The sequence below is a fragment of the Artibeus jamaicensis genome, unplaced genomic scaffold, assembly GCF_021234435.1.
Source record: "Artibeus jamaicensis isolate MK-2021 breed Jamaican fruit bat unplaced genomic scaffold, CSHL_Jam_final scaffold_612, whole genome shotgun sequence".
NCBI lineage: Eukaryota > Metazoa > Chordata > Mammalia > Chiroptera > Phyllostomidae > Artibeus > Artibeus jamaicensis.
The window spans coordinates 8,583,871-8,655,959 of NW_026522049.1; the positions used below are offsets into that span (position 1 = coordinate 8,583,871).

The 72,089-nt window shown below is 44.1% G+C and overlaps 1 long non-coding RNA gene and 1 other non-coding gene across 2 annotated transcripts; one reads left to right on the forward strand and one right to left on the reverse strand.

Annotated features, from left to right (window-relative positions):
- Nucleotides 1-1,124: 1,124 nt before the first annotated feature.
- Nucleotides 1,125-1,332, forward strand: LOC119049816 (small nucleolar RNA U3). Its single transcript, XR_005082625.2, has one exon. It is a non-coding gene; the product is annotated as a small nucleolar RNA U3 (small nucleolar RNA).
- Nucleotides 1,333-30,152: 28,820 nt separating this feature from the next.
- On the reverse strand, nt 30,153-43,449 carry LOC119049766 (uncharacterized). Its single transcript, XR_008390417.1, has 6 exons — nt 43,293-43,449; nt 42,882-42,990; nt 33,875-33,985; nt 33,017-33,181; nt 31,562-31,732; nt 30,153-30,931 (listed from the first exon to the last, which is right to left on the reverse strand). It is a non-coding gene; the product is annotated as an uncharacterized LOC119049766 (long non-coding RNA).
- Nucleotides 43,450-72,089: the final 28,640 nt, after the last annotated feature.

Genomic DNA, 72,089 nt, shown 5'->3' on the forward strand with positions numbered 1-72,089 from the left:
AGAGCCTTTTTCCCCCAAAAAGGATTCTGATAAAAGTGTAAAATTATTATAGCTTAGGAAACACAGTCAATAATATTGTAATAATTATGGGTGGTAGGAGGTGGGTACTTGAAACATTTTTCAGGGGACCACTCTGTAAAGTACGTGATTGCCTAAGCATTATGCCATACACCTGCAACTAATACAGAATAATACTGAACGACAACTGTAAGGAATGTTGGGAACCTTACACCTGGCTTCTAGCTAAAAACATTGCATTGATTACAGGAACCTGTGCGCTCCACAAAGCCAATCGGCTACAGGCACATGAGGTGTGCACGCGCTCCCCAAGCCAATTGGCTACAGGCACATGAGGTGTCCACGAGTACCAGTTGCACCCAAGTAATCAATAAGCGGGCCCTTCTTTGTCTCAAGCTAGCCAATAGCAAGCAACCTAATCTCCTTCCTCTCCCTCCCCCCTATATATATACCCAGTTTGGAAAAATAAAGTTTGCAGCTTGATCAGAATCTTTTGTCTTGCTGCCATTCTTCGCGCCTCTTGTCCCCCCAACTCATTTGTTCTAGGTAGGTGGTCGAGCCCCAGTTGATTGCTCCGCGGGCCGGAGCAATGGAAAATTAAATAAAAAATAGTTAAATATATAAATGCAAAAACAAGGTTTATACTAAAAATGTAACATTATTATTTTGTTTTTAACATCTGATGGAAGAACGTCCATATCAGCCCTGGCTGATGTGGCTCAGTGGATGGAGCGCCAGACTGTGAACCACAGGGTCACTGGTTCAATTCCCAGTCAGGACCCATGCCTGGGTCTCTGGCCAGGTCCCCAGGAGGCCACTACATATTGATGTTTCTCTCTCTCTTTCTCCCTCCCTTCCCCTCTGTCTCAAATAAAATAAATAAAATCTTTAACAAAAAAAAGAAAGTACATGCCAACATCGTGATAAACATTTTGGGTAGAAACAACCTGGTTTGATATATTCATACACTGTACAATGGTCACGACCACAGCCTTAGCTAATGCCTCATCTCATCGCATAATTTCCAGTTCCTCTTGTGGCGAGAACATCGGATTATTAAGATCTACTGTCTTAGCCACTTCCAGATCTATAAAACAGTATTATCAAAGACTAGACGTCCAGGGGTCATTTCTATAGTTCGTTACTAGAGAGGTTTCTCAGCGTGGGGAGCACCTGGAACCATAAGGAGGAGAAGGAGTCTCTCTCCTGAGTGTGAAGCCGGCTTTTGGTGTTGCTTCGGTAACTGCCATTGGCCACCTATGATCGTTCTTCTTTGTCCTTGGAGGAAGAGGGAGAAAATGCTGTCTGAGTGGCAATAAATAAATAAATAAATAAATAAATAAATTAATTAATTAAAAAACCACAGTAATATCAGCTATAATCACCATGTAGTACATTAGATCCCCAAACTTACTCATCTTACCATTGGGAGTTTGAACGCTGCGTTCCACATCTTCCCATTCCCCCCATCCCAGCCCCTGGTAACCACTGATCTGCTCTGTAGTTTGACCTCTCTGAGTTCGGCTGCTTTAGACTCTACATATAAGTCATTTCACACAGTTTTCGTATTTCTCTGTCTCACTCATTTCATTTAGTAGAATGAGCTCAGGTTCCATTCACATTGTCACAATGGCATGATTTCCTCCTTTTTCATGGCCAAGTAATATTCCATTGTGCGTGTGTGCATGCGTGTGTGTGTGTGTATCACATCTTTATCCATTCATTGGTTGACAGATGCTTAGGTTGCTTCCGTATCTTGACTCTTGTGAATGATGCTGTAATGAACATGGGGTGTAGACACATCTTTGAGGTCTTGTTTTCATTCCCTTCAGATAAATATCTGGCAGTGGAATTGCTAGATCTTAGGGTAGTTCTATTTTTAATTTTTCGGAGAACCTCCATACTGTCTTCCGTAGTGGCTGCTCCAGTTTACACTCCCACCAACAGGGCACCAGCCAGACTGTTTTCTCTTTGCCCATTCCCTCCTGCTCTTTATTTTCTTGATACTTATCACTCCATTCCATTTCTGTTTATTGTTACAACTCTAGTACCTAGAATAGCGTCTGACACATAGTATGCGTTAAATAAATATACGTTAAATGAATAACTAAATGATCACCAAGCAGCGATGAAGAAATCAGTGCACACTGAGGCTGAGACCTCCCTGAAGGTTTTGTACCGTGGGGAAGCTTAGTGCGTATACCTACCTTCTCCATCTTGAAGGGTCCCGTGGAATCCCTGGGCACAGTGGCCGGGTCTCTGCTCACCCTGGGGACCACTCAAGCTCTGCCCCCTGCCCCCCGCCCCATCCATTTCAAACCCTCTTGTGTTTATGAGTCTCTGCGCCTGGCTTCTCCTTTCTGCTGGGTTGGCTGGGCAACAGCCCTGCTCTGGGAACTGTGAACGGTCAGATTTCTCACTCCAGCCCATTCAGGAGAGCGATTCAGCCTTGTTAGAAGGACCAGGGAGTTGTTTTAGGATGTGTTTCTGTCTGGCTGTTACATTTCCACGTGGTTAGACTTTTATGACATTGATGGACCCAACTTCCATCGGGTTAGAGAAACACAAAAATAACTCACATTTTCACCCCCTCAAAGGGTTCCTGTGTTAGCTGTAATTGAGGGCTAGGCAGGCATGCCGTGGAGTCTGTTTACAATACTGAAAATTCAGTTTTTCTTTATCAGTGCATACTTGGGCACATTCTTGCTGAAAACCATCAAAAAAGATATCATTATGTATTTGTTTATACTCTAAAACTCTGTCCATATGCAGGCAAGTGTATTGCGATGATAAATAAGTATCGATATTTTGATTATATTTGGCTTTAAAAAAATCCACACAAGGTATTCTATTACTTTGATTTGGTATCTTTTGTGGCATGCATTTAAAAAATAAAATTCAAATATCATAATGAAGAGGTTGAAAGTGTGGGTTCTGTATCTTGACCATCTGGGGTTCGTTCCGAACTCACTAGCATTTGAACTTGGGAAAGTTACTGATGCTCTGTGCACCTCCAATTTTCTTCTCTAAACTCGGTGTCATAATGGAGCACAGTTCATGTGAACAATGCCTAGCGCACAGTAGACGCCTAATAAATGTTAATTAATTTATGAGAAAATAATCCAATTTGTTTTATTATAAAATCAATGCACACTTCTTTTAGAAAATAGGAAACAAAGCAAGAGATAGAAGGATCAGTTCCACCCACTCTCACTGCATGCAGACAATCACAACGAATAAGTAAGGATATCTCCATTTCTTATTTTGGCTAAATATTTAAAACATAATTATGATTTCATAAGAAGATATAATATATAAAAGTCACGTGCACTTTCTGTGATTATAAAAACAATATGTAGTTATTGTGTGAAGTTTGGGAAATAAGTGAATCATAAATCTTCATTTTTAATTATTAAAGTTATCTATAATCATTCCACAAGGTTGAACTATTTTACAAGAATAAACATAAAAGCCATTGCAGCTTCCATTCAACAGAATAATTGTGCCTTACATTTGGTGTATGCCATTCTAGACATTTGATGTATATTTTACACGGACACATATACACATCATTTGCGCTCCAGAGAAGAATATACCATATATGAATATTTATGGTCTCAATGGTACAGTGCTGAATTCATGAGCTCCACTCAAAGATGATATGGAGAAGGACTGAGTGGCAGAAATATTTGCCATAGGTGGCTTATTTATTTTTCCCAGTTAAAAAAAACACACACACAGACACAACTAATGAAATGGCTGTACGATGTGACATTTAATACTGCAGAAAATCATTACTGGCATTTCTTGGAGTGAGATGTGACATGCTATCTTCTAGGTAACTATTTTCTGGCTTGGAAAAGAAATAGATATATACATAAATATATGTGTGTATATATATACATATATATATTTTTGTCTAATGATGATTATCTTGATATATTTTCCCATGTTGTTGAGCCATTGTTAGATTGCAGGGTGTCTTATACAGATTTTAAAGAAAATTCTATGATCAATGATATCTTTGAGATGTTTTTTAAAAATGAGTGTTTTTAAGGCAAGAGCTGCTCATTGTCACTGTTGAATTCCCATTGAGCCCAAGCCTGGCTCAATACATGTTTATGGAAATGACCGGTTCAAATGAACCATCATGTGTAAAGTGTTTGTGGGTATGTTCATAGCCCTAATTTAATGCGAACATTAAAATATGCTGGTTGTAACATGTCAAACTGTACCAACATATTTAACTCAGAAGGTGAAACTACCTATAAAATGGAGTGGACTTGTTTCATTTCTTTCATTTTAGCTGCACTGCGTAAGTAGCAGAGTGGACACTGGCAGAGTTCATTCCTGGTTTGGTCTCCCTGAACAGTGGGGCAGCCATAGCCACCTGTGCTCACCAGCAGGACTTCTGGGTGATGAATGCACCAGCCTTTGTGTCCCACCCCGGGGTCTTTGGGTCAGGGACTCACCCACCACAGAGAGACCGGGGAACTTCTGGTCAACCTCCTCACCTGATTTCTCTGACCCTGACTTTCCCCTTGTACCAACACTCTCTCCCAACTAAAGAAAAACCACATTCTTTTTCAATGAGCTTCTCTAGTAAGAACACAGAATAAAAAAGACACAGAAAATCCAATGGATATAATCATGATAATGGGTCTTGAAGTTTATATTGTACATACCTATTTTTTTAATGAAAAGAAATAAGTAGTTTTTGAGATAAAAGTTATACCCAGGATTGCTATACATTGTGTGAACGTAAACATATATACACCACTCCCTGAGCTAGTTATTAGATAACTAGTTATTACTTATAACTAGTTATCTAATAAAGACAGCAATCCTTATTCTCAGGCCAGAGTATCAGAGGTGGCTACAGAAAAATCTCATTTTCTAATCACTATTTTATCAAATGATCAGTTGCAAAAAAAAAAAAAAAAGAAGAAACTATTTAAATTGCTTCATCAAGAAATATCTACCTGGAAAACAAACCCATACAACCTTCTAGAGCCTTCAGGGGCTACATCTGCCCAAGGTCACCCAGCTAAGATCAGAAGCCAGTTCTCCCGGCTCCCTGCCCATGCACTTGTGACCCCACCTGCCATTGGACCAGTGGCACTGGTAACAGGTGATGACAGGACCTTGACAATTCCTGGATCCGTCATCAGGGGCTCTAATGTAAGCTGTGGTCCGCAAGCTAAGCATCTTCATAAAACCCTTTGGGAGAAGAAGATGCAACCGGCTGACAAGTTTAACGCTGTTAAAGAAGATATTATCTTCCTTAAATTCATTCTAATTTTCTTTTGTAGGTAGACGGCAACGGTCAGCAGACTGGATTATGCTCATCACCAGGAATTTTGTTTGTTAGGTGAGCAAGACGGAGAACCTATTTTCAGAACACAAACCTTCCCGATCTCCACGTGACCCCCTATTCCATAATTAGAGTCCTGTATAATATTCAATAAAGGATGAATGGAGACTGACAGACTCAAATTAAAAATTCAAGTCAAAAGACATCACTGGGAAACTATATAATGCCAAGAGCCTAGTTTTGAACAAACTATTCCAGGAAATGTCAGGTAAGCCTTTGCTACCTGTGGCTCTGGGTTGGGCTCCCCAGCTTTTTCCTTACTGTAACAGGGTGCAGCCAAGGGGGGGGGGCAAATAGGTTATTGTAATGGGGTCCAAAACTCAGGGTGTCCAGGAAATATTAGAAAAAATGCATATAGGATGTCCTCACCCCCACCAGTCTGAGCTGGGGGGTGGGACACATGGAGCAGGGCCGTTGAGAGCTGTTTTGCATAGCAACAGCTTTGCAGCTAACCTATAGGATGCTCATATAACATATCTATAACCTTTAACTGGTTTCATGGATATGTTAAATAGCTGTGGCTATGCTTTGAGCCAGGGAATGAAAGTGACTTCTACTCAGGATGGAACTGGGAGGCAACTCCCCCTGGTCACAGTGCCTATGTGAGAGCTTGGAGATGATTGGCTGCACGCCATGGGGCCACGCCTGCCTGGACTCAGGATGGCAGCCAGGAAAAGCTGGAAGAATACAGGAATGCTGGCAGGTGTAACTGGGCTGCAGAGGAAGGATGGTGCTGGGATTTAAACCCTGATGCTGGCAGCCACGCCAGGTTGGGACCACGTGGCTTTGGAGGAAGCTGTGACCCCGAGGCTTTGGAGTAGGGTTGGGACCACGTGGCTTTGGGGTCCTCCCTTTTGCCGCATGGCTTAGGAAGCAGGAGAGACTAGAAGAAAAGGGGTGAAAGGACTCTAGCTGTTGGACCATGAGAAGGTGCCCCATGGCTTTGGATTGACTGGAGGTCACAGCCACAGCACAGCTGATGGTACCAGGAACCTGAGTCACAGACTTCTGCTTCTTTTCCTGAGATTCAGCACCCCTGGGTAGGGGGAGAAGGAAGGACTGTGGGCACCTGTGGCTATTCTAAAGGACTTTAGTATTTTAATGAAGATGTGAAGTCATTACTCTAAGTCTGTATAACTTTTAAATAAATAATTCCTTTCCTTTTCACCAATCTCTGGCATTGAGAGACATCTTTCCCCTGGTGGATGACAAGGCAAACCTAGTGTGGGGTGAGGGAAGGCCCCGGGAGCTAAAAGGGGGGGTCCTTTTGGTAATAGTATATCATCTGTCCCTCCCCCACGCTGGGTCTGTTCTGTAACATTACGAGGTGTGCGATCTGACAGAGTTACTCGTGTTGCCTAAGTCTCGGCTTCCTCACCTGGAAAATGGGAGAGTCGCGATCCCCACACAAAGAGTTATGGTGAGGATTGAGTGAGATACAGTGTACAGAATGCTTAGCACAGTTCCTTCGATAGGTTATTCACCTTGTAAACAGCTACCAATAAATGACAGTGGACAGCTCTGTGTAGCCAATGGCTAGTGTTCATATAATTAAGATGTATGAGACAATTCATCATATATTCACTATGAGACTGCAATATACCATGGAGACGCGGGTGGGAACATATTTTAGACTCTAAACAGATCCCGGAGACCAGCATCCTGTTGTCCATTAGGATGAAATTTGTGCATTGCTGCTACCCGTTTTGGTGCAAAATATTCAACCTTTCCATGTCTACTTCTTCCTCTATTTTTCTGTTTGAAATGTACAGAGACTGAAATATGATTAAAATGAGCTAAAATAATTCCTGGGTTTTGTGGGCGGGGAGGGTTTGAGGCACGGTGGCCCCCTGCTCCGCTGTTCTCTGGATCATCAATGACCCTGCCGTTCATGATGTACATTTCCCCTCAATTACCTGATAAAGATACTCAGAGATGACATGGGTTCAGTGGTTGAAAATCTTGCCTCAGGTCTTGGAGATGTAGGTATACAAAAACCACTTGAGTATGAAATTCTTTAAAAATCTCTCAATGCATTTGCTCCTTAGTTTGCAGGTGTTTTGGACACATGCTGCTAATTTGGTGAGGTTTCCTAGAAATTTGGGACACTTTAAAGCATGACCCCGAGTACACTGCAATTACAAAGAAAACACCCCCCGCCCCCAGTCACTCAGAATGTTGCAAAATGATTCCAACAAAACACAAGGGTTTGACCTCACCGGGGGATTTGTAATGGATGGTGTTTGAGTTGGGTTGAAATTCAGCGGCCACATTCCCACCACCCTTCCTTGCTGTTTGGGGGAGGTTTTAGCCTTAGGACACCTCTCCCACGAATACTAGTAACACTAGTAACCTCATTGCAGGTTGAACAGAAAGGCGCTGGTAACAAAATCACAGCAGAATTGAAACCTTGCATTCCCAGGATTTCCTCTCCAACTCCACCCTAACAGCCTCCTCCAGGTTTCTTTGTTTTATTTTGTTAGGGAGTAATAGCCAATGGCTAACCCAAAGTCTCGTATAAAACAAAGTCTCCATTTACTATTTGCCTCGGGCCATCCGAGAGCCACTCCCTTGTTTCTAGAGGGTGAGACTCAGCCTCCATTCACACAGTGGCTCTTTCTTAACCATGGATTCAGTAGAGCAGACCAGAGGCTGCCTGGCCTGTAAAGCCAACGCACTCAGTTTACTCTGGGATTCCACCGTGGGGTGCAAGAGGTCATTTCTAGGAGGGTCTTAGTGTCCCAGAGAGCAGATTTCACCCAGCAGGTCATCGTCCTCACTGAAGCATTAGGATTCTTGTTTGGCTTCCTAGGCTGGTGTGGCTCAGTGGATTGAACGCCAGGCCATGAAACAAAGGGTTGCAAGTTCGATTCCCAGTCAGGGCACATGCTGGGGTTGCAAGCCAGGTGCACAGCTGGGATGTGGGAGAGGAAACCATACATTGATGTTTCTCTCCCTCTCTTTCTCCCTCCCTAATCTTAAAAAAACAAAAAGAATCTGGAACCCTTTGATTACCCTGGAGCATGAGAGTGCAGGTACTTTCCTCTATATGGAGATTCAGTAGGAAAAAGGGTATAATCGAGGTTAGAGGGGAAAACCATGCCTAATGTTTCCAAGAGTTAGTGGCCGTAGGAAGTATGTTTTCAATGGTCTCTCACGCTCTAAACTTCTCGATAGAAGTGCACTCTTGCAAATAGTCACACGATTCCCTTAAGCATCTAGAATTTTGGATTCAGAGACTCTGGCTTCGTGACATCCTGCATGGCCTTTATAAATTGCAAAGGCGCAGTGCAGTTCCTAAATTCAAGCTGCGTTTAATGAGTTATATAAGTAATGGATGGCGGTCCAGCTGGGCTCAGCGATATTTCAGAAGTTTCTTTAGAGCAATCGGAGGCGAATCCATTGCGGCGGCTTCACAAAAGTTGGGTCGCGGGTAATCTGAACATAGAGAGGTGATGGGAAAGGAGTCAGAGGCTGGACCACAGGGTTTCCCTGGTGCTGTCCCTGGTGCTATGGTGTCTTCTGATACCAACCAACAATGATTCTAGGAATCTGTGATAAAAAAATATTTTTTAAAGCTTTTATTGATTTATTTTTAGAGAGAGAGGAAGGGAGGGAGAGAGAGAAACAGCAATGTGTGGTTGCCTCTCATGCGCCCCCTACTGGACACCTGTGCAATTGTGGAATTAAAAATACTACGTGTAGAAAATGCTACTTAGACACAGGTGCATGTATTTGTATGCTTTGAAGAAAATATCGAGGAAATATTTATCAATAAGGGAGTTAATGAAAACAAAAACCATTCAGGCTATAAGATCTCACAGACTCCCTTTGCCCAATACCACACTTCAAAGATGATGTTTTATAACAAGAGCGTTTTCCAAAGATTGCCCAAGATCTGGAAGGTTCTCAAGATTCAGACTCACAGACACTGCGTGTCCCGAAAATCTTGACTCCGTAGATAAAACGAGACGAGAAATTACATATTTTTTAGAAGGTTCTAACAGTGACGATTTTGACGTGCCATTGGATTTGACATTCTAGGCCTTTTCACTCGCCATTGAGAGTTTGTACAACAGAAGAAGAATCCAAGTGAAGTATTTCAATAAGGAAAGAAGTCCTGTTGGACCAACAAAGGGCTTCAGTAGCTTAGAAAATCTGCAGCAGGAGAGGCTCAGAATAGCAGCGTAGTAATTTGTAGTGACCAGTATAAATACGCTTGTTTTCATGTCTTGGCTGGAGTGAGTCGAGTTGTTTTGTTTTATTATTTTTATTATTCTAGTTTATTATTTAAGTCATTGAGTGGGCTATTCTTTTTTGTTTTTTTTGAGCTCTGCTTTTCATATCAGTTGGGAAGCACTTAGTCTTCTGACACCAACCAACAATGATTCTAGGAATCTGTGATAAAAATGTTTTTTAAAGCATTTATTGATTTATTTTTAGAAAGAGAGGAAGGGAGGGAGAGAGAGAAACAGCAATGTGTGGTTGCCTCTCATGCGCCCCCTACTGGGGACCTGGCCTGCAACCCAGGCATGTGCCCTGACTGGGAATCAAACCAGCGATCCTTTGGTTTGCAGGCTGGCACTCAATCCACTGAGCCACAGCAGCCAGGGTGATAAAAATATCTTTTAAGTGCTGGGAAAATGCAAATGAGTGACTGCCTTTACTGAAGCAAATATTGGAATAGAGACAGGAGATGTTGCTGTTTGGAAGATAAGATACTGTGAGAAGAATGCCAGCTACGGCGCTTATTCTTATCTTCAGCTGAATCTTAAGAGGTTGGGTAGGCCTATAAAATGAGAAAGCCAACGTGTAGCCAGGTGCACTCCATTCCTAAGGATCCATGCTAATGAGTGTCAGTGGGAATTCATACCGGGAGGGCTGGCTTGGCATTTTCAGGAGCATCATTTTTCGGCATCAAGAATACATGCATTTGACAATGTCAACTGGATTCAGTCAATTACCGCAGACACTACCCAGTGCTTCTTCCAGATGATAAGGCTGCTTATTTTGGAGGAAATCTATAATTATTTTGTCTGTAACTTCTTCTCTCCCACCTCCCAGAGCTGTGGGAGGCAGTGTGATTTGAAAATCTTGCCTCGTTTGAAGCTCACCAACTTGGGCTCACATATCAATCTTATTATACCTCACCTTGCTGTTGCCAAATACCTTCAACAAAAATTTTTTTTCTTTCTGTGTGTGACATATTACTTATCATGGTCAGATCATGAGCTTGCTAAAAGTTCGACAACTTTCTTTTTGATGATTATGTTGAAATTATGATCCAAAGGATTGCAGGAGTAGAGGCATTCAATAACAAGAACATCAGGCAAGAGGAAAACTAAGTATTATTTCATCAGATGACCACCCTTTCTATTGTTCGCTTGTTTTCAAGTTCTCTGCAAACAGGGTCCCCGCTGTTTGTGGTTTCTGGAGATATTCATTCCCCTCATTAGTAATTCCTTTTGCCCCTCTCTCTTCCATCAGCCCCCTCCCATCAGCGCCTCCCATGACGTTCCAAATGGAAGCTGTGTTTATTGCATAATTTCACTGTGAATTCCAGGGTGACTAGTAGACCTTGGCAAAGACTCCGCCAGCAGCCAAGGTCAAGGGTATGTACCTTGTGATCACCATAGCCTCGTCCCATATGCAAGTTGATGCAACTGTTACACCTCAGTGGCAGAGTTCACTGAGCATTTCCATAAATCAGATGGGTGATGTGCCAGATGAGATCAGAGAGCACTTCCTGGGATCACGGGCAAAGGAGAAGATCGTATGTTAATTCCCCACTACGAGCTTGAGGCAGGTAGTTTATGCCTTTTGTGGAGAACCAGAGGCACACACAGGGAAAACTCGCAAGCTGTTGTCTAAATAGGAAGAGAGAGCGCGTGGAGCTTTTACGACAGAAAAAAATGTAAACCCTGAAATTGGTAGAATTCTGCTGCGAGGTTTGAGCCTTTCCCCTTAGTTTTTCTACATTTTCTGGTGACTGTTGCCCTAGTTGTTACTCTACAACACATTTTTGACTTCAGTCAATTGTATAGGTGGCATTTGTGTATTTAGATGTTAACACATTCTGCCAACTATTTTGTTGTGAAATAGAAAACTAAGGAGGACCAAACAGCATCGGTAAGTGGAAGGCTGGGCGTACAGCCTTATTCTCAAACTCCTTCTCCATACCTGCATTTTTCTTTTAAGCCCTTCACCCGAATCAACCCAATTCAGAGAAGTGCATTTTAAACCATCCTCTTGGAGTGGAAACAAAAACACCAGCTCACTTATAGCTGAAAATAAAACATCATTAATACTTTAAGGCAATTGTAAGAAGAGAACTTCAGAACACAGACCTGTCAGCTGGCCCGGGCCTGCTGGTCACCCCACGCTGCCGAGAACACAAAGTCTTCCATTGACCTTCATCGTCTCCTCGTTGAGAAATGCCTAGATGTAAATGCAATTCAAAAAAATCAGTGCAGGAAGTTGAAGTATCTGCTCTTCATGCTCAGTGGCTGTTTGTTCAGATGACAGACACTTAACTCAGTGTAACATGCATTTGTCGAGCACCTGCCTTGGCCCTCACAGGGCCCCTGAGTTTCCTGATGTTGGGGAGAACCTCCAAAAGAATCAGATAGTTTCTGTAGAAGGTCTGCCAAATCTCCATGGGAAGGCAAAGCCTCGTGTTCTCTTAACCCGGGAATGGAAGGGAACGTGATGAAGGCTAAAAACTGAATACGGGCGGGATCGCTGGAGATCAAACTGGGTTAGAACTGGTGGATCTCTGCAGACTTGGGCAATACAGGTGTACGATGTCTTTGGAAGGAGCGGGTGGGATTTGGGTAAGAAAAGATGAAAACAAAGACATGTTAGGTGGTAAGGTCAGGTGGAGCGATGGGCCTGGTTTGTGCAAGAATCTGAGCCGAGTAAGCAATGAAAGATTGTGCCAGCCCTGGCTGGTGTGGCTCAGTGGACTGAGCACTGGACTGTGAAGCAGGTTCGATTCCCAGTCAGGGCACATGCCTGGGTCACAGGCCAGGTTCCCGATGTGGGGAGTGCAAGAGGCAACCACACATTGATGCTTCTCTCCCTCTCTTTCTCCTTCTCTTCCCCTCTGTCTAAAAATAAATAAATAAAATTTTAAAAAAAGATTGTGCAAGATAGGAGACCTCATTTCTGTCCTGCCTGGGACACTCCTGTCCTGCAGGACCAAGAAACATTTAGTGAAGCCATTTCCTCTCAGTGACACGATAGCATTCGAGTCACATCTCCAAGGTTCTCCCCAGCTCTAGAAGTCAGTTGGCCTGGGAGGTCGCTTATCTAGAAAATTCCCTCAGGCAGGGGAAGTGCACATTTTTCATCTAACCAATAAAAAGAGAGAAAGGGTTCCCAAATGCATGGGTTTCTTCAGAGAGGAACGGTGGGAGGAGCCTTGTCCTGAAGCCTGGGCCTGTTTAGTCACAGGGTGAGGACGCCCAAGCATCCGCGGAGACAAGAGTTCGTGCATCCGGAGGAGGAGGCAGGCCATCCCGACAGCGCCGCCCTCCAAGCGCGTGTTGAGTTCCTGAAACCCTCTGACTGTGATCATGGCCGAGTACGCAAGATGCCATGTTCCCTAATCATATCACTTACATGCGTGCAAAAGGCGGTGACAAGGGTTTGAAGGGAGATCACAGCTGTCTAAGAAAAGAGAAATCAGATAAAGCAGACAGCACTGCAGCCTGGAAATCACACACCGGCCTGCGAAGGGGCCTTGGTGTGATGGGGTTCCGCCTTCTTTCTGGCCCAGCTTAACCCCCCCGCCCATTCTCTCGTTTCTAGAACCCCCAGGCCGCAGTGAGGACCAGAGTCCAGCTGGCCTGGCTCCTATGCTGGGTTCGTTTATTATTATATTAGCTCACGCGCCCTTTTCTGTGAAGTGAACATCGTCACTTGGGTAAATTTGGAGCTCGTCACTGCCAGAACCTAAACCGCGCTCGGGAATCAAAGCAAAGCATCGTGGACACGCCCCCCCCCCCTTCCCCGCTCTTGTCTGAAGCCACCCTGAGCTTTCAAATCGGCCTCTCGGCTCCGCCACTCCGTTTTAATCTGCCTTCAAAGAGAAAGCCAACTGTCTTGAATTAAACACCAGGCGTTTCTTGAAGCCGCGTGTGATGAAAGTGATTAAATAATTAATTCAAACAAAGGTGACTTCTGAGTCAGGGTGGGGGTGGGAGGTGGGGGGGGAGGAGTCTTGATTTAAAGCAGCATTTGACTCATCCTGCTAGGGGGAAAAGAAAACTATTGAACATGATACGAAATGACCACGCTGGACAATATTAACCTGTCTTTCCTGCTCCCTTAGCTCCGGGCACGCTGGCCTTTCGCTGCCCCCTGAAAGGACAAGGCCAAGTTTTCTCTGCCTCGGAGGCTTTCAGATCTTGCGTTCCTTCTGCAGGAAGATCGCTCCCTCTGACATTTATCTGGGTGCTCTTGTCAGGCAGGTATAGGGCTCTGTTCACCTGTCAGCTGGTTAAGAAGGCCCTTTCTGGCTTGTCTGGCTATAAAGTTGTCCCCCATCTATTGCTTTCTAGCTTGTACTCTCTTTTTACTTTTTTATTATACCAATTATTGCTCCGCATTCCGTATAGATTAATTCTTTGTTTTACTGCTAGTCTCCCCCATCGGTCTCTATCCCCTATGAAGACAGCATTCTATCTTTTTTTTTTTTAATCATACCTCCTGCACTAACCCCAACACCTAAAACAGTGTCTGGCATGGAATATGCAGCAATAAATAGTTATTCAATAAACAGGCAAGTAAAATGAAAGAACTTCCAAGCTTAAGCTTCAGTCTTTTCTAGGATTAAAAATAAGCTCTCAGAAATGCTTTAGACCATGAAAGCCACTATCTGTATTTCTCAATTCTCAAACCCACACCCCAGGAATAATACATTCAGACTCGGGCACTGAGTGACTGCTTCAGAAACAGAGCAAAACTAACGTTTTCAGCGGGCTGCTTCCCCTGCTTTCAAACCAACCTTGGCCTTTTGAGATTCCTGCTTGGAAGAGTCAAGAATGTTTATCAGGAGGCGTGCATGGCTTCTATTTGGTGATGTGACATAAACCCCGGGGAGCCTGCCTCCCGTGAGCTGTGTGGAGTGTGTATATCTGGTTTATAGCAAGTCAGCTGATGGTGGACAGGTCTTGAGCCAGTGTTGTGAGTACAGGGGACAGTCAGGCTGCCGGAGACTAAATTGGGCTTGTGAGCCTGGCTGGGTCCAGCTGTCTGGGGCACACTGGGTCCAATTGTTTAGTAAGCCCTTGACCCCTTCCCTGTCCAGAGTGGGAAGTATGTAAGTGGGTTTGTGATGGTAATTATTCTGAAGGCCTTGACACTCTTTCCTAATCTCCACGATCGCTAGACAGCCCCGTTGGCTTTTTCCAACAGCCCGATCCTGATGATAAGACTCACAGTTGCAAAACTCTCTGAAGTCAGGTATTCTGACCAGTGAGGTGTCACAGACGCAAAGCTAGACAACCTCCCTTCTGTCCTTAAGGACGTCATCCAGTGACATTTTTATTCTGATACCAAGCAGCAGCAAAAAAAAAAAAACAAAAAAAAAACCCCTAGATAAAACTAATTTTTTATAGGCAGTTATTCACTGTCCATAGAAAACTGAAAATACATGGCAGTTGGACGTTTCAATGACACTGTCATCATTTGGGTGGGCTTGAGCGTGAGGGATTCTGGGAAAAGCGGGAAGTTTGGACCGCACGCAGCATCCACGGTGAATGTCTTTAGGGCATTGCATACTCACATGTGGGTGGGCAGGCTTCCACACGGAGAAGGCTGGGCCAGAGCAGAGCAGGCTCCACACTGTGTGATGTGGTGAGAGGGAGTGAGTCTCAGGCGGTCCTGGGTTAGAGTCCCGGCCTTCGGGGCAGAGGTCACGAAAAGCCAAGCTTGGAGTCAGGGCCCCAGCTTCTAGGAGGACATTGGGCAACTGACCATCTGGCATATCATGGACAGCGAAGGGCAAGTCAAAGAAACCAAGGCCAGAGGTTAGTCACCTATCACCGCGGCCGGGGGGGCAGGTAAGTTTGCGAAGAGGGGAGGCCACACAGGTGAGGAATGACCACGTCTGGCTGATGGGAAACCTTGGCTCTGGCCATCAGGATAATGTTAGTGTGCCTGTTTGTCAGAGCAGAGGTCATTTGTGGGTGGGGAAACTCTCTTAATCAAAATAGAGGTTCGAATGGGATCTACAGGTAATCATTTGCCAGGATGATTTACCCTATTCAGTAAATATTTGTGACGTTTTAAAGTGCATTTTTCATATCATGTCATAGTGACAGTTACAAATACAATCCAGGGATTCATTCAAAAGTTCAAGCCCTGGACTTCCGCCAAGATGGAGGTTTAGGTGGATGTGCCGTGCCTCCTCACACAACCAAGTTTAGGGACAACTAAATATTAGCATCAGAAAACACAACCAGAACACGGAAAACTGAACTTTTCGGAAGTCCGCTAACAACAAATTCTTCAGCCCGACCGGTAAGTGGCGAAACCGACGTCTGGTGAGGAGCTGCAAGGGAGGGCTCGGTCGGACCCGGGCGCGGAATCCAGACGCGCGAATCCAGACGCACGGGTTCCAAACCCAGGATTGGACCTAGTGAGCGACCAAGCAACCCACCGGGTGAGTGACTGCTGAGGAGGCAGTGGGGAGGCGGTGCAGCGAGTTGACTGTGGTTGCCTAATTGCGCACGTGAGCGAGGGAGTGGGCGGTTGGACCGGCCGCAGCGGCGATAGCGGGCGCCGCCATTTCCCCTCTCTGACCACGCCCCCACATACAGCGTCACAACCCAGCGACCTGGGAGTCCAAGGCGCCGCTTCTCCCGCTTAAAGGGCCAGAACAGACCAAAAATGTCGCAGGGAGACCTCAAAGTCCCAGAGATAAATCTAAACGACGAAGAAATAGCAAAACTCTCAGACGCACAGTTTAAAACACTGGTCATCAACTTCCTCACAGATCTGGTTGATTATAGCCACAAATTAGAGAAACATATGAAGGCTAAACTAAGGGAAATGAATGGAATTCCACAGAAAACCCATAGAGATGAAAAGGAAACTGGGACTCAAATCAATGGAGTGGACCAGAAGAAACCAAATAATGGCCAAACAGAAAAGAGTCAAGGAGCAAGAATTCAAAGAAATGAGGAGAGTCTTAGGAACCTCCAGGACATCTTTAAACGCTCCAATATCCGAATTATAGGGGTACCAGAAGGGGGAAAGACACAACCACCAGTGGAAAAACTATTTGGACAAATAATAAAAGAAAATTTCCCCAATCAGGCAAAGGAAATAGACTTCCAGGAAATCCAGGAAGCTCAGAGAGTCCCAAAGAAGTTGGACCCAAGAAGGAACACACCAAGGCACATCATAATTACATTAGCCAAAATTAAAATGAAGGAGAGAATCCTAGAAGCAGCAAGAGCTAAGGGGACAATCACCTACAAAGGAGTCCCCATCAGGCTGTCAGCAGATTTCTCAAAAGAGACCTTACAGGCAAGAAGGGGCTGGAAAGAAATATTCCAAATCATGAAATCTAAAGACCTACAACCAAGAATGCTCTATCCAGCAAAACTTTCATTTAAAATGGAAGGACAGATAAGGTGCTTCTCAGATAAGACCAAATTCAAGGAGTTCATCATCACCAAGCCCTTATTATATGAAATGTTAAAGGGACTTATCTAAGAAAAAGAAGTTAAAGAAACATGAACAGTGAAAGAACAACAAGCTCACAGTTATTAACAACCACACCTAAAACGAAAGCAAACTAAAAGAACAGCTAGATCAGGAGTGGAAACATAGAAATGAAGATCTCAAGGAGGGTTAGCAACAGGGGAGTGGGAGGAGGAGATGGGGGGAGAAGGTACAGAAAATAAATAGCATAGACAGTAGATAGAAAAGAGATGGGGGGGCAAGAATAGCATGGGAAATATAGAACCTAAAGGACTTGAGACACATGGACATAAACTAAAGGGGGGTAATGGTGGGGTTGGGGGGGCAGGGTGGAGGGGAATGAAGGGGGGAATAGAACAAATGTAACAGCATAATCAATTTAAAAAAATAAATTAATTAAAAAAAAAAAGGTCAAGCCCTGGTTAGTGTAGCTCAGTGGATTGAGCTCCAGCCTGCAAACCAAAGGATCACCGGTTCCATTCCCAATCAGGGCACATACCTGGGTTGTGGGCCAGGTCCCCAGGAGGGGGCGCAGGAGAGGCAACCACACACTGATGTTTCTCTCCCTCTCTTCCTTCCTGCCCCTCTCTAAAAATAAATAAATAAAACCTTCAAAAAAAAAGTTCAAGACCTGCAAATGAACTTTATTTTAAAGTCTTCCGTCTGCAGGAGAGTTCAAGTGGAAATACTGCAGTTGGAAGGGAGTGGACATTGTATGAACGTTATAATATATGGACACAGAATTGCAGTCAACATAAGGAATGTGGCTTTATTGAGGAAAATCAGATGATTGCTTCAGGTTTTCCAAAACCCCCTAAAATTGCTTTGATACCGCATGCAACCGCATGTGGTATAAATAAAATATGAGTCAAAGGAATGAGGAAAAGATAAACATATAATTAAAAACAGCTCAGCAGATCCTCAGGCTCCTTCATTTACACGGTGGCATCGCTGTTTATGGTGTGGTTATGACAGGCACTGAGTACACGCCATAAAACACATCAGCGCGGCGTGGGTCCAAAGTATTATCCACAAACAATAAATCCATCCCATTAACAGCATAAGTATGATAAGAGTTGGTAATGCTGGGGAGTCGCAGAATGTGACCCCTAAGTAAATTGTTGTGTGTTCCAAAGACACAGAGATTACTTGGGCTTTGAGTACTTCCCAAGACTTCTGTTGTGTTATCTGAAGTTGGAATGAAAAGAACGATGGTGGCCTTGAAGGCATCTATGCTGATTCCTGTCTGTGAGTCTAATAAAAGGCACCAGGCCAACCTTTTATCTGTGCAAATGACATCTTCCTATGGTGAAGGTCGGCCCTTGAGGAAGTAATCGGCGGAAGTTGAGGTTCCTTTGCTATCAAAATCGCCCACGGAGCAAATCTTTGGTATTCTACCCTTGACCTTGACCCCCGTACTCTGTATATTCCAAGAAAAATAGCAAATGCTTGTCACAATATGATGATGGAGTCAACGTGGCCTGGAGTTCTTCTCCGGGAAACTGTTATCCACACAGATGGAAAACCTCTTCACAAACGTTGTTGAGTGGAGTAGCCTGATAAAGTTGCATCTAAATATGGGTTGAAAATCAGTGTTTCACCAACTGTAGTCTCACTGTATCCACACAGAAATGGAGTTTGTTTTCTTCCGTGTGGTTTACATCAGGGACCAGAGTTAGCAAGTGTTTTGGGGTAACAGGTCAAGGAAACTGAGTGCACTGTTTTAATGTGCTTTTGGTGTTTAATATGCTGCTGTATGCAGATCTGTAGTTATCATATTCTTCTGAATGCAGAGTATATAAACGTTTTCAAAAAAGTGTCGCTTTATTGGCTGTTATCTTATGTAGAAGCTCATTTTCTTCCTGTGACATGAAGTCAGAAGAGGGGGTCCCATGGCCTGGCGGTCCCATGACCCCGAGGTCCCAGGGAAGACAATTGTGCATGAGGCTGGAGACACCACCACTGTGACTTCCATGAGCAGGCCTCTGAGGACAGAGCTAAAGGATGAAGGAAGGGGAAAGGACTTCTTTTAGGTCTCTTTTTCTCTAGCAGCACTTGGCTATATTTACCCTCCATCCCCCTGCACCTTCTTTGTGCCCCAGAAGTGACCCTCCTGGACCCAGGTAGCTTAGCTTCCCTCGGCCTGGGGCTTCCAGTTGCCTTGGCTCCTCCCCCACACTGGCTCCTCCCCTCATTCTGGCTCCTCCCCTCATTCTGGCTCCTCCCCCACTCTCCGCCCCGGCTGGGTTGGTCCTGCCTCCACTGAGTAGGCCACAGCCCCCTGTGGGGTGGCCGTTCCCGCACTGAGGGCTGGGCTCTCTGTGTTCTTGTGGTGACAACCCCCGCTGATTCTAGCCCCACCCCCTGTAGCCTTCCCTCAGCCCCACTCAGAGCTTTGCCAATAGTCACTGGATTAAACTCTCCTTCATCATTACCCTGTCTGAGCGAGTCATCTGTGTGCTGCTGGGACCCTGACTGGTAAAGGGGGAACAAACACCCTTCTCAGAAGCTTTCCAATTCTTCCATCCCTCCCCCCGCCTGCCCCCTGCCCCCAAATAGAACACTTTCCTTCCAACCTCGCTCTGTAGGATGGGATCAGGCAATGGAATGGTGGAAGGCAAGCATCTGACATTTCCTAATCACCACCACAATGGTGGGCAACCAACGGCATCTACCTTGAGGGCACCCGAGCGCTCTGTTAGGAGAGGAAATAATGTCTATAAGTCGGATAGGAGAGAGACATCAGAAAGGGGGCCCCACTCCTGGCTCTCTGGGGGCCAGCGGGCATTTTTGTGGGCTGTGGTTGGCCAGCAGTTCTGTGGTTCTGTTGCTGGAGAGCACTGCTCCAGAGGAGGTCCAAGGGCAGAGTCAGACCCTGGGAACAGCACTGGGAACAATGAGAAGAGCCTTGAGCTGGGAGGTAAGACAGACCTCAGATCCTGCCAAGCACGCTTTTCAAACCGAGACTCCAAAGGGAAGTATGTTGGTTGTTTTGTCCTGCGTTGTCTCTTTGGGTCCCCACACAGACAAAGCCTACAATTCGTGGGCCAGGGGTGGAAAGTGTGTGCCCAGGTGGTCTCAGTGCGAATGGAGAGTCGGGGGCAGATTCAGCTTGAGTGTTCCTGGTGAAAAAGAAGGGCGGGGGGTGATCAATGATGGCAATGGGTTTTAGCTTCAGATTGAATGCTTCGCCCAGATTTTGCCTGTGGGTGTCCCTGGCTCATCACCTCTGTATCCAGGCCACATCTCCCAGTGTGAGCAGGAACTGGGTTAGGAACACAGAATTTTTGGCCTCGAAAAGATCTCAGGGGTTTTCTAAGCCAGCTCTCTCACTTCAGAGTTGAGGGGTGGGGGGCACAGCAGATTAAGAATTGTAAGAAAAATGAGGCAGAATTGGAAAGGACATCAGGAGTGCCTTTGCCTGCCCAGAATATTCTACGGGGATTTTTTTTTTTTTTGGAACCATAAAGATATATTTCCAAAACTATCCTTTGTTCCCAAGCCAGAAACAATATTGAGATTTTGAAAACAGGGCAAAGAATACCCACTCACACACAAAAAAGCAAGCTCTGAATCTTGTGAAATTTCACCTAGGAGAGGTTTTGCCAGAGACTTCACAAAAGTCAGAACAATTTGCATGGATTCCTTGACTCAGGAACACAACTTGCGACTGTTTTACCAGCTGACCAATAAGAAGGCAGCCGCCTGCTCCTATCCATCCAGATAACTAAGTGCAGGAAGGTGGAAGGAAGTTCCTCCCACTTGTGTGCCAATTCCAGACACATTCCTTCGGCCTCGTCTTGGCCAAGTCCCGAGTGTGGATATGTATGACTTCAAATGGGCAACACCCTTCTTTGGCAAGGAGTCACGTACTTTATGGTTGAGAAACAAGTGATTAAAATCCCAGTCGGTAAGGGCTCGTTAGAGTCAGGGTTGAGAAATGTGTTGATAATTTTACGTTCCCTTCATCACGTCATTCAAGGACTGATAACAGCTGCCACATTTTGATTGCTTATTGGGTGTTTGGTGCTTTATGTAACTTCACTCATTTGACTACCCTTATAATAGTTATGTGGAGTGTGATAGAATAAACGATTTGCTCATATTTTTCTTCTATCACAATTTTGTCATGTTTATCATTGAGGGAATATACTTTCCCAACCCACTGAACTTGGGCTTGGCCAAGAAACTTGCTCTGGTCAACGGAATGTGGGTAGAAGAGCCAGTGTCTCCTCCTTAGGGACTAAGCCTGTAAGAGGATTTGTGTGTTTCTATGCATGCCACTTGAGTTTCTGGCCTTTTCCATGAGAAGGGTGTGACCAGATCTCAGAATGAAATGGAAGATCAAATCTCTGCTTTACCTGAGGCCTGCAGGCCAGCTGAGACCAGCTGAATCTCAGCCAGCATATAGACCCATGAGTGTGAAACAAATGATCCTGCTGGAAGCCATGGAGATGCAGGGGATGTTTGTTACAGACCACTGTTGTAGCAATGGCTGACTAATACATTAAGTGTGTGCTGTTACTACCATTCATGATGAAACTGAGTCTCAGAGATGTCAATGGCCTGACTCAGCTCTCAGCCCTGGAACATGGCTCAGGTTGATGGGGCCCCTTCATATTTTGTGCCCCGTTCTCTCAAGCAGAGAAGCAGAATTTTTATCACTTGGTCTTTTTGTGTTCTTTCTTGCTGGCGCTTTTATTTCTTAATAAGGTATATATTTTTCTCATAAGATCCATCCAGGGCGAAGGAAATGTTGAGTGCATGGATTGATATAAAAGGTCACCTACGAGTTGTATGTGTCATTTCTGCATTCAATTATATTGTTAGCCAGGAGAGAAAAAAATGGTCTTTCTGTTTTGCCAAAGTATGGAATTGAGTCTTTAAAAATTAGCAGCATATCTATTCATGATGTAAAATACCATCTAGAGAGGTGAATGTTATTCTCCTCAGTTTGCGGAATAAATTAAGACAGATGGGTGACTCACTTAGTTTTACTTCGTAGCAAGGCAATATATTGATTTTTCCTTTCTCTTTCCTTTTAAGCTGAAAGAAAAACTTCAAATAAAACCTAATTACATCACTTGGACGCTGAACTCTTCTGGAAATGACAGAGCTATCAATATGAAGTACACTTTGCACCGATTTGGAAATCTATTTTGCCCAGGCCTATGCCCAGCGCCCCCTGATTTTTATGTCATTGAGTTCTTAAAGGTGGTATAATGAGGAGTTTCTAATTAGCTTATGCTAAGTTAGTTGAGATTTTATAATATGAGATGGAAACTGGGCTGATACCGATGGACCAAGTCAGAAGGTGCAGATTTTCAGAAAAAGAAAAAAAAAAAGTGGGTCCCTGGACGTCAGGAATTGCTAGGTAGTTTGATCAGGCCACTTGTGCAGAAGTGAGCCTAAACCCCCTGATGCTTTCTCATTCAAGTTCGAAGGACCTCTAGGTGAAATCACTCCGTACCACTCCATTAGAAAATGAACTAAGGGATACTAATTGGTTATCGCAATGACAATGACACAGATTGTCCCTCACTGAGATCTAGGGCTGCACTGCGCACGGAGACCTAAGTCCCTGGTCCCCTGCTCGGTCAGCTGTCCCAGTGTCCCAGGAGAAGCACATAAATGGGAGAGGGAAGGTGGCCGATTTCTGTAAAGGAACCTTGGGCTTGGTGCTTCTGGTATAGAACTCTCGTTTGGTGGTGGGGGGATGGGGTGGGGACATTGTCAGGGCTGGGAAGGAAAAGCTAAGGGTTAGGATTGTTCTAGAAGCATGGTCCAGGAGCATGGCTTGATGGGAAGTCAACGGGATTTTACTTTGTGGGAAAAGAGGGCAGAAAATGGGAACCAGCCCTGAAAGGCCTTCCTTTGGCAGGGGTAAGACCATGGAGGTTGGTTTCACAAAGACAGAAAGGGTAACGCCTTCTTTCCAGGATAGCTTGCAGAATCCCAAAACACCCTGTCAGGCTGGTCCAAAGAAGCGCCCGCGGAATCAGGGAACTGAACAAAAACACTTCTCAGAGCCTTTCTAGTCTCGAACCTCCATGAACCAATGGAGGTTTGCCTGGGTTTGCTTCTCCGTAATAAGGAAAGAACTCTCATCAAGTCCTTAAAACCAAGGCACTGCTCTAGTTCTCATACATCCCACACAGATCCACCCCCTCCGACCAATCTCCCCTCCCACGTGACCATCCCCTTACAATTGGCCTCATCGGATTTAGCCTGTGTCCAGGGCTGCAGAGTTGAGCTTACACCGAGGTCTTGTCTTACCTAAGGATCCCTTTGAAATCTTTGCTCAAGACTTAAAACTCCAACTAGCTCATTACAGCCCTGCTGGTTTGGACACAGGGTATCTCCTTTTTGTCCTAAACAGACACTCAGAGATAAATACAAGGAAACTCATTAGACACTGTCCTGCAAGTTCTGTACCCCGATGGCAATCGCTCCAGAGGGGGCGAACTCCAGTCTGCCTCTCTCAAAACTGACTACAACAAAAGCCACCGTACCTGCAATGCCTGTTGGTGGTCCTCGACCTTTGGAATTCTTTGCCTCAGGGACGAATCAAGATTTCTCCGGTGATGTTTAAACTCAACGTGAGCGGCAAGAGAGTTCAGGGTGACCAGATTAGCAATAGCAGTGGAAGAGGAAGAGCCATGAAACCTCCTCCTCATGCAGCGTTATTTTGTGAATTTAACTCTCACACGAGCTGACATTTGACATTTGATTATGCAACCCTAAAGATAACACACCCTGAGGTTCGCTCCCTTCCCCGCCCATTCATCTGCTTCTTCCAGCAAAATATCCCAGCAGGCAACGCAAATGCCGGCCTTGCCGGAACTTGCTGCAGGAGGTTGTCGCATCGAAATATTGAAGATGAAAAAGGGCCTCGTTTCCCACCCGTCGGGGTTTTCTTTAGCCCAGGGAGTGGAAATGTCTTCAAAGCTGCAACAGGAGCAGGTATTCTGAATTCTTTGGCTGATGAACGCTGGACCTTTGCAGCCAATCTGCTTCTTAACTAGGAAATGTCAGGAAAAGGGTCCCAAGTGCCACAAGCACCTAGAATTACATACAATAGATTAAAAACAAAACAAAACACCACTGCCTCTTATCCAGCAGAGGATAAACATAGATCATACTACGTACACGGTTTTTCATCTGCATTAGTCGCATTCATGACAGGTTTGCAGGTTCGGAGATGTGCAATACTCATTTCATTGTGCTTTGTAATTCTCTGACGGTGGTTATTCATAGACGTCAGAACAAGGGTAAACTTTTTAAGCTCACAGTCTCCACCAGCAGCGCCCCCTGGCCCTGATGGGTTAGGTCTGTTCCTGGAACCAGGCGGAGAAAATGTTTTCCATGCGCCGACGCTCCCAAATGCCATCTTCCCGTCAAAATATTTCCCCTTGTTTGGTCCACCGAGCTAATGCATTTACGAGACACTGCGGCAGCTTTGCACCTTGACCTTCTCCTTCTTGTCAGCGCGCACTGCTGCTTAGAGGAGAGGCCTCCAGAAAAGAGGGAGGCACTTATGTAAATTAGGTAAAAAGTAATACCTGGGTAGGATGGTCTTTGCTGATTGAGTAACCGCTAACGTGGTTCTCCGGACTGGGTGATATTTTAGGCAACAAGGAAGAAACCAAATTGGCGGGATGCATGTTTGTATCTGTAGCTAATGATACTGTGTGTTAATCATTCCCGGCCTGAGGGTAGGACAGATCCTGGGGACCCCTGTTTAGCATTCTAATCTCATATAAACTCATGGGCCCTGGGCCCTGTGGCCTCATCCTCCTCACCTTGCAATTCCAGCCAGGTAATTGAGCCAGGAAAACAACAATGGGAAGCGTGTCTCGAATGGAAATACGATCAGCCAGCAGAGGTGGTGGGAAGCACAGGCCCTTCTCTGGTTTTGTGCCTAGTTTTTAGGCGAATCTGTGGACGTCTCGGGTCCTGGGATTCCTTGAGTTTGCTCTAAGCCAACTACCGGTATTGTCTGGAGGGAGGAAGATGGAGAAGGGGAGACACAGGTGGAGGTGGAGAGTGGGAGACGGAGGGTGGTGCTAGGAAACCAACCTCCCTCTGGTTCTCCTCAGCTTCATATCCATGGACCCCAGGGTCTTGGAAATACAAAGGAAAATAAGACCTGGACGCAGGGATCAAAGTCTCGAGTACGAGACAATAATTCACGTAGGGCAGAATAGGGCAAGGTGAGGGGTGGGAAGGCGCCCCTCTTCTTTAACATAAGGACAAAGTTGGGGGAGTGCTACACCGGATTTGTGGTTGTCGACGGGCCCATTGACATCATATGATGGAATTGATGCATCCTGTTGGCGTAGTGAGGAGATGGGAAGTCCTAGCCAGGCCTGGGACGGCTGTCAAAGTTCAGGGGAGGAGTGCTTTGTAGAGGAGCTGGTGTCAGGGGTTGGAAGCACTGACTGAATTTGAACTTGAGGAGCAGCAGCTCCAGGCAGAGCATGCTCAGAATTCAGAAAGTGTTCGGTGACCCCGGACACTGCAGATCTCTCTTTTCATTAAATTTCCATTTTGTAAACCAAATTAGTAGGTGTTTACTATATGTTCTGTGAGAAGGAGGCCAAGGCGAACTTAAAAAACCAAACAAAACTACAACAAAAAACCTTATACCATACTATAGTATGGTATGGTATACCATACTATACCTTCCTAAAGTTTGATTTTCCAAATAATGGAAGTTACTTTTAAAAATATTTTATTGATTTGTTTTTAGGGAGAGGGAAAGGAGGGAGAAAGAGAGGGAGAGAAACATCGATCGGTTGCCTCTCGTGCACCCTGACCTGGGACCTGGCCCTTGACCCAGGCATGTGCTCTGACTAGGAATCGAACCGGTGACCTTTTGGTTTGTAGGGTGATGTCCAACCCTCTGAGTCACACCACTCAGAGCAAAAAAAAAAAAAAAAAAAAAAGATTTTTTACATGATAACCTGTGCCAACCAAGGAGGGGGAACCAGTATTTTATAAGAAAGGTGAAAAGTTTTCCTAGTCATTTCCACAGATAAAGGGTTTTTTCTTTTTGTTGAAATGAAATCAGTAGTGACATACAAAGAGTTGTACCAAGACAAGAGACAGTCTTTCCCAAGCAGAAGCCGAGAAAGAAAAAAATTGGACAGGTGGGGGGTTGGTTAACCGTAACCCTGGAGCAGACAAAAGAGTTTGCCGAGCACAGTTTTTGAGACAGAAATTCGATTTTCTGTAAATTTAGAGAAAAGCAGACAAAGGAAAAGACACTCGGATTTTGGAAAAGACAACTTGTTCCAGGACAAAAATTAGACAAACTAGGAACTTTAATAGAAAATTCAACAAAAATAGTAATATATCAAATTATATCATTATCTATAATTTTTTTTGATAGGAACGCCTTTTACTTACATTGTGTCCTGTGTACTTTGTAAAGCCCCTGGGAGGTCAGAATGGTCTTTATTTTACAAATAAGGAAAAGGAAGTGCATAGAGATCCACAGACTCGCCCAAAGCCACGTACTTTGAAGGCAGTGGAACTGGAATTAAAGGCATTCTTTTTTTTTCAGTCCTCACCTGGACTGAACCCCAAACCCAGGTGTGTGCCCTGACCGGGTATCAAACCTGCAAACTTTTGGTTTATGGGATGATGCCCCAACCAACTGAGCCACATGGCTCAGGGCACAGGTACGCTCTTTTGGCTTTAAACATTTTTAGAGGGGCTTGTGGGGGGAGTGATGACGAACCCCTCTTTGCACTGACATGGTACCCACCTGTCAATTTAGCTCCAGTTTTTTTTCCTTTCCATGAACTACTCCTGGCTTTGTTGGAAGAAACAGCTAAACACTGCGTATTTTCCATAAAAAAAGATTTGCTTCTTTAACATATGCATTCGTAGAAGCTTTCCACGACCTTGCACAATCTTCAGCTGCATGGAAGCGGGCCCTTTGTATCATCTAGTTAAGTCTTTAAATTTGGTATTTAGGTTAAACACAAAATGTGGTTCTCAGCATTATTCCGAGGTCATTATTCAGGATGGAGAAAATGTTAAAAGCGTAGAAAGTAATGCATGAAAAATCCATTATTAAAAGCAGCACCTCCTTATCTACAACAGCAGTTACTTTAACAGGATCCCTCTCGCATTGTACTGACACACTGTTGCCACGTCGCTGAAGTTCCATTAATGTTTCCATTATACGTCTCTATTCAGCACTGGCACCAGTGTATATAATTCAACGTATCGCCTATCGCCGAGCTAAACTTGGCTTTGTGAAAACGGTGTTTTTTGAAACTTCCCCCAAAGAAATGACAACCATATGAATGAAAACGTGCAGAACACCCCATTTCCTGTGTCCAGGGGAGCAAACCACCTTCTGTTTGGGGGATTTGAGTGGGAAAGGGATTTTTGCCTTTTAATCAGTTGTGACCAGGATTATAATGCTATTAATGCGGAAGCATGCTGAACTAATGAAGAAGCAAGCAGTGGAAACTGTCCTGCAAGGTCTCTAATAGGCCTGTTCTTAGCAAAACCTCCCAGACGAACGGGGTTCAGTGTTGGAGGTTCCTAGGAAGCCCCATTCCACAATTGTTATTGGCTAACTCGTTCCATTGTTTAGCAATCCCTACAGCCAGGAAAATTTTTTTCCGTCTAACTCAAATCTTTGCAGTTTAAGCCAATTTCCTGCTGCTCTTACAGGAAATGGCGAACAGCTGTTTGACATCACAGGCATAATCACTGCTTTTATTTAATATGGACCTGGATTAGAGCCCCCACAAGCTCAGCCCTCCCGGCAGAATGTTTCCCCCCAAGTTTCTTAAGAGGTTCATAGCTCTAAGTCGCTGTCCTTGTCTTCCCAAGGAATTTGAAATTCCATACTGAGCCTTGACCTAGCAATCTCCTTGTATTAATCGACCCTGCCCATCTCTACACAGAAATGACTCAAGATTTTGCTACGGTCGGTTAAAGTTTCCCAGTTCCTCTCACGTTTGGGAAAATAAAACATGCCTTGCTATTGCAATCTGAAGTCGTACCAGAGCTCTGCCTCCCTTGCAAGGACCTGGCTCCAAAATGGGCAGATCTGAATGCAGAGACATGATTTGAACTCTGGTCTCTCTGATTTCAAAACACTTTCTCCACTGCTACATGGTGGCTGCCTGGTGTCTACATAAGGAGGGTCTGGGGGCAGAATCAGGCTGGCAAAAGCGCATGGAGGCCTGCCCTGACGATGCATTTGCTTAGCGTGTATCTGGATTTTACACAGATGGAGCATTTACTTGCATGGAATCTAAAAAATCATTTAAGTTCCAGGGCAGAAGATGAAGTTAAAGGTCCTCCCAATGCCACCACTGAATCACCTTACAACCTAAAAAAGATCTGTCGCTTCTAAAATGCCCAGAGGTGGTGGTGATGAGTTGGAAGATGACCGTAAGTAATGGCTGGCCACCTGGCTGTGCCCATGATGAGCATGTCCATTTTCTGTTGAAAAGCAAGGACCTCCAACCAAGGTTCCTCTACCCAGCAAAGCTGTCATTCCGAATCGAAGGACTGATAGCGAGAGCTTCCCAGACAAGAAAAATCTAAAGCAGTTCATCACCGTCCAACCAGTTTTACAGAAAAAGTTAAATGGTCTTCTCTGAGGAGAAGAAAGGGAGAAAAACATCAAAAGTATGAATAATAAAATGGCAACAAAATATCTATCAATTATTTTTAATGCAAATGGATCACATGCTCCAATCAAAAGACAAACGAAGGCCGAGTGGATTGCAAAAGAAGGCCCTTTGCATTCAATAGATGGTGCCTGCAGGAGCCTCACTTCAGGTTACCAGACACACAGATGGAGAGCAAAGGGAAGGAAAAAGATATTCCATGAGAATGGAAGTAAAGGAACGACATAAGGCTTGGGTAGTGATACTCACACCACACAAAACAGATCTAAAAAGACAACATAAACAAGCAGAACAGAAACTCACAGAGAACATTTTGACAGTTGTCAGATATGAGGAGTAAATAAGGAGGGAGAGACAGAGAGGTACAGATTGGTAGTTACAGAATATTCGTGGAGGGGAGAAGTAAGGCACATGGAATACAGTCACTAATACGTAATAGCGGCGTATAGTGACAGACGGGTACTAGATTTATCAGGGTAGTCACTTGGTAAATTATATAACATCTATTCACTGGGTGGGACACCTGAAACTAATATAATATTGTATGCCAATTATAACTAAAAAAAAAAAACACCCCACATTATTTAAGGCCAAAAAAAGAAAGAAAATATGTATTTTTTCATGGAGCCAATCTGTGGACCTTATCAAAGGTAATAGGATCTAAAGTCTAGCAGGTCAAGCCCCGGCTGGTGTGGCTCAGTGGATTGAGCACAGGCTGCAAACCAAAGGGTAGCAGGTTCAATTCCCAGTCAGAGCACATGGCTGGGTTGCAGGCCAGGTCCCCAGTGGGGAGGGCACCAGAGAGGCAACCACACACTGATATTTCTCTCACTCTCTCTCTCTGCCTCCCTTCTCCTCTCTAAAAATAACTAAATAAAATTAAAGAAAATAAAGTCTAGCAAGTCGAGACAAAAATTAATGTCCACAGGTCAGGATGATGAGCTGAGTCTTCTTTTTTTAATATTATATTTATTTATTTTTAGAGAGAGGGGAAAGGAAGGAGAAAGAGAGGGAGAGAAACATCAATGTGTGGTTGCCACTCATATGTCCCCTACTAGGGAACTGGCCTGCAACCCAGGCATGTGCCCTGACTGGGAATCGAACCAGCGACTCTTTGCTTCACAGGCCCGTGCTCAATCCACTGAGCTACAGCAGCCAGGAGAGCTGAGTCTTCTAAGACCTTATCCTGGAAGGAGAATGTGTGAATGTGAGCTCACACAGAATATGAGAGTGTGCACTGCTGTATGGAAGCAGGAGGGAGACAGGCCGGCAATCAGGTGAACGGCTAGACAGGACATGGAATTTTTAGTTTATTCCAGGCTTTGGTGGGACCATTAGTGGGGTGGGGATGTCAGCAAAAATCAGTTGCAAATATTAGATAAAATGCAAGCGAGGTTCTTTATTATGAGGCTTCTTTTAAAAAAAAAGATTTTACTTATTTATTTTTAGAGCAAGAGGGAGGGAGAGAAACATCAATGTGTGGTTGCACTTGCACGCCCCCTACTGGGGACCTGGCCTGCAACCCAGGCATGTGCCCTGACTGGGAATCAAACCAGCCGCCCTTAGGTTCACAGGCCAGCACTGACATTGAATCTACTGAGCCACACCAGCCAGGGCTATACATGTAATTCTTAAGGCACACTTCCAGGGACTATCACTGTGGGTAACAGCATCTTGCACCATATATCCAGGGCCCCCTTATGGGCTTGGGAGAGGAAGGGGAGTTGGGTACATGTGGCCTGTTATCGATGATGTGGAAGGGAGGTGTCTCATCTGGACCAGTCTCCAGGATAATAATGTCCTGTCCAACTTACCAACTTGCCTCCACACCCTGCAAGAGCATCGTCCTAAAGCGAACCCTAAACGGCCCAGGCACTGGGGGCTGGCAACTCGTGCAGGAAGCAACACCGCATCCATATGTCTCCTGCAAAGCCCCAGGAAACTCATGCTGCTCGCGTAGAGCACTCTGGATGTGCCACCGTTCGCTGCTCAGCGGGAGGACACTTCCAGTTCCCGGAGGAAAGCACTTGGCATCAATAATCTCAAGTGTGCGCTTCATGGTGGGATGGAGAGCAAAGAGCTGTTTTGCTCGGGGCTCGGGCTCTGTGTAAGGTGCTCCGTGAGGCCACTCCACGGCGGTCCTGCATTTTCTCCAGTTCTGCAGGACAAGAGACACAAGGTGGTGAGGGGAACGGTGCGCTGTGGGTACCTGGCGTACACATGTGCCTCTCAGAAGTCTCCGCAGCTTGCCCCGTCATCGGCCGTCCGCCTGAAGCCATCCTCGTACTTTCACGTTTTGCAGAGGCGGCAAATCTGCAGTCGGCCTCTGGGCTTGGGTCCCTTCCCACATTGCAGGATGGGTGGCATCTGAGCCTTCTTCGGTGGGTTTCTGGCAAAATGCTAAATGCATGTTCATCTCCTGTCTGCATCGCTAAGGAGTTCCTAGTGCCCCCGAGGGACAGTTGAGGATCTTCCTGCACCACGTGTAGTGGGGGGGGGGAGCGGAAAGCAGGAAGTGACCAGTGATACCCACACAGCCCTTGTCCTTCGCCCACTCAGGCCCCTGCTGGGCACTCCCGTGTCATTTCCAGTTATTTCTCTGTCACCCCAGCAGGCTACCTGGTCTTCGAGGGCTGGAATCACAGCAGGTCTGCTTTTGTATCTAGGGAGACTGTCTGGCCCCGAGTGAACTAAATGAGTGGTGTATTGGCGATGAACCCCAGAACTGGCAACACAGTCTTTTTTTGTGTTGCCAGAAGGGTTTCCACCACCCGGGGTCTGCTCTCACCGTTAGGAGTCACCCGAGCTGCTGATTTGGACAAGTCACTTCTCCTAAGGCCACAGTCTCCTCTGCTTCTGTTCCACTTTAATAGTTAGCAGATTAAGGGACCCCGACATAGTTCCCTGCAGGTCCTAGTATGAATTTGTATGAATGTCTCAGGATCTTTCCGTTCTCCGCCTGCAAAACCAGAGAAAGAAGTGAAGAGTGTTGATGACTTTCATTCACACAGTCGGCCCGATGGGCAGGTACAGGGTCACATTTTTGTTCCACTAAGTCAGGAGTTGGTGCAGATAACAATGGGGGGGGAGCTGCCCCCAGCCACGGGGGCCACCCTCTCTGCCAGTCCCCAGCACAGTGCTGACCCTCCAGTTGGACTGGCTGGCCATCACGCTGGTGTGACCGAGGACTGCCTTCCAAATTGCAGAATGACGTTCTCACTCTTCTCTCCCACAAGGAGAGTCAATGGAGGTTCCCCATTCACAACTCGCTTGTCAAATGACATAGGATCCTGCTCTAATAGAAGGCGATGTTCTGCCTGGGCAGAGAACCAGACTCTCGCTTCCAAGGAAGCACTTCTCTCTCTCTCTGTCTCTCTGTCTCTCTGGCCTTGCCACCAGAAGGCTTCCTGCCACTGGTGCTGAGCCAGAGAAAAACAACGCACCCTCACGACTCAACACCACGCCACTTCTGGGCACGAGGACGCCTTTACAAGTCTCAGTTGTATCAATTAAAGCACGGCTTGGTGAGAGAGGCCACTGTTTACTTCCGAGGCGTCTTTGCCGGGTGAGATGTGGACTGGCCCGCCACTCTCAACCCTCCTCTGGGCTCCTTCTGTGACCCTCTTGTGCGTATTATTCCCCTGATTGCCTGCTTCCATGGGTGGTTGGGTGATCTGTTCCGCCGACTGCCCACTCTCTTTCCTACGGGACAGTGAACCCTCTACAGGCAGAGAGAGGGGCTCTGTTGATCGCACCCCCGGGGCCCGTGCGGCAGCTCAGTAAGTGTTTATTAAACCCAGTTCATCTTCCATCCGCCCCTTACAGTCGCCTCCCAGATGGCACTGGGATCTGGGCATCTTCTATCATCACCCTAGTTTGTCTAGGACTCCTAATAATTTATACCTCCGTGTTGAAAAAGAAATACCAGAGAGAAAAAGAGAGAGAGAGAGAGAGACAGTAACGTAACAAGCACTTTTCACGTTCGGATAGCCCTGCTGTGGTTCTGGGGAGTACTTCTAGAACACCATCAGATGCTGTTACGTGTAGAATCTTTTAAAAATTAGATTTTCCTCTAGATGGAGCCTCATTTCCCAGTGACATTTTACAGTTCTTTTCCATAAAGAGCATGATTCATTTGACAGACGACAGGCCCAAGAAGTGCAAAATAATCCCTTATTTCATAAAGATGGGCTTTTCTTCTAACTATTGGAAAAAGTCAAAACCTATGGCATTATTCTTTTACTCGCAATAGGAAGGAAACAATATATTAGATCGGGGGGCTCTGGTGCAGCTGAAACCCCCTCTGTCTGAAATACTGTGTCCGCCGGGCTCTGTGCTCCATGCTGTTTGAATCCTCTTGGAAGAATCTAATCAACGCACCGTGGAGAGGGACCTCGCGCATTTGAATCTAGAAGGAGAGAAAGAGTTAAGTGACCATCCCCAATTACAGCCTTGGAGGGGGTGATTAAGATGAAAATTGCAGGGAGGTTTTTAATTTAGCTGCCGAGAGGAGCTGCCCCCGGGTTGAATTGAGCTCATCAGATCATGCGCCGGCCCCGCCCCCTCACCCCGCGCTGTCACTCAGAGCAATTCTATCAGAGAGGGCACCGAAGGGATGGTGCGGCCTAATACCCTTTGCCTGCATGGCCACCAGAGTCCCCTTTCCCGTTTCCTTGGGGCGAGAACGAGCAGAGCCAGTCTGGGTGAAGCAAAGCCCGAAACGAACCAGGGGGACGTGGAAGGACTTCGAGCGATTCCTCGGTAGGGCCAACGTGAATAAACGCAGCCGTGGCTTGTAAGACACGGGGTTGGGGGTCCTCGCAACCGGTGCTTTCCGCTACGGAGTCGTCTGCCAAAGCTTTCTCTCATACGTTTCATCGGAAATACGCTCACCCCGCGCCAATTTCCTCCTAATGCTAAGGGCAGCCCTAGATGGTGGTGCATATTACACCCAATGAAGTGTGTGGTGGAAATGAGGGTTAGTTTGAAGATGCACACGCGTCGGGGACTTCTTTGGGCTCTAATGACATACGGGCGCTTTTAGGGGGTGGGACCCTCTGGCCATATACTGCTAACAACTTCTGTCTCTGCAACTGCTTACCATGGGCCGGGGTTGGTGCCAGGCACTTGATGGCATTATCTCTAATGCTGGAAACACCAGGGCTGCGGGTCCCATCCTCCTCCAAGGCCATGATTCCACGCCTAGGCGACCCTAATGCAAAAACAAGGCTTGTCCGTAAACGGTTTCTGATGTTACACCCTACTCCTGAGGTACACCCATTGATAGGCTTACACATCCATTATTTATATAAGTAAGGCCAATATAATTGAACTTCTTATTAGCATGAACCCAGTATAAATATTTATAAATTAAGGTTTAATTAACATATTGGTCGAAGCCAGTTTCCATGGATGATATGTAGCCACTGATATTGCAAAGTTTCAAGCTTTGCACAAAATGAGCATTTGTGAATTTAATAAGCCTATTTTCCATTAAAAAAACACACACACACACAAACTGGGTGTTTGTAAAGTTAATCAGTCTCTTTTCCATTTGGAAAAATGTAAAGTTAATAAGCCTGTGTTTTATTTGGGGAAAAGAGTGTACCCTCTCTTACGGTTTTTCTGATAACATATTCTAGAATATATACGTGGGCCCGTCGTTAAGTAACTGTTCAAGGCTTCTTAATTAAATTACGAATAATGAAATATTTTCAGGATTCCCATTAAGAACATCTACTGGGGAATACAGTATATTCCTTTCAGACTAGAGCTCGACTTAATTCAACGTTCGGATGGCACTACCCTCATCAAAACAATGATAATCCTCAATTCCGTACTTTGAAAACAGCAACTTTTCTTTCAGTGTAACGGGGTCCGAATCAGTCAACGAAATTAATCAGAAAAGTCCTTCGCTCAAGTCATGATATGTGTCCAATTCAGAGTTTTACTTTGTAAACCTAGCCATTCACCATGTGTTCCAGGGGAAGGTACAAGAGCCTGCTACTCAACAAAGTGTCTGAAAGAATCGATTTCACCCACCGTTAACTGTGTTTGCCATAGAACATTTTTACACGGTGACAGCTACAGATTTGAACACTTCCTATTGTAAATATATGTCCTATTAAATATATAGCATATAACTATATAAATAGAAACACACAGATGCATATGAACACATATATAGGTTGGATGCACACACACAAAAAAAACCCTGAGCATTTTAAAAAGCACATTCGTAAATATTTTTAACGATGTGATAACCCAATAGTATCTGTTGGCATCTCAGAAAGCTTCCTGTGCATTTAAGTGCCTTTTATATTTTGGGAAGAGTCTATTTTTTTTTATTTGTAGAATTTTCTCATTCATCCCTATACAATCTGTTCCTGATTATAATAACATAAGATGCTTGACCATCAAAAGTTTCCAATGTGAGAAAAAGTCAAGAAAATGGGTTTTAATTAACAACATATTTTTATTTCACTAGAGACTTTGCGAATAAATGAGGCAGTAATTTTTGGTTAAAATTTATGTTACTTTTTGACCAGTGTAAAAATGTTCATGAATCATAATTTACATGTCTGATAATGCTTAGCAGTTAGAGTGTAAAGGGCTATTTTAATGATCTCAGGCTGCGGTGAAATGTGCATGTATAATAAAAATATTAAAGTAAAACCAATATGAATGACAGTGAAACAATGGATGCGGACACCCTCTTCTTCAGCTGCTATAAACAAAATACTGGTCAATATTTTTCATCTGTGGCTGGTGCTGGTTAGAGTTTGTCAAGATTTCCAAAGCTTTATAAGTAAATTGCAGTGTAGCACAGGCCACCAAAGTGAAGAAAAAGAGTTACAAATTTCAATACAGTAGTAGGCTCATGTCAATATTGAGTTAACTAGTTAAAAGATTTAAAGATGTAGTTTTATAGTTGACAATATAATTTGCATCCAAATAATTCAAAAGTAAGACTAAAATATATATGTACATATTTTAATTTTTCTTCAAATTATAGTAGGCCGTCCGTGTCTTAAGTTTTTTACAATATGAGGCACTTTGATTGCAGTTTGCATTTGAACCTGTGGCATAAGTAAGCTTTTTTTTATCATTTAATATCAAAACAGTTTTATTTACTTCAAAGGATTTCAACAGCATTTTTTCAAGTTTTTAAATTAAACATGGAAAGAATAGTATACATGGTGAGTGACACAGGTCAGGCAGGGAAGGACCGATACCGGATGATTTCAGTTCTATGTGGAATCTCAAAACTAGTTTGCTTATTTTAGCAGAAGAGAAGCAGGGTCACGGGCAAAGAGCAGGTTTGCAGAGTTGCCCGGTGCGAGAGGAGCTGGGGGCTGGGCGAGAAAGGTGACGGGATTAAGAAGTGCAATTGGCAGTTACAGACTAGTCATGGGGATGCAAAGGACAGTTTAGGGACCAGAGTCAATAATATTGTAATAGCGCTGTATGGTGCCAGGTGGGTACTGGAATCAGGGGGATCACTTTATATCAGTCATATCAATGTCTAATCTTGGGGTTGTACCTCTGAAACTAAGTAATACTGCATGTCAACTGTAATTTAAAAATTAAAAAAATTTCAAAGTCTAATAAATAATATTTTGATATAAACCATCTATTCTTTCTCTTAATAATTTCAACTTCAGAAAGAGACCTTCTTCGGTTTTGTCTACTCTCAATGCCGTGTGTTGAATAGTATTTTTTAAAATCAATAACTAAGTTAAATTATGACACACTAATATTTATTTAGATTTATTTTTTAGAAATACACTTTCTTCAACTTGCCTACCAAAATGAAACAGTCCAGCATGTTTTGTTTAATATTAAAAATCTAAGTTCTTGTGAGTCATTGAAATAATTTTACTGAAATTAATTGAATCAAAGCAATTGATTAGACATTTAAGCTTTATTTTAATAGTATATATTATAATGTTGAGAGTTTAGAAATATTGCTTATTTATTTTAATATAGTATAATTTATTTTAATAGAGTATAATATAGCATTGCCAGTATTTTGATATTCAAAGAGGATGAATTTTAGACACATCTGATTTTCTCTGTTTGATTGTGGCTTGTACTACAATAAAAATAAAACTAAACTCAGGCAGGTGCCTACAAGGACTATCAAAATTAGAAGTATTTTCAGTGGTAATATATGTTTTTCATTCTATCATAATTTATTCAAAAGTCTCTTTCTTAATTCTAATTCTATGTAGTAAAATTAACTGACAGTTTTTATCTCAAGGGCAGTAAGACTGGAGAAGGAACTTGCAATATCTTAGAAATGTTTTGCTTCAATATATTTAATATTGCAGCAATGATTTTATTTTATTTTTTAAATATATTTTATTGATTATGTTCTTACAGTTGTCCCATTCCCCCCTTCTGTAGCAGCAATTTTAAAAGGCAATATCAGGAATTGCAGAGAAAGTAATGATTTACAGGTTTGATTTTATAATTTAGGATTTTTAAAATCACTTAGAATTTTTAAAACGTGTCTATAATACAAAATTATCATTCAACATTACTATTTCAGTATCCATAGTTGATAGTAAGTGAGAAAAATCTAGCAAAGCAATTCAAGTTTCTCTGCGTCCCCTCTATTGGCCTAATTTTCAGATTCTAGATTTTTTTGTACAAAACACATGCACCAGTGATAGTTCAAAGAGATGGGAAGTTACACCAAAGGTATCCTTCTGTGAAAATTCTACATTAGTGTCGTGGTTAACAAATAACGCATGTGGGTCTCTCCTAGGGTAGAACAAAAAGGGAAAGAAAGCACCGAAAAGTTTGACATCTTAATCTTGGCTCTTCTTACACAATCACACTGTGACAGAGTTTTGTTAGGAGAGAGAAAACTCGGAGCCAAAGGAGAAGCAAATTTTCTTTTTCTCCTCAGTCTGCGTCAATATTGGCAGAAGCGTGCTGTTTGTTTTCATTCATCAGAGTATTTCATGGAAGTCTGCAGGATTCGATTCATCTTATTCGTTTCATGCTTCAAGGACTTAAGCATTCGCAGGTACATGAAGAATAGGCCTTTTAAAAATAAGTAGTGAATATTCAGGAAAGCGGGAGACTTTTTTCCTGTCTTCAGTTTAGAGAACTTTTTGGTGCATGTTAATTATACTGAAATATTTTAGTCCAAGGCAAAAGTGTGCAAAAATAAAGTGGCATTTTTGCCATTGACTTTGCTGTCTTTCTTAATCTCTTGGCGTATAAGAGGCAGGTCTCCTCATAACAATTTATGGATGTCAATATTTATCAATCCTCAAAGCAAAAACATCGCAACCTGTAACTATCTGGTCTTTTTGCATAAAACATTCTGACAGTTTTAAATGTAAGCACATTAACAAATACTAAGTTAATATTCTGGAACAAAATATTCTTCCTGTAAAGTGAACTTTTTAGGCTGAAAATAAAAACAATTTTAACTACTTCAATCTCCAGTCTATCTCTCAACGTGCAATTTAAGCTTAGGTGATTCACAGTGTAGAAATTTCTTCCTAAGGTAATTAGTATAATTAATTAATTATTCAATAATTGAAATGCGGGTTAACAAACTTCTCTGTGTAGAAGTTTTAAAAAATGTCCTTCATTCAAACTGTGAACTCTAAGCCTATAAAACTCTTCAAAGAGCCCCAAGATATCAAGCCATCTTTTATTTAGCTAACCCTACCCCCCACGTACACTTTTATTCATACTTAAATACTCAGTATGCTGGGAGCTTGGAAAAAAACTAGAAAGCCTTAATGGATCACTGATTTTAACCAAAGAGGTAGGTGGGTATCCCTTATAAATAAATTCAAAACAATTTTTGTTTTAGCATTAATAGTTTTCATCAAATAAAAACAAGCTTCTTAGTGTAGGAGAGTTAGTCTTGAATAGGGCACCGATTAACATGTCTTTTATTTTAAACTCAAGGACAAACCTTCTGAAACAATATCTATTACTTCGGGACAAGGATGCATTTTCTCCTTCCCATTTTCTAATATTCCTGCAGTGGATTTCTTTTGAGCAAAGGGTAACGAACCAAAGTGCAAAGCAAAGGGTTCAGTTAAAACCAGCAGGAATATTTAAAATCAATTGAAGGCAAACAATATTTAATCTTGCCATAGTTTAAAGCTAATGGATGAGTTGGTTGAGCCTTGCATTTTTCATGAGGTGCGTATTCTCAGTTTGGGTGCTGTGCCTTTGAAAGTGTGTTTATGGTTTAATATAGTAAGGTGCAGATTGGAATTTAGAGGTAGTGTGCTTTAAAGACGCCTGCCTACACCTTCTAGGCAGTTATTATAATCAACAGCAAGAATAATATTCAAAGTTATGGTGAGCTTTCTCAAGACCTAAAAATTATAAAATCCTGGTAGTGCTTTTGTTATTTTGTTCCTTAAATATCTGCATGATCTCTTTTAAAAACATGCAGATTGTAAAGTGTGTGCCTTTTTTCTCTGAATGATTCCGAATGTCAGACAAGGCTTCTAAATAATTTTTTCCTCAGGAAATGCATAACAATCCAGAAACTGAGGAAATAAATTACCTATCTTGACAAAAACAATGAAATGGGCAATTTTTTGTAACTAAAAGAACTACTACAGAATTAAATCAGGGATGATAAAAATCACCCCAAATTATGCTGGAGTCCCTTTTCCTACCTTTCCACACATTGGAAAATCTGTAATACTGGAAACACAAAACCAGTCCTAAAACTGGCCCGGGATCATTTGCGCAATATTGATCTTGTAATTACTCCCTTGGAGGACAAAACTGGATCTTTTCATGTGTGGTTGTCAGATGTTATCAAAAGTAAATGTTTGCAACAAGTGTTAAAAAGCATTTCCATGCTAACTCTAAGATTGATGTCATCGCCGGATTGTGCAAACACAACAATTCCACTCCCCCAAAATCTATAACTTTTGCTTTCACTTTTTTAGATGGAGTGTTTTTCTTTAAATGGTGTTATTGATTGTGCTGATGAAAAGCATTCTTTACATATTTTCTGTGCACTTTTTGTGCCTGATACCTTTCAGCATTTGGGTTTGGAAGCCGTTCCTAAGCACGCTTCCTACCTCCCCATCTTTTTGACATATCATTCAAACTGATTGGCAAGTCCAACCCAAGAAGTAATCTCGTATCTGGGAAGACAGTAGTGATTTTTTTCCCCTGTAACCTTCTCAGTGAGAACAGGTAGAGGCAGGAACAAATATACGATGACCCCCATGTGTCTGTAGCTTTCGGTACGACACCTGACACAGAACCAAGCTAGAGACACTCTTATCAATTACAAGAGCTCAGGGATAGCAATGGCATGCAAGATGATGAGAAAGCTTCTTTCTTTCTTTCTTTCTTTCTTTCTTTCTTTCTTTCTTTCTTTCTTTCTTTCTTTCTTTCTTTCTTTCTTTCTTTCTTTCTTTCTGAAAGGATGACATCTGTAAGCTATTAGAAGGGGCTAAGAAAAAGACTTTTAAATGCTTATAAGCAAAAAAGAGAGAAAAAAAAACAGCTAAGAGAAATAGTGTTGAAAAACAAAACACGGAGTTCTCCTTTCTGTACCAAATAGAGAATTAGGGACTAAAAGCTTTTATTATCTAAGTTAGATGCCATCACAGAACACAGAACAATTCCGCACCAATACCAACAAGTATTAAAGACCTTTGCTGTCTTGGTGAGCTAATGAAATATCAACAGTTGGAATAGTAAGAAATATCCTGGACCAAATAGAATTGATTTTTATATGATTTTTTTTCTGAAAATCAAATTTTCAATTCCCTGATCTTGTTACAGAAAGTGAGGAAGGCAAATAATTTTCCTCAGGTATAAAAACATTTCTTTAGGGAAAGGAAACCCTTTTGCTAGTGAAAAAGGGGAAATTGTAGAGTCTGTGCTTCTCTCTAATTTACAAGATGTCTTTTAAATAAAATCATTTGCTCGGGGACAGTAAATGCGACCAGCAGATGTGAAGTCAGCTGTTGAAGCAAGACAGTATATTAACTGATGGAAGTTTCAATTGCAGTTTTGAAAATAGAAGCTAGTTAGGGGAGCTGAGAGATTCAGAAATAATTATTCATATAATTAGAAATTGGAAATCAGTCAACAGGAATTGTTTTGGCATAAAAATGACATTTGAAGTGACTTTAAGTCTGCCTGCACCAAAGTATATCCAATTCACACAGTATAAACATAAAATGTGCTGTTTTGTTTCCAAGGCCGTACTGAGATCTTTGAGACAGACTGAATTTGGTGCAAATCAAAATCCTGGCGGATAATAGATCTCCTATGGCAATAGCTTATTTGAATATCTTCAAGGCTGGATACATTTCAAAGTTTAATTTTTTTTCTACCATTTGATGTCTGCCATATCAATTTGGTCAAGTTGCATATTACTTGGCAGAACTCACGTTTAGAAAAGATAATTAGGATTTGCTTATTGTGGGCAATTACGTAATGATTCTTCCTATTGCCTTAACAAAATAGCCTGGGAGAGAATATCAAAATAGTGATATGCTCAAGGAACTCAGAATGAATTACTATATGACACAAGAATAGTCCGTCAACCACTGAACTTGGAGCCAGCCCACCGGAAAGATTTGAAAACTGCTTAGAATGACGAGACTCTATTAGAAAAGGAAACTCAATCAGCAAGCCCTGAAAATTAACAACAGTTCTGTTAGTCAAAGGTTTCCTCCTCATGTTCCACTGAGGCCCAAGGAGGAAGGCTTCGATGCTCGAGCACCCAATAACCCTGACCAACCTAAGTCACAATTCATGACAAGCAAAATCAAGTTTCCTTTGTGGCTGACATTCAGGCAGCTGCATCTAAATATAAAAGAGCCATCAAGGAGAGATGTCCATTAATTATTAACTGGAAACAACTTCAGAAAGCAGCCCTCACACCTCCGCTGACTTCATTCTGCCGGGCTCCCAGTCTGGGTGGGTTGCTGGTAAGAGCTGCATTAAACCCAGCACGCCACCAATCCCGCCTTTAACATCGCAGCCTGGGACACCCCGCGAGGGGAGCTGCACTTCCTCTAAAGACATCTTGGGGACACGTTTACAATCTCACATTCTGAATAATCCCCTGGGTGACTGTACCTCTCTCAGCTGCACAATAGGGTGTCACGAGGCTAATGGCAACTTGGGAGATGAAGAAACTCATCCAATTCTGTGTATGTGTTGTTAAGGACACCACCACAGTCCTGATTAAAATTTATGCTGCTCTATGCCTCAGTGAAATCCTGCAGGGGTTCTCTTACTACAAAATGCAAAAAGAAAAAAAAAAGGCTTTGGTATCAGTGACTTTGATAAAATGTGGATGTATAGAGAAGGTTGTTATGTAAGCTGGTGAGGTAATTTCGCTTCTTACACATTATTATTAATGTCTGCATAGTTTTTCATTGAAATTAAACACTTTGCAATTTGTACGATCCTTTTGGGTTCATTACAAATACCCAATAAAATTGCATTTCTACGAAAAGAGCCTTTAAGAATCTATGTTAACATTTATAATTGTAAGGTCATGTTCCTACTCTGGACTGAACAGCCTGGAGCCAAAGTCCAGAGGAAGAAACTCCTTTGTTTATTTGGAAGTTTTATAATTTGACACCATCATAGTCGACTAATTCATTATTGTTCATTTGCCCAAACTACACAGAGGCAAAACCTCTCACGGAGCACGTTCCCAGCCCGAATATTGACCTGGCATGGGAGAAGGTTTTCCAAAAATACCTTAAAATGCAAGTCAAAATGAATACATGGATATAAACAATCTACGATTTCGATTTTTGCGATTCCTTTTTGCAGACACATCTCTGTAGAGAGAAAACAGCTATGTCACAGGAAGGAATGTTATTTTTAAGCCCCGTGGACACACTGTGCTCTGTCTTTGTCCTCTATCACTCTGTCTCTTATTCCCTCTGTCCCTCTAAAAACTTCTGGGAGTGCGAGCGAACATCATCTGAGCAAACCAAAGTTGAACAGTCAGCCTACCTCAGGGAAAAAAATACACATTTGCATAAAAACATAAAAGCAATCAGCAGTACTGAGAACAGAGAAGGGACACGTATCTGATCGGGTCGATCTGTTGTAAACTTTCCAACCTTGTAGTAATAATCCATCCGACCACCCACAAGTTCTTTACAGCTTCGCTTTTTATCCCAGAACGGCAGTGCTCCAGTGATTCCAAATCACACTGGTAACTTTTCAAACCTGAATAAAAAGGACAGGATGAGGGAAAGTGTGATTCTGTGTGATGACTCCCATCGAAAGGTTTTATCTCTTTACTGTATTTGATTAAAGGCCTTATATGGAGTTAAGCAGCGAACCCATGAGCGTAATTAGTAGCTGCGGGTTGTGGTTTTTTTTTGTCCCTTCTCCCCCTCCCTCCTTTGAAATGAAAGCTTAAATGGGGGAAAATGGACTGTCAGTCAGAAACTGGCTCACCCCAATCATAATAATTATAATCTATTAGAATGAAACCATAATCATTAGAAGTTCTTCTTTTCTCCTACCTTTGCTGGCTTGTTTTGTCTGTTTCATTAAAGCTGTAATTTCTACAGATGTTCTTGGTGTTCCTATATTTTCATCAACCTCTAAGGCAGCCTAAAGGGAAAAAATAGCTCAGTGCCTATAGAGAGACATGTTCATACACTGGTTCCTCGGAGCAAGCGACTTTGGCGAGATGTGTGTCTGGGTGTTTCCAGTGGCCTTTATTGAGGCCTGTCCAGCGTTTTACTATGTGCTGCTCTTGCTCAGCAGCTGGACCCTGACCTTCAAGTTCTCTTTATTTTTTTTTTTTTAAGAAAAAGAATTCTTTTCAGATTCCAAGTTCCCCCCTCCTCACCCTCCCACTGACACCATCCTATTCAGCACCGGAGATAACTTTATTCATCCACACATCATTGTATAGAATTCAATAGGCAAAGTGCTTCCCCGGGCCTGAGACTTGGACGTTTATGTCTTCATTCCCCGAGCACGGCCACCCCCCCGTGCAATGAAATTTTTACCACCATTTTTTTCAGGCATGAAATGAACACAGCTGCAAAAAATCATCCTCATCATAATCTCAAACAAGTGTTTTACGACTCTGTTGGGTCGCTGTAGATATATTTTTTCCGGCCACCTATTCAGCGGGATGGAATACATTATCAGCAGGCTGGGTTGCTTAGAATCATCTCTAGACAAGACACGCTGGAAAGGAAAGGCCGGGCCCCTTTATTCAGTAAGTCCCACAGACGACTGAGGAAGGTTTGCCTGCAAAATGGGCTTGCAGCCCAAGTGTTTGCTTTGGTACAGAAGTCAGAGCATCAACATTCTTAAAGCAACACTATCGCTCGGATGATACGACGAACAGAAGGGAAGCATTCTGCCTTCCCAGCCCCCCGAAGCAAATACGCTGGCCTCACAAAGCAAAATATGAAGTCTGCCTTGTGATCGATTTTGGAAGACAGAGGAATTAAAACTCCCCCCGCCCCACCCCACCCCACCCCACCCAGGCTCTATAAACACTTTGATTTTCACTTTTGGGAGTTTGGGCTTCTTCATGAGAAAAATAGGACTTGTTTACTGCCAGGAACATCAAATAAGTGTTTGATGTTGGACAGTCTTGCCGCAGAATCAGTACTGCGCAGAATCAGGTATCAGATTAGTGTCCCGGGTGGGAACTAGCTCATGTACGTGGTTTTCCAGTGAGGCAGGCAGGCAGCAGGCTTTCACAGACAAAATAGTCCTTTTCTTCCAAACTTGGGTTGCTTTTTCAAAACTCCATAAGGAGTCCTTCCAAAACAAAACACTCTTTGGGATTCTGGTGTTGAAAAAAAAAAAAACATTCTTGGGCAAAACAGTTCGAAACTCAACCAGGCAATCCTTGTGCCTCTCTGGGCCTCCCCTCCCCCCACCACCACCTCTGCCCCCTTAAGAATGCAAAGCCTGAAAGAAGGTTGAATGATTAAAATTAAATAGGAGCATCTGAAAGTCCTTAAACCGATATAAAACATTCTAGATGCCATAGGTGGAAAAGGAGAAAGATCTTTTTTTAAAAAAACAGACCCCTATCACTGAATAGGTGTTTTTTCCTCTAACTCCCATATGTGTTCGTACAGGCTATTGCAGACATTCGGGGGGATTTGGGGGTTTCAAAAGAGAGAAGTTTATACATTAGTGCTGCAGGTTGCAAAACACTGTTGATATTCAAATGTTTATTGTGCAAAATCTGGGATAAGCTTCGGCATGAGGGCCCCTTTAAGTGTCTACAACTCCTGCTAATTCCCCTCAGCATTGAGGAGCGCACAAAGGCCTTAATCCAATTCCACTTTTTTCAGAAAGCTTATGCTATTTTCCCTCACATAAACTAACAACACTAACCCATCACACTGCAGAGGGGGTCAAAGAAAAAGCGCTCTCTGTTTATACTTGGCCAACACTTTGTGTTTCTTAGGCAAGCATAGCAAGAAACTTTAAGTGGCTGGCTAGGCCCCACGACTTCTTCAGGGGGGAAAAAGCCTTCAGTCATGGAGGGGCTGGTGTTTAGGGACGAAAAATGCACTGGGGTGGTAAGCTTTGTCCTCTCCTGTCATCTGTGAGGAGAAATGGGTGGCTGGAGGCTTATGCTTCTGGTTGTGATTTAGGTGTTAAAAGTCAGGCTTGCTTTGATGAGGTAGCATGCATATATATGGGTTCATAAGGTGCTATGATTTTTCTCCAGGACTGCAATTTTCTCCCTCTTTCCCCGCTTTTGTTCCTGTCCCCTTTCCTTATTTCCGCAGAGATGTCTTAAGATCATATAGACAACTCTCATCATTTATTTTCTCTCAGTTACTAGTTGCTTTTATCGGAATGGGAAACTGATTCAGCCCAAATAGGAGGCCTCCTAGCTCCTGCACCCGTAATTTTGGTGGTCATTTCTGATTTCCAGTGGAAATTTCGCTGGCAAATGATTACATCTGCTGTTGGCAGTAGACACGAAGCATTTGCTTCTGATTGTGAGTATACAAGTGACCAATTACTGTGGTAATTAAGTAACTGTGGGCGCAATTAGAAACGACCATGACTTTGCCCCGGAAGTGAATGATGGAGTCGGGAATAGGAAGCCAAAATGAGAGTGAATATGAGTAGGTTTTTGAGGGTGTACTTTGGTAGTGAGGGTCACTGAAAATCCAACCACTCAGAATCCTGTGTCCCAATCAAAGCACAGAAGGTCTCGTTTCTATTGATTTCTATTCATGGTGCCAAACTGTGGAAGCTTAGACTAGCTGCTTTGGAATGCTTCTGCATTTCCATAACCACTGTGGGGAAGGCATTCTGGGGGAAGATCTGCAGTTCCCATGCATGGAATGGAGACAGCTGATCTTCATGTGTTTGTTAGACATTACTCTGGGACAAGTAGTTTCTACCATAAAATCAAGATACAGTCTCACGGTGTAAGATGAACCTATGGTAGTATTTGCTCATTTTTTTCAAGATTTTAATTATTTATGTTTAGACAGAGGGGAAGGAGGGAGAAAGATAAGGAGAGAAACATCAATGTGTGGTTGCCTCTCGCGTACCTCATAATGGGGACCTGGCCCACAACCCAGGCATGAGCCCTGACTGGGAATCAAACCGGTGACCCTTTGGTTCACAGGCCTGTGCTCAATCCACTGAGCTCCACCAGCCAGGTCAGGATTTGTTAATGTTTCTAATGAATCATGCTACACATTTGAAATAGGATCTTTGTTGAGCTAGATTACAGTACCTGAAATCAACTGGGGCCTCTCGAAGCAAAACCCCCAAGTGGTGGGAAAAAGAGACTTTCTATGATGATTTGAGTAAGAAGAAAATAATCAAGTCGATGGTCTCAGAACCTAAATCAAGCCCATTTTAAAGCCTGGTACAAACCCTCTGACTTCTGAGACTGTATATTTCTCTAAGCATAAGAACCATGGTATACTGACCACTGTTCAGATTTGTAGATGGTCTGTCCATTTGAAATCATTTTCAAATATTTTCAGTTAGGAAAAAGATAATAAATCAGCCAAATGGTGGACAACCGGGACATTCTACAACAAAGCAAACCCCGCTGAATCCAGGCTGCTAGCTAATAGTCAGCTATTACATTATCGAAATTAAATCACTTATGTGATTAGCGTGGTCTGTGTCCTTGCAGGCCTTCTCAGTAGACAGGAACACGGAAATGGATTTCTCTGGTTGCCTCGGGAGGCCGCTCCTGGAGGTGACCCAGCACGGCAGAGCGTGGGCCAAATGGCCCGTACGGCGAAGGGACGGCAGGATCCCAGTTCCTCCTAACAGTGGCGGGGATGGAGCTTAATAACAGAAAATGCAAAATTGCACTCTTTCAGCATAATAACAAGCGTTGGGGTTTCTAACAAATGGGAGTATGCGGCTTAATGGTGAACGGTTCAGGCATGAGCAAGCGACGTACATCACAGCAGAATCTGGCCTGGAGTGGTCCATCACGTGGGTAATTAACTGTGTGTGTGTATATATATATATATATACTTTTTGAGATTTTCATTAGTTGGGCCAAAGATCTTAATGCGGCATTCTTTTCCTTGGGGGAAAAATAACTGAAAGAAAAAAAAAGGAATGGAGAGAGAGGAGGAAGGGAGAAAGAAGGAAGAAAAATGTATTTGTAGACAAAATTAGCTCCAGCATTTTGGGTACCAAAATCTACCACAGAGAATGGTTGGAAGACAAATGGTGGTTTTGAGCTAATTTCGTTTTATGTTATGATTTTTATTGAGAGCTACGTCGCTTTAAAAGACCGTTTTTCTTGTTGAAACCGTCACCCCAGTCCCGTTTACCTGGTGAAATGGGACAGAGAGGGAGTTATTACGTTCAGGGAGTTAGAGTATGGGAACACGTGGGTCCGCAGCCTCTGAGCCGTGACCTGAAACCCAGGCGCCTTCTTGGCTGCAAGGCTGCAGAAGAAGATGGAGCCTGTGGTCGGGCCCATGGCACACTGGAGAATGTATGTCTTGCCTCACCTAAACAGATAAGTAAATAAACAATAAATGTTTGGTGTCGTCTTTCTACTCCCATTAAACAAGGCCACTACTTGCCTGATTGGGCCACAGGACAGGGCTCACAGGCAAGAAGAAGCTTTAAAATGTCTGATGTGGGAAGTTTTCATGTGTAAAGCCTGTAACTCCCACTTCAAGAATGGCATCGTCACAGCATTCTCCTGTTTAAATGTAACATGTATTCTCTTCTAATTCAGCGCGAAGTAGGTCACACTAGAAAGACAGCGGCAGAGCGGGTCTCACTGTCAACAACCTGCATAGATGCCTCCAACCCCTGTTACTGCCTTTTTGCTGATATAGTCCAACCCCAGCGGCCATCCTGTTGGGCTTGGGGGTGGGCAGGCAGTCTCAGCTACTTTGGCTTCTCTCTCCAACTTTCTCTCCATTCTCCGGGGTTGGCCGAGGTCCCAGAGTGTGACGTAGCACCCAGGCATGGGGCAAGTCCCTCCACCCATCTGTCACTCGGATCACACTTGAATGCGCTGTGGTTCCTATAGGTGGCGTGGGCCATGGGTGAGTTGTGGGGCATAGATGAGGGTGGGGGTCTCCCCCCAAGAGCTCCTGAGGTCATTAGGTGAAGCACAGAATCCGCTCTCAGAGGCACCGTCCCCAAACTTGGGTCTCCTTTAGACACAGGGAAATGCCACCCCTTCCCGTAAAGCACACTCCTCTCTTCTCTCTCTGCAGGAACACGGCGCAATATGATCATGATCTTCTGGGGCTACTGACCCCAGTTCCTTCAAGGGCAAGAAGGTAAGAATAAATACACCAAGAGTGTTAGTGCAGAACGAAATGGAGGGTCCCGGGGACTTCAACGAGGTGCAGAGTAGCATGGGGCGTCCAGCGTTTTGGCATCTCTGGGCGCACCAGAAGCAGAAGAGCTGTCTTGGGTCATACATTAAATGCATTGCAACATGTAGTCACACACAAAAAAATCTCATGATGTTGTAAGTCAATTTACGATTTTGTGTTGGGCCCGTGCGCCATAGGTTGGACACCCCAAAGCCTCTCAAATTCAATTTAACACACACACACGCACACACTCACACAGTTCCACGTGAGAATGCCAGTTTGGAACACTTAATTGCATCTTTTAGGAAATATTGGAAGAATCCATGGACAGGTACTTCGAATTCTATACAACCCCCCCTAGGCGGAGAAATGCAAAAACACCTAGATGCCTGCCTGAGGTCACGGTGTTGGAGAAATCCAAGAGGAAATACATAAAATGATATTTCAATAAATTGTGAAGCAATGAGAAAAGTAACAGCTAATTTGGAGGGGAGGCTACTTTTCCCCCTAACCAACTATGGTGTCTTTGCTTAGAAATTTTAGCCAATATGCATGTGGGTGCCTGCTATTTGCTATCTAGAAGACAGTGAGGAACCCCCAAATATATACCCAGGATCTTCAGGGGACCTTATTTATGTACTTGGAGCAGTCACAGCTAACAGTCAAAAGCCATAGGCAAAACGAGTAATTCACATTTTCAACACTTCACCCTCAGAACAACTGAGGGAGGCATGATAACCATGCCCATTTTCTTGATGGGAAAACTGAGGCCCAAATAGGCTAAGCTAGTGACATGCCCAAGGTCACAGAGCTGGTAGAGGGCGCACATAGGAGCAGGCTGTCGGTTGGTCTGACCTCATTTCCCGGGAATTTTCACAGTCACTCTGACTCTCATAGAATTATTCATCTCAACCTGCATTTCCAGGGCTCAGTTCTGTTCTTTAAGAGGAAGGAGAGCCCTAGCGTCAGAGCCTGGAAAAGAATGATTTGCCCACACGATGCCTGTGTGAAGGCGAGAATCCGTCCCAGTCAGGAGTCCTAGGCGGCCACCAAGTTAGCCCTCCAAAGATGCCCCGGGGGGTGTTCTCAGACCCCTCGGAGACACCCCCTCTGTCTAATTGCCGCACACCCATTCTATTCACAGGTGGATCAGCCAGCAAAGTCTTATTGAAAGCCTCCTCTCCAAGGCTTTCTCCCACCTTCTAAATTCAAAAGAGGACAGAAAGAGGGACTCACAAAAGCCTCTTCTTCCCAAAGCCCTTGTAATAGGCTCATTAAGCACCCGCTTGGGCTTGTTATAAAATACTTTGGAAGCAGCCCGTAAGTAGCTGACTGTTTGTAACAGATAATATCAAATTGGAGAACGTGTAAAAGCACATACAAAAACAGTAAAATGAGATGCTCTCTAATGATGCCAGCCAAACAAATGGGGAAATAATTAGTCACTCCGTGTACGGGGTTTGGGATTTGGAGCAGAGCTAATTTTATGGCAGCGTCGAACTTGGGTGTTCTGTGGACGGGGTAAATAAATGATATTCTCTGCAGAATTCTGCATTGCAGGAAACTCCACCATGCTCCCTCATTAGGGTCGGCACATGTACTATTTACTAAACATAGTTCTTAAGTCTCTTTTCAGGGATGCTTTGAAGTATTTCAGTTATTTGTCTTCCTTTACAGCAGATAGGAATCTGTGTTACTCCAACTGGTCTAATTCTGAATACAAATTATTTATTTAGAATACTTACAGTCGTACTATTTGCATTTTATGGTGTGAATGCTAAAAACCAGTTTCTTGATTTACAGTTAATACTCGAATTCTGTTATTTATGTAAGACATTAAAATGAGTCCTATAGCAACAATTGATGACTGATTACCTTGTGGGAAACTCTGCTGAAGAAAGTTATAAAGGGTCCAGCAGAAGTAACACCTGCTTGAATGTGGTTGATAGGGTGATAATAGGGGTGCAATAATTTATAGTTTTAATTTGAACACGTCACCGAAAATGTCCTATGGTGTGCTTGAGTGTGCTGTTGTTATGTCACAGAAAAGATCTTTTCTTACATGCTTCTGTAAGAAAAGATTTTGTAATAGAAAAGAGGCATCATTAATGCCAGACCCTGCATTTTTGAGGGATAACTTCTAAATTGGGGGAGGTAATTTGGGTTTCCGTTATAATCATCTTACAGGAAGTGTTATTATAATTTCTCACAATGACTTTTGCTCATGAGTAATCATTTACTCCTCAGAAAACGACATGCCCAGACTCTCTGGAAATGAAATATTTTCTATGTCCAAAAACTTAAGAGAGTAAAAGATAACCTGATATACTTCATCAAGGAAGCATCGTTAGTGTTAACATGATTGCTGTAACTTTTGATATCTTTACTGCTTGTTAAGCATAATTTATGTAAGACCTTATGTATATTGTCACTGTGGCAGTTAGATGTAAAAACTGTGGTCTCTCACCTTTGTCCCCCTCCCCACTTTAAGGCATTTAAAAAGACTCTAACATAAATTTAAACTTTGCTTCATGTCCTCTGATTGGGGCTTAGTAGGTTCCAAAATTGGGGAAGAAAGTCTCTCATGGGAGCAGAGATGCCTGACCCGGAACGAGGACCCTGGATTATTCCAGACCTCCTCCCTGTCACACATGACCATGGCTTTGGGGCTGTGCATCCTATTTGTACTCATCTGTCAAACCTGAGGGTTTGGAAAATAATTTCTACCTTGACTTCCAGCCCTCAGATTCTATTTTTATAAGGTGATCAGGGTAAAATGTACACACATATGACCTGCCAGAAGTACCCAGGTTGAGCAAATTTACTTAATTAGCTGTATAACTTTGGAGGAGAAGATGACTTAGTGAAAGTAACTGCACGCAATTTTTAAAACAAAAACATAGGGCATGCTGCGTCCTGCGATGCCGGATGGTGAACAGGCTCCTCCTTTTGAAAATGGATGTAAATTTAGGGTGTCCAAACGTTTGGCATCTCTGGGTCACACTGGAAGGAGAAGAGTCATCTTGGGCCACATGGTAAACATTGAGACACGTAATTGCAAGGGAAATCTCATAATGTTTTAAGTAAATTTACTATTTCCTGTTGGGCCGTGTTCACAGCCCTCCTGGGCTGTGGGTCGGACACCCCTGGGACCTTTTAACTGGACAAAGTCTATTCACATCAGAAGACCTTCTGGACACAACCACACCAAGATTAATGACCAAGATTATGTACATATTCTTGGTCACAGTCAATCCACTCGTGGTCATTTTCCCTACAGATTTCCATTCCTCTTCAGTTTCTCACGTTCGGTGAGCTGTCTCTCCATGTCTCGTTAAAAGTAAAACGCAACAATACAACAAAACAATAAAGTGTTGAAGCCAACGCCCCTCTGGTAAGAGTTCATGAAAGTTCCAGCTGCGTCTTTGAGGACAAGAGAGTGGGAGACAGGGAGTGCGTAGCCCTGAGGTTCGCCTCTCTTTCTGGAAATGAACATTTCGTCTCCTGACACATCACCCAAGGTTGTTGGAGCAAATCTGCGGGGGGATGTTTTGGAGGGCAGTGGAGAAGTTTGCATGCTGGTTTTCATGCACCTTCGGAGGAACCTGGAAACTCCAGTTTCTTCCTGTTGCCTTGAACTTCATCGATTGTGGTTCACGAGATGTCGAGCTCTGGACGGGGGTTATTCTTTTACCAGGCCTGGTGTTTGGAAGTTCCTGTTATGAGCAATGAGGTTTTGGATCCCACATCAGAGCGTTTAAAGTTAATGATTTTAAGTAAGGGTGGCCTGTGTTGATTCTCTGGTAGACTAAACACTTCTGTTTAGTCAGTTCAATCCCCCCTAATGCTCTCTGACTAATATAGTAGATATCGAATGGACTTTGCTGCTGAAATTACTTTAGTTCACTTTTTTTCCCTTTAAAAACTTCCTCCTGAGCCCTGCCAGGTGTAGCTCAGTGGATTGAGCACTGGCCTGCGAACTGAAGGATTTCCGGTTTGATTCTCAGTCAGGGCACAAGCCTGGGTTGTGGGCCAGGTCCCCAGGAGTGGGCATGTGTGAGGCAACCACACATGGATGTTCCTCTCCCTCTCTCACTCCCTTCTTCTCTCTCTGAGAATAAATAGAACTTCCTCCTGAGAGAACATCTTTATTGTAAGCTCTAAATATGCTGCATATCACACATGGAATACTTCGCTCTCAGAGACAGGCAAAGACGTATCACTTATTTTGCTGTCACATTACCAATGAGGTGGCAAAAGTGATATTATTCTAGAAGCAAAAGTAGAAGCAAAGGGGAAATGGCCGGACACTGGTGTGAACGTAGACATCAGAAACAGTGACGTCTTAGCCAAATATTTCCTGCAGTGTGATCACATTGGAAGACAAAAATCAGTGAGTGACAGGGTCCGGTTGCATCCAGTCGATTTCTTTTGTCTGTTTCCTTGTTACAAATGTGTGTGGCTGCTCTTCAGGGTTCGTTGGGAGGCGACTGTAGTTGGTGACCATCTTGGACACTTGGAAAGGTGTGGTCCCAATACTGGCTGAAAGGACATAGAGGCTTGACAGGGTCCCCAGGATCAGAGAAACTGGGTGTGATCTTTCTTTTGTCCTTAGTTCATCGTACAGTCCTGGGGCTTTTGAGACCCCTGTCCCCAACTAGAAGATCTACAAAGTGCCACTGGGGCTGTGCATCTATACTTAACTTGGACCAAAGCTCTGGTCACATGTGTTCACACCGGAGCCCTGAGCAAGGGCCTTAGGTGGTCATTTAGCACAAGCAGGTCCAGCATGAGGAGGGCGGGGCCTTTCTTCCCTGTGGCCAATCTCCTCCCCTCCGGCACTTAAAATGCTTCCTGGCTCTGCGTCCCACCCCCATAATTCTCTGGGCTAGCCGAGGGGTTCTTCTGCTCTGGCCCAGCGGGACTGACTTGCGCTACCTTGCACGCTGAAGTGGCGGTCGGCAGGGTGTCGGCACTTTTCACCTTCACTGGGTTTTCACCTGGTAGCAGGCCACCCAGGACTCAGTTCCTGGTGGTATCAGGGTTGGCGTACAGCAAACCCACGTGTACAGACCTCTTCAATCCTCTGCTTGAGTCTCAGTGGCTGATGTTCCATGGGCCGCCTTGTCTAACTCTGATTCAGAAAGCAGAGAACTGCATCCCACCTCTGGATGGGAGGGGAAGGATTTGTGCCTATTTATTTTTATCCACTGCATAAAGAACGAGAGGGGTGCCCTGGCTGGTGTGGCTGTGTGGGCTGGAGCGTTGTCTCATCAACCAGAAGGCTGCGGGTTCCATTCCTGGCCTGGGCATGGTCCTAGGTTGTGGGTTTGATCCCCCGCTGAAGCGTCTACAAGGGGCAACCGATCGACGATCCTCTCTCACATCAGCATTCCTCACCCTGTCTCCAAAATCAGTAAGCATGTCCTCGAGTGAGATTTTTAAAAAGAGAATAAGAGGAGTATGGGGATCGTGGGACATTTACTGTGGGAGACACCACACCGCCCCCACCAGTGTCTGGCGTTCCAGACTGGCCATGACTAACCGCTGTCTGCACCTGGGTGCAGACAAATTCCACACCTCGCTTATGCTCTGCCTCCCACACAGGACAAAACGAAACCACACCTGTCCTCCTACACTGTGTGACCCCTACACAGCCCTTCCAGTTAGTGACTCAATCCAAAATCGCTGCAAGTCATGCTTGACGACTTCTCTCTCACTGTCTCGTGTTCAAACTCCAACCAAGTCCTGTTGATTTCACCCCCTAAGCAGCCGTGGCAGGAAGCAAACAAGGGGAGCCCGAGCCAGCCGGCACCTCCCTGTTTTACTCGTCACCACCTGCTGGACGATGTCCAGCTTCCCGAAGTTCACTAGGAAGAGAGGAGGTGTCTGTTGGCTGGGGGACAATGGGACAATGTGCCAAGGTGTCCCTCTGGTAGGGAGGGAATGCCAGCCCTTGGAGAAGAATGGAAGGGGAGTTTCCTGGGCAAAAAGGGGCCTGTAGAGATAAGAGTTTTCTCCAGAATATAGACAAACAGGTTTAAAGGTGGTACACAGGCAATCATGAAAGTGTGAAGGGTAACAGTGACCAAAGATGGCTGCTAATAAGGACATTTTTCAGCAGAGCCTCAATGGCATGTTCGAGTACAGACTTCCTGCCTTAAAAGCACTCTGAGGGGTGTCTATGAATGCAACACAAAAATGTGAATTTACTTAAAACCTTTTTTGCTTATCAGTTTTCATTAGCGTTTGTGTATTTAATGTGGGGCGCAAGATGACTCTTGTTCTTCTAGTGCGGCCCAGAGACCCCAAAAGGCCGGACACCCTTGTACCACCTTTATGAAGGATCTGAATTAAAAGTACTTAGAAGCTGTGAAGTCATTCTTCACAAAACATCAAATGGATTTCCCTCTTAAAAAAAAATAAGTTAAGGATACTTTGTGGACTAGCTTGTAGACATTTCCATTAAATAGCCAGCTTTGAAAAAAAAAAAAAGAAAAGAGAAAAAGCTTTGGAAACTTTACTTGAGGTATCTTTGCATTCTCTCTTTGATGTACTTGGAGTGAGGAGAATACGTTAGTGCCTTTTAGCTTCACAGCCGAGTCTTGCAAACGTAAGACGTGAGTAATGGAAAAGAACCGACTAGGATGTTTACTTCCTTTTCAGAATTCTAACGTCCAGAGTGTTTCCTCCAAATGCCAAAAAAAAATTATGGCTGTGCTGAAGTTTTAAACAATGCCTTTACATCTCAGGAGTACTCGGCTTCAGTGGAATGGGTACCATCCTGCAGATTTTCTTAGGAACAGCAGAAATTGCCAGTCCTTGGTCCACGCAGCCCACGGCCAAGGTGATGGCTGCGTTCCCTGGCAGCTGTTCAGGGGACAGGCCTCAAGGAAAAGTGACGGAAAAGAGTCTTAACTAGACTGCAAAGACTACGTGGCCTTCATCAGCTCTTACTCATCTTGTCGGAGTCTTAGATGTCAGAGTCGGAGTCTTAGACTCTCCTCCGCCCGCCATAGAGTTTTGCTGGCACGTGACCTCCTACTTGGAGCAGGTTTTTCAGCTTCTGGGAAGGTTAGGCGTGGGACCCGTGGGAAGTGACATGTGTCCCTTCCAGGCCTTGACCTTCAAACAAGCCCCTCCTTCCTCTCTGTCCTCTCTCAGGGTAAGATGGGGCCAGTGGTACAGTGAGATGGAATGGACCTGTGGCCACAGATGGGTTTTAGGCAGAGGACATCCCTACCACCTGACCTTCCAACCTGCAGAGTTACATGGGTCGCTGTGGTTTAACATCTTATTTTCACAGCTTAGCTGTGACGCAGCCCACTTCCCCTCCCCTCGCACCCACAGTCCTTTCGGCGCCTGAATGCCCGCCTCCACAGCGCCCCGACCTCGGTCTAGACGCCTTTGCAGAGTCATGGCTTTAGAAATGCTTCCACGTGCCAGACCCCGTGTTCTGCGCTGGGAATAGTCACGCCAACCACCCCCGGGCTGGCCATGTCTCTTCGAGTTGGCTAGTCCGAACCATCCAAGTCAGCACTTCTGATAATCCAGCACGTGTTTTCTGACATTGGCCTTGGAAACACTGTCTTGGCCATAAATAACAAGTCTTACAGTGGGGGCTTCAGGAAGATATGGAAAGACGGGTGGAGAAAAGCGTGGGACCCCGTGAGTCCTTACAGTTCCTCTCAAAACACGTTGCCCAAATAGCTGTTGCTATTTCTTCTGCCACGATCGGCCTTGTCCAACCCCCCTTCCCCCCACAATGTCTCAAAAGAGGGGCATGGATATTGAGGAAATCTTAAAACTTGGATTTCCTCAATAAAGTCTTGGTCTTTACTGATTAACTGCAAACAAGATTGGGCCTTTTATTCAACAGCTCAGATTTGACCCTAATTTTTGAAAGGACTTCCTAATGTTATTAAGATATGAATGAATGTTTTACTGAAGCCTCCTCAGGCCTGGTGAAGTTTACAAATATAAAGCAATGTGTAAAGTAGACACAAATCCTGAAGTTACGTGATGACTAACTTTCCATACAGCTGCTTCATGATTTTAAAGTGCTCTTATAGAGCAAGCTGTATAAATGCTTCCTTAGGGAAAAACTGTTTTTACACATTGTTATGCAAATGTTTTAAAACTTCAAGAATGCCCAATATTTAAAAAATTCAGTCTTAGGAAGAAAGACCATTAAATGCAATAGCGACCATTCCTAAAGCATTTGGCATGGGTTTCCTTTCAATATTTAATTTTCAAACTTATGGGGACTTCCGCCAAGATGGAGGTATAGGTGGAGGTGCCGTACCTTCTCACACAACCAAGTTTAGGGACAACTAAATATGAGCATCAGAAAACACAACCAGAACACGGAAAATTGAACTTTTCGGAAGTCCGGTAACAACAAATTCTTCAGCCCGACCGTTAAGGGGCGAAACCGGCGTCCTGTGAGGGGTTGCACAGGACTCCGGTCGGACGGACCCAGGCGCGGAATCCAGCCGCGTGAATCCAGACGCACGGGTTCCAAACCCAGGATTGGACCTAGCGAGCGACCGAGCAACCCACCGGGTAAGCGACTGCTGAGGAGACAGTGGGGAGGCGGTGCTGCGTGTTGACTGCGGTTGCCTACCTGCGGGCGAGCGGACAGGCGAGGGAGTGGGCGCTTGGACCGGGCCCGGCGGTCCCCGTAGCTTGCGGCAGTAGAGGGCGCCGCCATATCCCCGCTCTGACCACGCCCCCACATACAGCGTCACAACCCAGCGACCTGGGAGTCCAAGGCGCCGCTTCTCCCGCTTAAAGGGCCAGAACAGACCAAAAATGTCGCAGGAAGACCTCAGAGCCCCAGAGATAAATCTAAGCGACGAAGAAATAGCAAAACTCTCAGACGCACAGTTTAAAACACTGGTCATCAACTTCCTCACAGATCTGGTTGATTATAGCCACAAATTAGAGAAACATATGAAGGCTAAACTAAGGGAAATTAATGGAATTCCACAGGAAACCCATAGAGATGAAAAGGAAACTGGGACTCAAATCAATGAAGTGGCCCAGAAGAAAGTAAATAATGGCCAAACAGAAAAGAGTCAAGGAGCAAGAATTCAAAGAAATGAGGAGAGTCTTAGGAACCTCCAGGACATCTTTAAACGCTCCAATATCCGAATTATAGGGGTACCAGAAGGGGGAAAGACACAACCACCAGTGGAAAAATTATTTGAACAAATAAGAAAAGAAAATTTCCCCAATCTGGCAAAGGAAATAGACTTCCAAGAAATCCAAGAAGCCCAGAGAGTACCAAAAAAGTTGGACTCAAGAAGAAACACACCAAGGCATATCATAATTACATTAGCCAAAATTAAAATGAAGGAGAGAATCCTAGAAGCAGCAAGAGCTAAGGGGACAATCACCTACAAAGGAGTCCCCATCAGACTGTCAGCAGATTTCTCAAAAGAGACCTTACAGGCAAGAAGGGGCTGGAAAGAAATATTCCAAGTCATGAAATCTAAAGACCTACAACCAAGATTGCTCTATCCAGCAAAACTCTCATTTAGAATGGAAGGACAGATAAGGTGCTTCTCAGATAAGATCAAATTCAAGGAGTTCATCATCACCAAGCCCTTATTATATGAAATGTTAAAGGGACTTATCTAAGAAAAAGAAGTTAAAGAAACATGAACAGTGAAAGAACAACAAGCTCACAGTTATTAACAACCACACCTAAAACGAAAGCAAACTAAAAGGACAGCTAGATCAGGAGTGGAAACATAGAAATGAAGATCTCAAGGAGGGTTAGCAACAGGGGAGTGGGAGGAGGAGATGGGGGGAGGAGGTACAGAAAATAAGTAGCATAGACAGTAGATAGAAAAGAGATGGGGGGGGCAAGAATAGCATGGGAAATATAGAACCTAAAGGACTTGGGACACATGGACATAAACTAAAGGGGGGTAATGGTGGGGATGGGGGGCAGGGTGGAGGGGAATGAAGGGGGGAATAGAACAACTGTAACAGCATAATCAATTTTAAAAAATAAATTAAAAAAAACACTTATTGATGAGTTTTGGCACAGGCACAGACTGTCCCTAGGATCGAGGATTTCAAAAAAAGCTTCCTTCTAGAAATAATTGCTTAACACCTATAGGCACACACCCACACACAATTTTACAGATATGCAGTCTGTTCACACAAACTTCTGCAGGGAAATGAACCGGGATTACTTCGGTCCTAAATCAGGAGGACTTCTTCTTCTTTTTTTTTTTAATCCATTTTAGAGCTCAACAAATACCAGCAGCAGAAAGGAATTGCCAAAAAGTATCGTATCGCGGTTGCACAGAAAAACCGAGCGAGGAGTGTGCAGTTTCCCGTGTTAATAACTGAACGCATCACACCATCCGTTTTCCTATTGGCTAATTCCTATCGTTTCTCCTCTGCTTCACCCTCCTCTCCTTGCTCTCTTCTTTGACACAGGAGCCCCAAACCAGAAACAGAGCCAATAGTCGGATGGCCGATCCCGGATTCCAGTCCTGGGCTCTTCGTGGCCAAGTGTCTTCATTGGCTACCTACCAGGCTGGGGCATTTGGAGAGTGAGAGCTGGCCGGGAGGGACATTCTGGCCTGGCCACACGCGTGGAGTCTCCGCAGTCTGGTGTGCGGGGCCGGAGGAGAAACGATGAGCCAACCCTGTTCTGGTATCTCTGGGATCAAGTCCGTGTATCCAGGAAATAAAGGAGGTCAGCCCCCTCAGAAAAACACCCCGGTGAGGCAAAGGGGGCAATACTTCCTGGATGATACGAATCTTTGCAGTAGGTGGGGAGGAAGCCACAGGTCTCAAGAGGGCCACAAGTCCCCATTCCCTGTCCCCAAATCCATATAGTCAACTCCATACCTGGTGCTAAAATCTACTCCTGTGTGTGGCCTTGAACCCTGCCTACACTGTGACTTCACAACAGCCCCCCTCCCCTGTATTCCAATACAGATGCTTCTTATTGGAATCTGTAAAAAGCTGCCCGAATGGAAACAATATCAGGGACGCTATTATTTTGGGAATTATAATGATGGAAGTTTCTGGTAGACAGTAGGAATGTGGAGAAAGAAGAGCTGTGAGACTGACCTTGGCCTTGAGCGGGAGAATAGGTATTTCAAGGTGGGCTTAATAGGGGTTCGTTTTAAAATTGGACACTCCTCAGGGGTATAAAGACTAGGCCAAGAGGTCTATTTCCTCAATTAGCACGTTAGAAAGGATTAAGAAGAACACCTTCTTGGTTTCTTTAAAATAAATTAAAAAAAATTAATCCGGGAGAGAGAGAGAGACATGAATCTATTGTTCCATTTACAGATGCATTTTGATTGACTCTTGTATGTTCCCTGACTGGGGATCAAACCCACAACCTTGGCATATCTGGGCAACACTCTAACCAACTGAGCTACCCGTCCAGGGTACTTCTTGTATTGTTGATGCTGATGAAATTGTGTGTGGTTGCTCATTTGGTTAGGTGGGGGTGGAGAAAGAGAGAGAGAGAGAGAATGAATGAGAAAGATGCAGAGAGAGGTTTCTCTCATCATCTCTCCCAGGAAGCCAATGCCCGAACTCAAAGTGAGACTCATTGCCTTAGACACTGGCTGTGACCCGTTGGAGGACTGTAAATATCTCTTCTCTTTCTGTCTGGCAGAAGCTGGCGTCTCTGTCTCCATTGGGCCGTCACATCAGATGTAGTCATTGCGCATGTCATGAGGCCCAGAACTTGAGGAGCACGATTTCCACGTGATTTAACTGTGTGCCTTCACGTCACCCTTCCTTGTGCCTGGAGCCAAAAGAGTCTTCGTGAATCTGGTGATGTGGCTCTGTCCTAGGAACCCTAGAGTGCAAGTACTCCTTGCATTAATTCAACAGTGTAGTGACTTTTATACCTGTCCTGATGGTAATGGATTTACCCAAAGGATAAGGAATCCCACATCCCAAAGGAATGTGATTTTGTTTTTAAGCTGAATCGAAAAAAAGCAAAAGACGAAAAAGTGATTTTTACTAGTATGGGGGTTAGAATGTAGTGTTTCTTTCCCACATATATGTGTGAATGTGTTTCATACCTATTCACATATACATACCAGGCATTATGCAAATAGGCAAAGATTACTTCTTATTCTGTTGTGTATTCCCCGTAGCAGTGAATATGTATCATTGCTGAATAATGACCTATCCAAAAACCTAGGGGCTTAACACAAGGACAATTACTATGTCTCATGATTTTGTGAGTGGAGCAAGCATTTCTTCTTCTATGCATGGTGTCACCTGGGCAGCGAGAAGGCCGAAAGGCCCAAGGTGGCCCTGCCCAAGTGGCTGGCAGTGAGTTCCAGCCGGGATCCCACCTGTGGCCTGTGAGATGGGAACTCATTCCTCCTCCGGGTATGTACATGGGCTACTTGGGCTTCCTCTCAACGTGGTCGTGTGAGGGTCGTCAGCTTCTTCCACAGCAGCTGGTTTCTGGCAATGTAAAAAGCAGAAGCTATTTAAGACGTATCAAGGCTTTGGTATTAAACACTAGGCAGCCTCACTCCCACCGTGTTTTATTGGTGCAAGCAGATCACTGGGGCAGCTCCGTTTTAAAGGAAGGCATGGGTGTTGGGAGGCGGAGTCCACTGGGGAGCCACTGAAGCGAATAGATAGCAACACACATCTCTGTCTGTCTGTCTGCCTGTCTCTCTCATCAGACAAGCCTATTGGTGCTCAGGTTCTGACACGTGATCTGATCTGAGCCTGCAGGGTGGAACAACCTACAGGTGATACCATTTTGGAGGAAGAAAGGGGCTCGGCAACCATCGGATGAAACATTCATCTTCTCAGACGAGAGGACTTAACCACTCAGCTCTCTCTCTGCCGCAATAACTGTCATGAAGCCCTTCTTTAGAGACAATTCTACGCAGCACTTTGCATTCATTCAGTTGTTCTGACCTCAAAGGAGTAGAACAGTAAACTTAGATTGTAACGCTCAATCCCGTAGTCCATTGGCAATCTTATCATGATTCTGGGACTTTGCTAATGACGTAGCATCTAAGTTGGATTTATCAATACTACAAGTGAAAACTCTGATTTCAGAGGCAAATAATTTACATACATTTGCTCTCTGTGAGTTTCCCAGGAAGGCGGAAGGCATCGTATTTTGAAGAGAACCTGATTGTGGGCGGGAGAGAAAGCTCTCCCTGGAGATCTGTCTTGGCTTAACTGAATTTTTTTTTTAGAAAAGGTATTTTTACAATCCCTTCAAACTTTAATTTACTTAGAAATTTTGTTTTCAGTTGTAATGCTGGATGTGAATACAAATGTTGTCTATAACTGAAATTTAAACTACTTATTTAATTAGTATTAAACTATTTCAACCTGTATTCTGTTCACTGCTTCCCAATGCACTAGTTTACAGAGACAAAGAAAAAAATGATATTTATGTTCAAACATAGGGAATTAGTTAAATTAATTATGATCTATCCACAGAATTTAACATACAGCTCTTGCAACAGAAGTTACAAAGGAATAATTTTCTAACAGCTTTACTGAATAAACATAATTGATATATAGAAAACTGCATATTTCGTGTATACATTTTAATGAGTTTGGATGTATGCATATAATCATGAAACTATAACCACAATCAAAGTAATAAACAGAAAAATATTTAATTTAAAAAGATATACTCAGGGTAAACATCTAAGCGAAAAATCTAATGCTAAAGGCAGTAATTTACTGCCTTTATTTACTGCCACACAGAAATTTATAGTGTAGTCCAAATGTTTTTTAAAAAGTAGTATTTGGGCAGAGCAGAGAATGGAAAAAATGTTAACGGATTATTTCTGTTTCCCAGGCCCAAGCTAATTTTTACCTGTATTTTTTCTAATTTTCTACAATTACCAGATATTACCTGTTTATCACCGTAAAAAGGAAATAAATAATGATTTAAAACTAAAAGGCTAGCTAGCTACCTGGCTAGCTAGCTACCTAGCTAGCTATCATCTTTGTCAATTTCTTCTCTCTTTAGCTACCTATTTATTTATTTTCCCACCTTCAATTTTTCTATCTTTATAATCTTCCCAAAAGGCAGAAATAGTCCCACAACAACCTTAAGATAAATATCTTCAGTTTCCAAAGACATATTCTAAAAGGCACGAACATTTCTAGCACCACACGTTTCATTACAATCGCCTGCAGGGCCCACTGGGAGCTTCTGTCGCTGAGGGGAGGGGCCGGTCCAGGACACCGGATTCCGACTTTTACCTACCCCACCCATATCATCAGAGCACAATGTGGTTGATCCCGAGCCATCTTTGATCAACGTTTAATGATCAGAGTGTATGTCGCCACCAAAGACATCACGACACAGCAGATATTTCTAGCTGGTGGCCAATGGAGACTCCGCAGACCAGCTTTCCCCCCTTGGTGCCACCGGCCTGCCGCAGCCCACAGAACCGTGTCAAAGACATTTGTTCTGTTTGCAGCAGGAAAGCGACGTAAAGCGCAGATCATCTGAGAAAATAAAACCTTATCGGGAAGGGGATCCGCAGGCCGCCCGTCAGTTGGCAGGCGGGTGCCCAGACGGAGCCCGCATGCCAATTGCGGGCCCCCCACCCCGATGCCAGCTTGCCCCCAAGGGAAGATGCTGCTATTCAAGCCGGCGGATGAATGAAACCAGCATCGCACCCACCGCTGCTGCAGAGAGGCAGACGGAGCGGCAGGCAGCTGCACGGGTGACCGCTTTCCAAGGACAAGCTGTCAATCAGAAGGCGTGAAAGGCCCAAATCCCGGGAAACCAGGATCCCGCCCCCTTGATACCAATCCTAATAGAGTGCCAGTCACTCATGCAAATCTGGGGCCGCGTGGCGCAGCGACAGGTCTGCCTTCTCTGCAGAGTGAGCTCAGCCGAGGTGGGTCCTTGTCCCCATTTGGGGACAATGCCACATGGCAGCTGTGAAGATTTGTACATGACAAAGATTGTGGCCGGCCTGTCTTGGAGTGGTTTAGGCCTATTTGGGACATTCCTTCCATCCAGAGTGAGTGAGGACAGCTCTAGCCTTCTCCACTGGGGGGCTGAACTCAGGGTCTTCACAAGGACAGAGTTGCAACCCCAGGACTCTGAGGCTTGTTTCTAAGGCAATACCCACAGGCAGGGCTTCTAGAGCCCAACTGCCCGATTTCAACACCATCTCTGTGAACTCAGTTTTCTCATCTGTAAAATGGGTCAATGACTGGTTATGGAGACTCAACTCCAGAGCAGCAGTACCCACTAGACATAGTGTGTACATTACATAATTTTCTTGGATCCTATGTGTGAAAAGGGAAAAATGTGACATTGGGATAACATTTTATTTAGCTTGATGTGTCCAAAATATTATCATTTAAATGTGTAATCAACACTAAGACCTGACCAATGAGATATGGGCTTTGTATTTCTTCGATTGGACCAAGCCAAACCCAGAAAGTATCTGACATTTATGGCAACATCGCGATTCAGACTAACCTCATTTCGAGTACCTCCCTAGTGGTTCTAGTAGCTTGGCTAGGAGTGACCATATTCAAATGTAGAGCTCTCCATCATGAGAAAAATAATACTAGTTATGGATAGCTTAGAATTTTTGGAAACTAAACTCTCTGAAAATATTCCATGGATTCAGCAAATAATCTCCATGAGGTCTAAGATTCAGAGGGTGAATGTTTATAATTTCCCCTACCAGTGAAGGCAGTATCCTTTAAAAAAAAAGGGGGGGGCACCTAAGAGGCCCTGGCTGGGTAGCTAAGCTGGCGAGAGCATTGCCCCAATGCACCAAGGTTTCAAGTTCCATTCCCGGTCAGGGCATGTACAAGAATAAAAAAAAAATGAATGCATAACTAAGTGGAACAGCAAATCAATAGTTTTTCTCTCTCTCTTTCCCTTTCTACCTTGAAAATCAATCAATAAAAAATTTTTTAAAGCACCTAACAACTAATATGCTAATGGTTATAATTTCTAAAATTCTACCATCTCAATCAGAACGATCTGTGCGAGATAATAGAGCAATTCTTTTTGGAGCTTTTCAAAATGATATAACAGACAGAAAATATATATGTGGGTATATAAGTGGGTTAGACAAAAAGTCAACCTCAGCGACAGATTATTAATCCACGTGAAATGTTAAATTCCAGGGACCCGAGCGGAGTCCTCAGAACAAACCACCTCCTTCCCTCATAAGGGCTCTGTCACATCATAGTAGTAGCATTAATGACATTAAAAAATAAATACATGTATCCTAGAACATTTGTAACAGTAATCCTGTCATCTTTGAAAACCACGAGACCCGGTCCCCTTGCCCAGTGGGATGTGGCTACTGCAGAGAACAATAATTAAAACAGCAATTGCACATTGGCTGGAGCATTGCCTCTTCTGCTATTATCGTTATCGTTATGTTGCCGAATATTGCTGTATGCAGATTTCGCTTTACGAAGCCTTTCTGAGAAAGAGAATCTCTGGTGATTTTCATATTTACTCTCTGAGGGCAAATTCAGCTCCCCTGGACATTAATGCACAGTGTAGCCCTTGGGGACTCTCGGATTCGGCAATCAGGGAGCGTATGAGCCTGGCTTTGCTGTGGGCCTAGGGCCATTAATCTGAAACGGTGACCAGGCGTCCGTGAGTCAGGTGGGTGGATGCTGGAATGGGAAGCATGCGGAACAGCCATCGTGAGCGTGCACTCGGTGAAGTTAACTGTGGCTAAACATTTACATCAAGATGAAAAGTACCGTGGAATTGGGGTTTTCTCCTATCTCCGATACGCACTTCTGGGACCAACTTCTTTCTGCGGCTGTAAATTCCTCTGTTTTCAAAGCCGTTATACTCAGAGTGAAGGCCGTAGTGGGGAATAGGGGTTGGTTCAGTGAAGATTGTACCCCAAGGCTTAGCTCGCTGCTTCTCGTGTAGTAAAAGGCAGAGCCGGTGAGTTGTTAGGACTTGAAGGGGAAGCAGAGTGACAGGGAGAAAGAAAAGTCTGGCCTGTCACCATGAGCAACATCTCCTGTCTCTGGAGGAGCAAGGTCATGTCCATGACCTGCTATGTCTTCATTCCCCCCAGCCTTTATGTTCACTTGTGTGCAAGCTGGGGGCGATCGCACCTACAGCACCGTTCTGTGGAGACACCAAAGCACCGTGTCCTAAAATGTCCCTGTGTGTTATACAGACAACAGAAGTGGCGAGTGTTCTTGTTTTGTGTCTTGAATATTGGGCTGCATGTCACGTGTTTCTCTTGTCTGGTAACCAGCATTCCACGGGGGCCCGTTGGCAGGAGAGAGGGATCCCAGTAACAGCCTTTGCTCCCCAGAGAACATTTCTCCAAAAACACACCTGTATCTGTGGCTGTACTTATAATCCTACCTGTGTCTATAACTATCTATCTAACTATATCTATAACTATATTTGTGTCTATAATGATATCTATTTATCTACAACTATATCTATATAACAGATCTATAATGATATGATCTATAACTATATCGTATGTATATAACTATATCTATACCGTATTTGTATTTATATGCATATCTACATGTCTATAACTATAGTTTTATAACTACTTCTACAGCTATCTCTATCTCTATGTTTAGCCACCATTTCCTTTTGTCTTCCTGTTTACCCCTGTGTGTATCCCTCTAATTTTCTTCTTTCTCATATTTGTCTACTGTGGAGCTTAATAGAAATTGCCAAAGGAAAAAAAAAATAACGGGAAAGGAGTTCCAAGTTCAAGGAAATCTCACTCACCCTTTTTGGTCACATATAACATACATGAAGCAAAGATAGAAGTATTTGTGTTAACTTTCAGGTTTAAAATGTTCATCCTTCCCCCCCGCCGCCCCCTAAATTTTAGGTCCTGGGAAATTTTCACCAGCTCCTGAAAAGTGGTCATCTAAGTTCTGAAGGCACGGAACATCCTGCAAGGCAATCAGTCCAATTGAGGCCACTGATCTTCCAGGCCCATGGAAATAAAATATTAGCCTCGATTGGCCTGCCAAGGAGCCTTTTTCTACAGCGGCTGCTTTGCAAATGGGAGAGCAATTCACGTAGAGTCAGGGCTTCCTCCATTCATTTTCAGCCTCTGTTACGACGGGCAAAGGCATTGACCCAAGTCTGTTTGTCTCAGTCCCTGAGTATAAGGCCAGGGAGTTAGAAGAGCTGATTCTGATTAACCTATATGGAGAGTCCAATGTAAATGCTATTAAAAGCTCATTGAATGGTATAGGAACTGATTACTTACCCAGGGAGTTCTAAGTAAATCGAAGCAAATTGCCTGAGATTTAATTTAACAAACATTTACCAAGCATCTGCTCACAGTGCTGTGTGTTCAGAGCTGTGGGAGAGGCAAAAATAAAATAGGCAGGCGGCCCTCCAGGGGCTCACCCCTGGTCCTGACACCCCCCAGTCCTCCCAAAAAGCACATGTCTTCACTTTTAGCTTGAGAACATGTTACCCCCAAATGGTTAAGGGCTCACGGCATTTAAGCAGAGAACCACTGAGCTATAGAGATCACTATAATAAATGTCAGAATGTCTTAGGCGATGGTTGGAACATAGGGAAGAGAGTTTGCCACTCTGACCAGGAATACCACGGGGGACTTCTTGCAAGACATGGACCTTGAATGGCCACTGGGTCCTAATATGCAGATACTAGAGGGTAGAACTTCTCAGGCAAGAGATGAATGGCTGAGTGATACTAAAATATAGCAAAAGAAATTGCCATGTAATAACCCACTTATTTCTCACACCAGCTCTGTGACTAGAGGGAACAATCTCCATTTTTACGATGAGGAACCTAAAGCACAGAGAGGTTGAGTAACTTGCCCATGGTCACCCAGCTAGGAAAGGGGGGAAATGAGATACTAACTTTTTTTAAAATCATATTGCTCCTCTACCTTTCAGAATCTTGAGGTAGAAAACTTCAGAGCGTATTCAAGTTTCTGTGCCTCCAGTAGATTGGCAGGGTTGCAAGATTGCTTTGTTCAGGTGGATAAGACATGTGGTTTAAAAAGCACTTAAGTGTCCAATGTGAAGACGTTCTATAGGAAATGGACATCAGGAAGGTTATGGACAGAAGAAGTGTCTCTTTTAGGGAGACGACCTCATCGGGCTAATGTGGAATGTAATGGAGGAGAAAGATATTAAAATAAGAGAGGCCAACATAAGGGAGGTGACTGGTAGGTAAGTGGTGGCAATGGGGACAGAGAAGAGCAGACCAAGAAAAGAGACACGTAAGAGGACAAAGTATTGCCTGAAACCCACCTTTTCTTGCCCCACAAAATGATTTTTCTGCTTGCTGTCCAGATGAGGGCAACATCTATTATCGCCCAAACATGGCCAAGTACACAGCTTTATGGCTGATGTCTCAGACAAAAATGCTTCGTCTAAGACGTAGTCCTTTGTAGCCAAGTCTAAAGCAACTTCCGGAACATTTCTGTGAACAGCGCTACTAACACCATGGTCCCAGAGTAAAAGCTGACTATTTGGGAGTTTAGTTTGTTTTGGGCGCTTCTGAGTTCTGGGGCTCGTGAGGAAATAGAAAAGAAAGGAACAGAAAGTGAGTCTAGTCACTCCAAATTCTAGATTCCATGGTCCCTAATGCTCCTTTTTAATTCTGAGATTGCAGACTTTTTCCCCAGCCTGGTATTTAGATGGCCATCAAATGAGTTAAAATCTTGACCTCATGTAGGTCATCATTTCTTGGAACTGTTTCTTCTTAAGGGAAGGATAGATTGTCAAATGATAGCACCTTCTGTCTTCATGGTATTTCTCTCTCAAACACGGCAAATACACTTAAAAAATGAACCCTGAGAAAGTGTTTTCGCTTCTACCCAGGAAATGGGAGGTTTAGGCCTGTGGGGCGCTGCCATGCTAAGCAATAGTTTTTCCACAAGTGCTTAAAATGGGAACTTATTTGGATCATTTCGATAGAGCTTTTACTTCAACCAGACATTAGAACAATATATTGGAAGCAATGACTATTGGAAACCACCATTAAAAGGCCCCGGAAGAGAAGAGAAGATTGCAAATTCTAGAATTCCAAAGTTGTCCTAATGGTTTCCTCGGGGCAAGCCTGCCGTTCCAGATCCTGAATTATTCAGACCTGTACTGGGGACAAGGCTTTAGTAATGCTGACGCCGCCGTAGCAGGTTTCCGGGGTCAGCACGGATATTAAAAATTGGTGCAAAGATACCAGACTTCTGATCAGACGATGGTGGAACTCAGACACGCTGCAGAATTCCTAATAATTCAGAGGGGCTGATTGCTGGCCTTTTTCTCTGCAGCAGCAACACAGTCAGGTCTAAGTAGGGACACACCTGTGAGGGGAAAAAGAAACTCTCCAGCATCCGTCTCGAGTTTCTGGAAGCCACCTGAGCCCTGGGCTGGGCACGCAAGCAAAACCCACTGGTGGTAAAGTCGCCCCTCCGTGAGGCCGTCATTATGGTTTTATCAAGAGAGGAGGGAAAAGTCAAAGTTTCACAGGGAGGAAAAAAAAAACCCTATTTACAGGAAAATATCCTGCTTTTCATTTGATAGAAAAGTAATTATTGCAAAGGGACTCCTGGAAGTCTTGGAGATAGTCACCCCCTCTTTAATAAGCCCTTGTGGCAGCCAAGTGGGGATCAGAAATATTCTTTATCAGGTGGCATTCGAGTAGCACTAAGTCTGTGCAGGTAGGAATTAAATAGTATCGGCGTTTAATTAAAATTCTAAAACGGGAGAAGAATGGTGGGCAGACTGCTCAACTGCATTTTAACCAGTCACCTCAGACCCTAATTAGAAATGCTTTTCATATCTTCTCCCTGCAAGGGCTTAATCTGACGTGAGTGTGTGAGCAAGAGCTTGGGGACTGGTGTTAATTCCACATTCGATCTCGGCTTGTATGGAGACGGCGGTGCTGATTGACCGCGCCGAGGCGCAGATCCCATGACCTCGCGGGGATTTTCCTGTGAGGTGCTAATTGAGAGGGTGGGTTAATCTTGGAGCATCATTGTCCCGAAAGCTCTGGGCAAAGTTTGTGCTTCGTTTCCTTCCTCAACAGTGTATTTGATCTTCACCTTGTCCCTCCACGATGATTGCGTAAGCCCACAGAGAACGCTCACTTGATAAATTTGTCGGGGGGGAGATAAGCCCTTGCCCTCTTGTTTGACTTCATGAGCTGGTTTTCTGTGCCCGGCTCCAAAGGGAGAGGAGTGTCTCGCTGAATGATATTCAAGTTGCTACTCACAGACAGATAAATGCACGCACAGTGAGGAGCTCGGCTTCTTTGGCCTGGCCCTCGGCCTGCTACTGCCCCTCCCCATCCTGGCGCGGTTCAATCTCTCAGGGAAGAGAAGAAAAGACCCATCTAGGGGAACTGAGCAGCGTCAGACACAAGGAAGGAGGCAGGAGGCAAGTTCGAAGGAAAGGTTTCAATGAGATTGCACTGGAGTGCTGTGAAATGCTTTTTTTTTAGTCTTCCAGTGCAGAAAGCCTGGGATAATTAGCAAAGCAGAGAGACAACACTGGGGATAGGACTTCTGTAATAACACGCGCGCGCACACACACACACACACACACACACACACACACACATACACTCACACTCAGGAGGCTGCAGCTAGCACTTCCGCAATGGCTACAAAAAAAAGAAACCCATTCCATTTGCTTTTTTAAAATAAATAATGAATGACTCTTTTTTTTTCCCCCACATATTATTGTGCAGGCCTGTCATTTCATCTCGAGGAGTAAATTTTTACTCGAGGCAGGATTAATGTAGTCTGGCTGACCTTAAAAATGACTCCCCAGTGAAAGGGATGGTAGTTCAAAGAAGCCGGAGGAATGGGGTGCTCACGAGACACCCGGGGACACAACGGCAGTTTAAAAAAAAAGCATTATAAAACAGCCCCCAATGTTAGCCGTCCTTGACATGCAATGCATTTCTCTTATTTGTTTCGCGACCCCAGCTGCAGATGACTTTAATTACGAGGCACCATCCCTGAGATGCTGAGAATTTGAAGGAACAGTGTGAGGTGATGGGCAGCCGCAGGCCCCGCCCCCAGGGGCTGCAGGCGGGAGGGGAGCGGCTGTGGGCCGCATCTGATCACACAATGGGTCACTGAGCCCAGCCAATGGTATGCTCCCTTCATCGACTTCTCCGACCCCAAGGCTGCAGAAAGAGGCCGAGGGAGGCCAAGGCTACTGTCCCCAGAAGTTGTCAACGTCCCCGGCCATCATGAGGATAAGCCACCACGGCCTGATTGGAACAGGCGTCTTCCTCTCCGCCCCAGCTCCTGCCTGCACCATGACCCCCTTTGCAGCCTGGCTTTTAATTGTTTTAAATGTGATACTTAATTAATATGAGACCAAACTGAAAAAAAACAAACCCTACTCTGTTGTTTGAACTGAGCTCCCTTCCAAGAATATTGATAAAGTCATATTCATTGTCATCCTCTTATTACTGCGTTAATGACTTGAACAGTGAAACACAGTCCACGGTTCTGATAATAAAACTAACCTTTGGCCGGCACAGTTCCACAATCATCATGCACACACATCAGTGGATTCAACACACTGAAATCTAATCATTTCCTTAAAGAAGGCCTGGGACTCCAATTCCTCCAGACCACACCGTTTTAGTGGCTGGAGGAACTCGCTGCTTCTCTCCAAACACATTGCACAATTCTGTGTTCTTGTTCTGTTGAAGGATGAGTCTTTTGCTGTTGTTGTTTTTAAACCTATCGGTTCTTCCAACACATTATTGTATCTGTTCCCTTTGTAGCCTTGTGACTCCTTTGTAAACTAAGAACTTGGGAGTATTGTGCACAGATACATGTTTGATTCGAGCCAGTGTAAAAACGCAGCACACTAGGCTGAGAGAGCTTCCACTTCAGCCATTTGGCATGCTTTTTCCTTAAAAAAAAAAAAAAGAAAAAAAAAGTTATATGCCCTGGTTGGGTAGCTCAGTTGATTAGAGTGTCATCCTGATAGTCCAAGGTTGCAAGTTCGATCCCTGGTCAGGGCCCATACAAGAATCAACCGATAAATTCATAAAGAAGTGCAAAAATAAATCGATGTTTCTTCCTCCCTCTCAAAAATCAATAAATAAAATTTAAAAAGTAAATAATGAAGAGGACAAAAAAAAAACCCCTACAGCTTCATCAGCTTCCTCACCTCCAGGCCTAGACTTAGGTCGAGTTAGCACGGTGCCACAGGGAAAAGTAAAGTCTTCAAACATTTATTTTCACCACTGACTCCAAGTCTAAGAAAGCTGCTGTGCTGGTCTGCCTCCCGGTACCCGGTTGCTGCCACTGCTGCTTAATTCTGAGTCCAGGTTTCAAATGAAAATTTCATTCTGGCTCCGGGAAGGAAAAGGTTTCGGAAGCCGGGCAAACAAACAGCCTCGGCCCGCACACACAAGGGAAAAAGACGGAGAGACGAGAGTGGAGGAAATGCGGGAGATGACACCGGCCACAGTGAGTTCAAACAAAATTCGGCCTGCAGAAT